We start from the raw sequence: 72,089 nt of genomic DNA, 5'->3' as shown, positions 1-72,089 counted from the left end.
TATTTAAAAGTCTTCAACTTAGGATATACAGTACATTAAGAACTAACAAAACAAGCTCTAATATACAACATATCAGATTAATGTAAAGGAAAGTCTTTAACAGCTTCAAAATCTTTATTTCTTTAGTAGAGCCAGCAATATCCCTTCTAGAGTCAATACTTGGACCTGAGACTCTTAAAATATCAACCTTTTAACCCTTTAAGCACAGAGCTGGTTTTTTTTTTTTTGTACCCTTCTAACAATGGCTGTTTTAACATTTCTGCTGTGCTTATGTTTAGCTGTAATTTTCGTCTTTTTACTGTACACGCACGAGTTATATATTGTTTTGTTTTGTTCAGGATAAGAAGGGCTTTCTTTAAATACCATTTTCATTTAGAGAAAAATGACTTTTCTGACATGTATTTAAAAAATCCATTGCTCATCTACAAAAGCTAATCAAAAAAACATGTTAAATAGTTGATTTATCCTGAGTTTAGAAATACCCATTTTTTTATTTTTTTTTTAGCTTTTTTGTAAGTTAAAAGGCAATATAGCATATAGCTATTTTAAAACATTTTTTTTTTCCAATCTGGTCATACTGCCCCCATGGGCACCTTTGAAGCCGATCAGTTAAATCTATCCCATTAAACCATATTTGTTTTGAAACTAGACATCCCACGGAATTTCAAATGCTGGTATTTTAACTCTTTCCACTGACTAATTCTACCACCAGCCTTGTCAAAGACTTCAGGTATGAATTTATAGCTCCTGGTATATGTTACTGTCAAACAACAACCAAATGTGTGTTCAGAAACAGTGACAGCACTCATACATGAGTTAATCAGTTTTTGGGGGGGCTAAAGGGCTACATTTGGGATGTGTGCATTTTTTCAATTGGAATTTTGACATGTTGAAAATCAGCCCCCATGTCTTATTTGGGAGATCTTTGAAGTCAGCCAATTCAATTTACCCCATCAAATCATATATTTTTGATAACTAGACACGCCAGGGTATTTCAAGCGCTGGTAGTTTAACTCTTTCCATGCACATATTTTACCATCAGCCTTTATCAAATTTGCAGTAGTATTTTTTGTGTATTTTTTCCACACACATTCTACTTTAGGCATAAATTTACAGCTCCTGGTATGTGTCATTGCCAAACAACACCTTAATAGGTATATGTTGATCGCTTCCTAACTTCTTTTAAACAGGCGGCCGGGCCATGCTTCGGATGTTGGTATTGCCGAATGCCTCGAAATCGAGACATTACAGCAACGCCGTTTGGGAGAAGAAAGCCATCATACACCCGTTTAAATTCATGACGTGCCAGGCAATAGGATGTTTTTCCATGACGTGTCTGGCACATCAATTGACGTTAAGGGGTTAATAGCCTATTGTGAAAATTCTACGTAATGATTCGCCAAATGTGTTAACCAAATGGCTCCAGTGGTGGTCCTGTGGAAACCATGAATTGCCATTATTTAAAGATAGAATTAATTGAGCCACCTGGGTTCAAGCAAGGATATGACCCATAAGATAATGGTAGCTAAAGCACCAGCTGGGAGTCTTATATACAATCAGAGTAGTGCAGAAAGGAGTCCGCTTTAGACTGTGTGACATGTATATGGAATATGAGAATTAAGAAAAGCGTTTAGACAAAGTGATTTGTTCTACATTCCAAATTGCAAATTCACACCCATGTTTAATGATTTCACTGGATGTTTGACTCTTTGTGCTCTTTGTGAGAAATCATGTTGTTTTTACTACTGCAATGTGTTAGCACAGCTGCTCGTGGCCAATCAATAACATTATTTAGCATTTTGAACCGAAATTAGTAGACATCACAATGTGTACAGCGTCAAGCCCCCAGAGACAAGCTGCAGTAACATATTTATAAAAAGAAATTGAAATTGTAGCATAATAGAATGTTGATTTGATAATGAAAAGGATTACTGGTAACAAATACGCACATATCGTGTAAAACAATATATTATTTCAAAAAGACTAAGAATATAAGCAGTTCTCCCTACTCTAAAACTAGGATGCTACTTCATATTTTGTATTGGTTAATATAGCACCATTATATTCCACAGAGCTGTACAATAGGATCTTTTCTGTTGGCCATATCTTATCTATAATTCCTGAGGTTTACTAAACAGGAATGGATTTAACATTTCACACATTCTGTTGATATAGAGAACTGTATTGCTTTAGTAGTGTAGTGTGTTATGGCTAAATCCAAAGAGTTTCCGCTCCTTATCTTGTTAACGCACATGTCAATGTTTTGTTTTATCATGTTTGTTCGTCCCAATATCCTGTTCTGGTATTCTCTGTCCACCAACACAACAAGAATAATTTTGATGCAAAATATATAGTAAAAGTAAATGAAAAAGCCCTTAAATAAAAGCTACCAAGCAAACACCCTTGTGGTTCCTCCACACAAGATTTAAACAGTAAAAAAAAATGATGGGAGCGCTCTAGACTCTTTTGAACTCACAGTTATGGTGTATTAAAGATGTTATCCAGATATTTTTAACACGCATTTTGATTTTTCTAGGTACACCACAGTATCCTGTATGGGACACCAGGACAGGACAACTGTTTTTTTAATTATTATTTGAATAACTAAAAATGTAATAGCCGCATATATTCAGCACCGATTTTAACAGCCGGCCCCTGGACTTAAAGAGTAAGTGCCCCCTTGTGATCACCAGTCTGGACCTGTTGTGTATGTGTGTTAGAGTGAGTGTGCACATGTATGTGTGCTCAGGGCCGGCCTTAGGGGTGTGCAACCTATGCGGCCGCACAGGGCGCCTGTCCGGGACTTAAATTAAAACATTGTTTTTTTGTTTTAAACTTTATTTAACATCCTCCATGTTAAATAAAGTTTTCTTTAACTAAAGTTAAAACAAAAAAAAAAGCAGGGGCGCCGAGCGGTCGCTCGCGAAGTTTTCAGCAACCGCTCGGCGCCCCTCACTCTCCGTGACTCCATCGCGGTGCCGGCTTTTCATGCTGAGCACCGAAATATATGATGTCATATTCCGGCGCTCAGCTGTGAAGCGTGCACCGCGGAAGAGTGGGAAGATGGACGGCACCCGCTCGCACCGCAGGACTCAACAAGGTAAGTAAGGATAATGAGAAGTAGGGAGAGGGGGAGGGAAAGGCAGTGAGAAGTAGGGGGAGGGAAAGGCAGTGAGAAGTAGGGGGAGGGGAAGGCAGTGAGAAGGGGCAGAGGGGGGAGGCAGTGAGAAGGGGCGGTGGGGGAGGCAGTGAGATGGGGCAGAGGGGGAGAAGGCAGTGAGAAGGGGCAGAAGTGGTAGAAAGTGAGAAGGTGCAGAGGTGGGAAAGGCAGTGAGAAGGGGCAGAGGTGGTAGATAGTGATAAAGGGGAGTTTTGTGACAAGATTTTTTTCCTTTCTTTTTTTGGGATGGGTGGGGGGGCGCCAGAGGAGTAGTCCACACACGGCGCCAGAACACCTAAGGCCGGCTCTGTGTGTGCTAGTGCGTGTGTTAGTAACCAGTGGCGGGGGCACCGGGGGCCACTGGGCTTTCCCTGACTCCAGGCCAGAAGGTGCCGGCCGTCTCCTGTGACAGTTTCACGTTTTAATCCAAGCTTGGTAAAGTATCTGTATCTTTGGGAGTTTTTGCTGTGAATGTTATGCAATGCTTTGTTTTGGCAACGTTTTGTTCTAAGAAGACACATGGCAATTGTTCTGAATTTCCAGTAATCATATGCGCATTGCAAAGCAATTTGAGGATATATTTTGTGAACTGGTATAGTTAAAACAATGTTTCATGTCAATTTGATTTTTCAGAGAAACGCTGGAACATTTTATAACCACTTGCATTTTTTGATGAAAAAGAAACCTGGGGCAACCAAAGAACACTTCTAAAGAGAACGTATCTGCTATGTGTCAGAAATGCTACGAGGACAGTCCTAAAAGGGCAGAGCTATCATATATCTGCTCAAACAATCAATAAAACATGATGGGATTAAGCAGCAATATTTCTTGTCAAACTATGTAAATCAATCCCTTTGATGTGGTTCTGACACTGAACCTTTAAATGCTGGGAAGGGAGTGCTTGGTATTAAGGAATGCTGTAGACTTTACGGGCATTGTCCAGCTTTTTTTTAACCTAATAGTAGAATTATATTCTTTCTGTATGGCATTAATAATATACTAAGCATTATACAGAAAGGCCATGCAAAGAAGAACATACAGGGGAGAGAGATAGGTGGTCAAGTCCTATGAGTGCAATGTAGGTGCTGGGCAAGCCCTGTGGATGCAACTCGGGTGCTGGGCAACAGGGCCGGCCCGACAATGGAGCCGAGTGGGGCAACCCTTTTTTTTTAAAGCTGAGAAGAGAGAGAGAGAGGGGCGCCGAGTGGTTTTCACTTACCAAGTTGTCAGTACCCGCTCGGCGCCCCTCTCTCTCCTCTGCGAGCCCTCTAGCTCGGTCTCGGTGCCGGCTTGTAATGTTGAGCGCCGGAAGATGACGTCATTTCTGGCGCTCAGCATTACAAGCCGGCACCAAGACCGAGCAGGGAGACTCACCGCAGTACTGCTGTAAGGTAAGTATGGGGGGGGGAGGAAGGGTAGATAATGGGGGGGCGGCAGGGAGAGGAAGGGTAGATAATGGGGGGGCGGCATTTTAAACTTCGCCCCAGGCGGCATTTTGTCTTGGGCGGGCCCTGCTGGGCAAGCCCTTTGGATGTAACTTGGGTGCTGAGCAAGTCCTGTGGATGCAGTCAGGGTGCTGGGCAAGTCCCATATGTACAATCTGGGTTCCTGGGCAAGTCCTGTGGGTGTAATCCGGGGGCCAGGCAAGTTCTGTGGACAAGGCAGGGCCAGACTGGCCCACCAGGGTCCCGGGAGACCAACCTTCAAAACAGCCACTGAGTGGCTGCGAGCCGGATTGAAAGCGGCACCCAGGCCGCCTCCTACCGCTGCCGTCGCCTAATGAAGTTATAGTGCCTCAGCACTTCGTCCCACATCTTAAAAGGGGTGGGACGAAGAGCTGAGGCACAGCCATTGGGCGGCGCTGTACGTGTACACCGGCCTCTTTAACTTCGTGAATGCCGGCCTCCACCCGCTGCCCTCACCAGACACCAGAAGCAGTGTGTGGGGGGTGTTATATGGGGGCTTAAGGCTTTTCTGGAGGCAGAGTGCCTCATGATATGCCCTTTTAACCCCCTTTTATCTTGCTTTGTTATGAGTCTGAATGTATATTAATTGCAGAAAGCTATATTGCATTCCATGAGTTGTGTATGACCTGGAATTCTGGAGTTGATTCTGTACAGTAATGCTGACTCCAGTATATGCGTGTATGTGTGAGAACGTATGTGTGTGTTCTCAAGAAGTTAGAGGGTAGCAGGATTACAGCTGATAAATGTGTTTGTCTAAAAGCTGATTGCAACATGTTGTAGAAACGGATGCTGAAACTCAATATGATCAGTTACTCTTTTTCTGTTTATGAAATATATTCAAAGTATTGTGGTTTTCAGGAAAAGACCACGGCTCTTGCTACGGAAAATCTCTAAATGCCTTGGCTTTCAAGCTATTTGCAAAGGTTTATATAATCCAGCCTAATGAAAAAAATATAATATGTTATACCAAAGAGTTCCTGTATGGATATGATACTGTATATCATATACCAAAGACCAGAGCAAAAGGAATAAGTTGCACCATATAACAACAGGGCTTGCATTCTACTGGTAGGTGCTCCCCTGCCATATGCTGACTACCACTCACACACTGTGGTTGAACCTTATGGGTTGTGTGTCCACCAGTGGTCATGTAAATGTATGAGACAAATTAAAGGAATCTTGGATATAGGTAAATCAGGTCCAATCTGCCAAGTCAGATCAAACAATTATTGTACCAAGTCTTAAGGGAAAATCAGAACCCAAGACAAGCGATGACTGTTAGTTTGGTGTTGTAGATCTTTATAGCCAAAGGCTGGCAATGAATTGTGTCTAGTTTGGTGGTATCATATCCTTGCATCAAATAACTGGGAAGATGCAATTGTAACCGTGACTGCAGTATGACAATAAACAAATGGTCTCACGCAGAGAGAATGTCATCAGAATCATGATATACTCAAGAGATGCCATCAAGGTAGTGACAACAAATCTAACCTGCATTTTGCAAGCATGAATTGGAGAATTTATCTGCAAGAAATAAAGTAAATTATCTTGAGCTTTAGCAAGCAAGGTCTGTCTCTTTCAACTTGAATTTTACATCTATAATTTCATTTGTCATCTCCAGGAACTCCTGGAGGTTCCTGGTATCATAACTGAATATTGGGCTTCTCAGGGTGGGATGTTTGGCTTCCCCACTTAGTGGTATCATTATGGCTAGTCTGGTCCCGTACATGTGTATCCCTGTTCCTTCCTTTCCACCCCAGCCTGCTCTTTCCTAGCTTCTATATGCAGCAAGAAGGACGAGGAGCTCCAAGTAAGCCAGCCTAGGAGGTGACAAACCTGGAATGTAAAGCGACATGATTCCTTGCCATCAGAAGATCATCGTTTTTTTTTAGTAATGCTGTATTTTTGGAAATATTTTATATTTTTGTATGTAAAGTATTTCCATTGGTAGTATTCTGTATATCCCATTTTTCCATATTTGGTCATATCCTTATTTGATTATGATGAAAAATAGAAAACAACATTATATTTTCCATTGCTTCAGCAGAGTGACAATAGAACTATTTTTAACACTAAGAAAACAGTAATGTCAGCTGTTTGGTAACTGACATGTTTGCCAAATAATTCAGTAATCAAAAATGTCCCCATTCATCCGTAAAGTCAGTATTTTGTGCTTTAATACCACTAAATATGTGCTCCATTGCTAGAACACCAACTACATAGGACCTCTGAGCTATTTTGTGTGACATACTTGTTAAATTTTTTACAATGTTTTTCACTTTTCCTATTGTCACGAGCTTAATTAATATATAAAGTGTATTCATTAACACGTTATTATTATGTTCCGAGGTACTATGATGTAAATCACATGACGATTAAGACAGTAATGGTTCCTATGGCACTCATCTGATCATGATCGGGCACCATGAGTGGGTGATAAGGTTTGCGGATTAATGAGATTTCTTGGCGTCACATTAGCTTTAAACAGCACTGTTTTCAAGACGGTATGGAATGTCATGAACACCCGAAGGGTAGAGTTAAGCGCAACTCACTTAAAAAGGTTTTCTCAGTGTTATTCAGGGGAAAATGGTAATGTATTTTTCTTTTTCATTGCTCAAATTTGTTTTAGGCCAGTCCCAGGGCAACAACCCCTTTACTTACTTCTGCAGTCCCCGTGCTTTCTACTGATCATTGGAATAGGAGGTTATTCCTAGAGCTCTGTTCAGAGGGACGTGTGGCGGTGGGTACAGTACGCTTTGGAGGCTGTGGCGGCTTGGCACGTCCTCCATAGTGTAAATGGGAGAGACCTAAATTATAAATAATTCTAAATTGTAAATGATAGCACTCAGAAACTTAGTATAATCTAAGTTTAGCACATGACACAATATATTTTTACCCTTCCATTAGTATGAGATCATTCCTACTTTCTGACTATGGTTAACCTCTTAAACACAAATTAATTTATGACAACTATTCACCCAGAGTAATGCAGCAAGGAAAATAATGACTTTTTAATAACGATCAGCAAGTGGATTTTCTTTAGGTTTAGTGGTTTCTATAGTGCTCCACTTCAACCTTTCATAGCATCACCCCATGACCTGTCCCTGCTAAAGTATTACCCCTGCGGATTGCCTTAGACAACTAATGCCTTTTGTCTACACTCCCAACATTCCATTGATCCTTTCACACCCTCTTGCCATGCCCTTCTGGACACGGTAATTAATGGCTGTTCTGTAATGAACTCTAACCTGTGGGTCAACACTTTGATTCTTTCTCACAAAAACCACATTCATCCAAGGAAGGCAAGACTCTTTCCAAGGTCACTGCTAAGTCCCTGATCTTTGTAAATATTTGATATTCAGAAAGTTCACACAACAAATATATATGTTTTAATCCTATTATTTCTTTAAATATAGGTAAATGGCAAATAGAAATCTAGTAATGGGGCTTCATTTTTTTTCTGTACAGTACAATGGTTCATGGTTTGCTATTCTTCCCAAAGATCTGATTAGAAAATACCAAATCATGCGGCTTTAAAGGAGAATGACTAACCTGGGGGAACTTTTTAGGAGAGGCACTTCAGCCTCCTTCCAAAGTATTTACCAGAAATATCGAGGAGGAAGACACAAAAATACTTAAAATCAGAGACTTTTTCTTTCAAAACGGCAAGCTGCTATCACATACATGTCAATTAACCCACACGCTGGAAACCGTCTTTCTATATGCAGCTCAAGGACATCTGTTGATATCTGTTAACGTTTTGCATAAAATTTATTGAGGAGCTTTTCTGAATAATGCGAGGTGGTACCTAACACATATGATACATACATTGTATATTAATTGATAGCAAACAAAGTGGTAAGATGCGCAAAAAAATTGCACTGTATGAACATATGGTTCTCTTAACTCTCATGTACACAGCAGGGAAGTATCCAATGTAGTTCAGTATCAAATATATATAAAAAAGAAATACAATTTCATGGCACAAACGTGTATATATAAAGAAATCCAAGTATTGTTCACTCACAATTTTAGAGCAGATCACAGCTCTTTTATATCTTTCTTGGACCCTCCCAGTAACCGTTATAAACCAGAAATGAAAGAAGAATATTTTAATTTAATGTCAAAAAATAAAATTCATGAATAAAGTTTGTTTTCGCAAGCAGAATAAGCATCAGTACGCTTATTTAAAAAGTTCAGTTCACAAGCATTACCTCTATACAGCTCCATTAAGGTGTATCTTGAGGTCCGTGGTTCTTCTTTTAAAGTCTTCTTCCTGGTCCGGTCATGTGAGAATGTCATCATGTCGGTTCCTATCTAGGCACATCATCGAGTTAAGGCATGACTCTCGCCCACCATTGGATACCCCCTGCGGTGTACATGAGAGTGAAGTGTATTACACTTTTGGAGTGTTCATATGGTGCAATTTATTAGTGCATCTTACCACTTTGCTGTAAATTGGGTACTTCATCTAGAATGAGACACTAGAGGTGTGTGGTGCGGGTCTATTAACACCTGGCACTGTGTGTAGATCTCCTTCTTGTATATCAATTGATGTTTTGATGGAGTTATCTCCACTTATTGTCATCTGACCTTTGTATGTGAGTGGATTATCAAATGAAATAAATGAAGCAAATGCAAAGATATTAATGCTTTCATTTTAAACAGCAAAGCTTTTTTCTTTTGCGTATAACTGTGTGGCTTGAAAAGCCGCATGGTGCAATACTAAAGGCATCTTTATGACATGATAGAAAATTGAGAATGTGGGATTATGTAGGTACAAACTCCAAGTGTATTGTGGGAAAGGCTCTATGAACTCACAAAAGTTTAGGGCGTCTGTGAGTGGCACACTTGTTCAGAAGTGTTTCATTTGATCTGTATCACAATGTACACAAAGTTAAAGTGACTAAAAGGTTAACATTTAGGAGAACAATAAATGTGTCTTAATTTCTTGGGAATGGGCTTTATATTTTGCTGTTAATGTATTCAATAATCTACAATGTTAATGTATTCAATGGCGTTACAGCATCAAAGGCCTGCGTGTCTTCACATACTGGTTAAAAAAGTAAGACATCTGCCCCGAAGCATAGTTTCTGGCTTATGCCCTGCTGGCTGGTTATCCTGACCAATGTCCCTACAGTCTTGATTTCCATCGGCTGCACATGGATATTGCATTGTGTTTGCAGTCTCTGAATATATTGGTCCCTGGGATCGGGCATCTGCATGATTTTTTCCAGGGGGGTAAAATATCCTCACCGCTGTTCCCCTCTCCCCTTCTTTGTTGGCTCAGGTGAGGAGGTTCCAGGTGGGAGGCAAATGTAAGTTACCTGTTAATAGGAAAAATGATATGACCACGATAGCAGTAGCTAACAGATCATCATGAACCTGTGCATCATGAGAGCTTTAGACTACAATAGCTTGTTTTTATTTTACTAACTGATATAACAGCGCTACTGAATCTGCTGGCGCTATATAAATACATGTGTTGACATGTAATGGTGTTCGACTAGTAATGGCTGACTGTATATCATGGGAGCTGCAGTCATTGTGAAGTGTAGGCCACCGCAACCCCGTCTATAACTACAATTCCCATGACATTCAGCCAGCAGTATGGCTGCTGAATATTATTGTAGATACAGTCAACAAATGTTAGTGTTTGTACTGAAGACTTATTGTAACCCCCTCCCGCAGCCCAATCTACAGTTACCAGCTACTATTGCTGGCTTAACATAATGGGAGTTGCGGTCTAGAAAAATGAATGCTGTGTTGTGTAGTGTAACATTCTGAGGTATTACAAAAAAGAGGATAGTTAAAAGGGAATAGAAACGGGGAATACAGACCTGGAACCAAAATAGGACACCTGGTAGTTTTGCAGCAGTTATGGTTAACATTTGGCACTTAAAGTGCTGTTATTACGTTTTTATCCAAATAAATGGATGGCTGACAATCACGAGATGTGCATTCTGCAGCAGCTATAGTGACAATCCATAATAATAATATAAAAACGAACTATTGACACTCTAGTTCTACTCACTTTCCCATGATACTTAACATACCAGTCTGGCTAAGAGTTAGGGGAGCTGTAGTATAAAATAACTCTAGGTGGAAAACATTTTTGAAATAAAACTACCCTGTGTCTGCAGCCTGCAAACTGTGTCTCTGCCCAGACTGTGTCTATAAAGAAGCAGTTACCTGAGTGAAGAGGAGGAGACCAGTTAGAGGCAGAGAGCAGACCAAACCACTCTGACAGCAGAGGGGTGTACAGAGATAAAAGCTTTTTTCTGCCTCCATGTCTAGTTAACATGGTCTAAACAGCCTACCGTTTCTCCCTTTAAAAATACCACTTTCTGGAAGGTCAAAGATTTTACTGTATGGATAAGGCTATTAATGCCTTTAGTATTGGCATTTTTTCATTCCTCATTGTTAGCCTTGTTTTATATTTCTGTTATACTGTATACTGTATAATCTACATGTCTTTTTTCCATATACATATAACATAGAAACCATTTGCCACGTAAAGACTCAGACCTTAATCAGCCCTTGTTCTGATCTTAGAATCATGATAGCCATGAATGTTTAAATTCCCCCCACAATGGCATCTGCTGGGTGGTTGTTCTACTTGGGTGGTGGATGGACCATCCTCTCAGTAAAATAAAAAAAAGTAACGCATTCATGTGTCACCTAACGTCCTGCAGATAAGCTCCCTCTTCCCCATTCTGTTTGAGTCCCCCTCCTGTTTATAGGTATTTCACAAGAAATGATTTCAAACTGACTAGGAAAATGTGTCAGTGACCGCTATAATGTCCTTTCTTTTGAAGAAAGTCTTCTGGGGGCAACATTCAAAATGTTGTGATCTTCATTGTTCTTCTTAAAAACCCATATGAAAGAAATTATACATCTTAAACTGAAAAACTCTAGCAAACTCTAGTACTTCAAAATAGTAGTCTTTTTTTTTATATACAATACAGCCACATTGTGATACTCTGACACTTCCAAGATCTGGACAAACTCTCACATTTAGCATGTGATAAAACAGAATGATTTAACAGATGTTGGAAAACTTTTCTTTTTATTTTCCTGTCATCTGGAACTAATAAAATCTTTTAGCTTAATTACGTATTCTTCCTCTATTCTGCTATTGGGATTTGTCAGGATTTCTTCAGAGCGTTCATATATTAATGCGCCTATTGTGCTGCAACTCGAGATTAAATGTTTATTTTTTTTAAACCATAACACCATACGATAGATATGTAGCATAATCTTCTACAACTGACAGCTTTCTTAAGTTTTCACATGGCCCAACAATGCAAATTGCTATATACCGTATTTCCCACGATCCCCTAATGGTACTGGAATCCTACTGTCTGCCAACATAGGAAGTAACACGCATTGCTGGCACTAGTCCTAAACTTGCCAGAACAGTCCTGCCAACTGGCCTTATACCATGTCTTCTAGCTATCCTGGCCAGTGTCGCTATTATTGGTATTGCTGGTAGCTGCGTATGTACGGTGCCAAAACTAGATGCTGCCCACACACGTCAACGGTGTTGTGAGCCCAAGAAGATATCAGTGTTCTGTAGTTGTATTTAATCAACTGCTTGGCAGACTAGCCCATAGTGGTAGAAATTGTTACACAATATTGTGGGCGGAATGCTGATCCTTTAAGAGATGACATATATGCAAGTTGGTAGATAAATAAGCCATTACACAGGAAACCTCGAGAACTCAACATCTCCACATTATGAGGTTTCATTCTACAAGGACTTGTCAAGCTGACTCTGTACAAAGAACGCGGAAACCAATTCCATTGTTCTTTTATTCTCAGGGCATGCAATCTCGGCAAAGATCTGTTTCAGTTTAACAGAGAAATGAAGGTATTTGATAAGAGCATTGCAGAATATCCCAGAGGTCCATCAGGGTTTTTACCAGGTGATATGTCGATTCCTGACTGAGAGGCTCCATAACTTTTCATTGTCCTACAGAGCAGCAAAAACAACACCTTGATGGGATTTCTGACACCTCACAACCCTGAAATACTCCACGAGGTTTGGGAGCAAGTCCGATACTCTTCAAAGACTGACCACGATCCTTGCTGCACTTCATACTTTTGGACATTTGTGGACATAATTTCTAGTTTTGGTTGTTGCATGTTATTTTTTTTATGATTTCTGGACTATGCTGTGGATCACGGAATTATACTTTTGTACTTTGCTGTATAATATGACTCTAGACCACATCACCATTCACCATCTGGCTTTATTGATAAATAGACCACAAAAACCTGCTGACCTCCTTTTCCTATTTGTATTTTTTAATATTTTTCATTGTATTCATTTCAAACTGCATTTTCTGGTGTAGCTAGCAGATTATTTTACTTATGGCGCCAATGTCTTTCCCTTTCCCATAACTATGGCAAGTTTCCCTCATTTCTGTTTCTCTCCCTTTGATCACCTGGTCCTCTGCTTCTGTCCAATGGTACATTAAAGGGGAACGCTGTGTACTTTTTGTTTGTCAAACAATGGAACTGTTTTGGAAATATTTAGTCTAAAATTGAATCTGATGCAAGTAAGATCTGTGGAAGGTGGTGGCAGAACCAACCTTATCTGACCAACTTCTTGTCCTAAAGCTCTCTTGCTTCTCCTCACCCACCCTTACAAAGGCCGATTCAACCAATCAACAACAGCCAGCAACTTAACAACAGGAGAGGGATAACTTAATGGAGAGGAAAAATGGTGCAGATGCAGAAAATATGAAGTTAGGTTCACTTAGTGTAGAGCTCTGGGTAAAGATCTGCTGAAAGCTCCCCTTTTTAATAATAGGCTCACTTTAAAACCATTCAGCTCTGTCTACCTCTTGTTTATGACACCCTTCCTGTTCTCCTTTATAGTTTTTACACCTAACCACCCTTTCCTTTCACTAGTGATTTAAAAAGCTCACGTGCCTGTGTTGTGAAAACTTTTTTGTATTGCTTACTTTTGTGGAACAGCTGATAAAACATTTTGTATGATGCTATTCATTAAGGTCAATGCCGCAGCTCCGCGTCCTTGTAAAACCAATTTGTTATATTTGAGTCCGCAAGGTTTCCCCGTTGCTGAGTAAAGGTTGCATTATTGCTTGATTAACTTGCAGATTGTATTTCAATATGAACGCTGCTAAAGTCCTACAGAAGAATAAATTGTGTGTATATTTTTTTGTAGCCCACGTAAACTGTATCACTCTGATGAAATGTGTGACACATGTGAGGGGGTGAACATCGCTCCCACTACTTTCCTGTTTTCCCTTTCTACATCCTCACAACACACTAGGGATTCACCATCTACTTAGTAACTGCTTAGCAATATAAGTGCTCTATAAACACAAACACAAACTAAAACACATTAAAGAAAAACAGTGCACAGTATGGCCGCTGTTTGTGTGTATTATTTATTAACGTCAGACCAAGGAAAATATATGCATTGCAGGCCGGTCCTGATTCCTGGGCACTGTCCCACTGTCCTGGGTAACTCTTCCTTAGGATCTCCCTGAAGTGGCCCACGGAGTTATAAAATTATTGGAGGTCTGTGCTGTCTTGGCAGCTCCCACTTGGCCAACTAGTGACCCTGAGTGCTGCAATATGGCTCTTCGGGTCAGGTGGCCAGTCGCCTTACCTCCAGCCCTGCCCACTTCCAGCACAGGCCCCATTCCTGTCCACATCTTGCCATCATCCTCCCTGATTTGGACACCTGAAATATTGGGGTATACAAATCCAATGACCCGACCATGCTCTTCAGGTGCTGGTTGCTCCAGCCCAGGTGTGATGGGCATCACAGAGCACCTTGCACCTGAGCAGCAGTAGGGCTGAAGAACTCCAAGGACACTATCTTCTTAGCATTTACTCTGAGCAAGTAACCACTGGAATATATATATATATATATATATATGTGTGTGTATATATATATATATATACATCTTCAGAAATAAGACAGAAATAAGATGGTGGCTCTTTAAGATATTGGCCCTCATCATAAATCAACACAAGCCACCTACTATGGGATGCGTGTAGGAGGTCCCGCTGACATTGTGGGACACATGTTTCTTGGAGGGGAGTGGGGGCAAGCTACACCGCTGCTCCCGTGACCCGGAAACTTCCTGTAGAGACCCGGAGACTCCCTGTAGAGACCCGGAGATTCCCCATAGACTACCTGTAAGAGACCCGGAGATTCCCTGTAGAGACCCAAAGACTCCCTGTAGAGACCTGGAGATTCCCTGTAGAGACCCAGAGATTCCCTGTAAGAGACCCGGAGACTCCCTGTAGAGACCCGGATATTTCTTGTAGAGACCCGGAGAATCCCTGTAGAGACCCAGAGATTCCCTGTAAGAGACCCGGAGACTCCCTGTAGAGACCCGGAGATTCCCTGTAGAGACCAGGATACTCCCTGTAGAGACCAGGATACTCCCTGTAGAGACCTGGATATTTTCTGTAGAGACCCGGAGATTCCCTGTAGAGACCCGGAGATTCTCTATAAAGACCCGGAGATTCTCTGTAGAGACCCGGAGATTCCCCATAGACTACCTGTAAGAGACCCGGAGATTCCCTGTAGAGACCCAAAGACTCCCTGTAGAGACCTGGAGATTCCCTGTAGAGACCCAGAGATTCCCTGTAAGAGACCCGGAGACTCCCTGTAGAGACCCGGAGACTCCCTGTAGAGACCCGGAGACTCCCTGTAGAGACCCGGATATTTCTTGTAGAGACCCGGAGACTCCCTGTAGACTCACCTGGAGTCTCCGGGTGAAATGTGAAGAGTTCCCAGGTATGCTAATGTCATGGTCTCTGTCTGTCAGTTGTAGTTTAGACAGACCCCTTGAATGTATATGTTGTAGGAAGTGCTGTGTAAATTGTTGGCACCATATAAATAAAAGATAATAATAAGTAAAACTTTCATGCATGGAATAAATCTCTTGTCTTCTCCATCACAGGCATTTTTATGGCGCGTTCGCTATTGAGAAGTTATTATTACAGGCGGACGCTAGCAGGGATTCCCTGGCTGCCTCGCTTAATGACTCCTCGTCCCCAAACCACCAAGGGACTGTCTGGCTCGGAGTCTATAGGGGCGGGGCTTGGTGACGTCACCGGGAGGTGACCAGGCGCTCCCCCCACACGCTGGGACTGCCGATGCTTTCTGGGCTCGCAGTGCGCGTTGAATGAGTGGGGGGAAGGGAGCACAAGCCGCTCAGGACCGGACTGCTCGGGCTGTGTAACGGAGGATAAAGGAGCCGGCAGCCAGGCTGATGTATAACGAGTCCTTCAGGAAGTGCGCGCGCAGGGCTGGGTAAGTGGCTGCACTCGGGATGCTCGGTCCCAGGCGTTCGGATTCATTCATTTCTCCTGTTGCTGTAGCAGTTTGTGATGAGAGAGACCACCGCGGGGATGCCTGTCTTATAATGCGATATGAGGATGCCTTATTGCTTTTCAGTCACGCATTGGGATAGAGCGTTATAACATTAACCTGCGGTGGGCTGGGGATGGCTGCTCCGGAGTTGATTTTAAACGATCCCGTTACTGACACATACGATGCAGAGCGTTTCAATGGGAGTGAAGGGGTTAACTCTCTAGCAGTCCCGATTTGCTTATTTTGCTCTTGGAACTGGGGGTTTTACCCAGGTGGGTTTTGTGGTATACAGTAACTGCATAATAGCCCCCTGAGTGCAGAACTTTAAATGTTGTGTATATTTCGCTCGCAGTCTGTAAGTAGAGAGCTGGATCTCGCCATATACATTAATAACTATGGACTGTTAATGTTTGCACCAGGGGCATCAGCTTTTATGGAGCCTTAATAATGATTCCAGATCATCACCCCTGCTGCTGATCACTGAAAGACACCAGTCCCAGCCTGTGACTGCTAGTAGCTGGACAGGCTATGGAAAGTCAGACTCCCCATACCGGTGGTCAACAGACTTAAGTGTATTTTAAACTCTAGTTGTCATTTTTCAGCCACCTGGAGAAAAAACAGAAGCTCTTAAACCGATTTCAATATTTTTAGGTGCTGTTTCATTTGTCTCCGATAGGGGGCGTGTGATGTCTTATACCGGTCCACATGCATGTGTTTGACAGCACAATGCATTTTATCTTTTATTTAGAACTTAGTTTGGAATAATTATATGACTGATCTGTGCCAAGTGGTCAAAGAAGGACTCCATTTAATTTTACCCTCCAGGGTTTTTTGTGCAATGGCTTTATGTTTCATGATCACTTAGGGAATGAGATCACTGAGTCTGGACCACCCAGTGACATGTGTTGGAGGGCTAGCTAGTCATTGTGTCCTTCAGCTGGGGAGTAAGCCTGCCCTTCTGTTCACTGTAAGTGGCTCAGATTTGTTTTCTATTAATTGATGTTTATTTACTGGGGAGGCTGCTGTATATGGCTATATGTAACAACTTAAATGTTTTGATTTCATTATACACACACACACACACAGATGGAGTCTAAGCTACTAAACAAATACACGTATCTGAAGTATACATACATCTGGGACCTTTCCCCTCTCCTTAATAATCTTTTTTTCTTTAAAGTCAGATAAAACTGACTGATTTGCTACAGTTAACCAAATTTCAGTGCATATTTATTTTGTATTCCAGACTTTTAATTTTTAAGTAAACTAAAGGGTTAAATTAGATATTGGGTTGCCAGCATTCAGTAAGCTGGAGCTCTGTCCCCTAATAGAAACCTGATGTCCCTGTATGTGGCGTTGAGTGCGCTATAATAAAGCAGACATTTATTAAGTGTCCTATACAGGGAGCATGATTTGTTGGTGCTCATTAACCATTTCTCTGCCTAGTGAACCGCTCACCCCTGGCACTTAAAAGGTAGTTTGTAAGTTATTTATTGCCTTGCCATAACTGCATAATCTACTTTTGTTTATAGTGTTTGTAAAAGAAGACATTTTACTGCTTTTAGTAAAGAATTTTTTTTCCTTTAGTCCCCAAGATTATGGTAAAGCATAGAATTGCACTCTTTAGTTTCTGCTCCTTTTCTAGTCAATCTCTTCCAAATGTGATAGAAGAGCTGTGGGAACTACTTAAAAGTTATCCTGAAGTCAAGTTGCATCCAACAGGAGCGCAGTAGTCCGTTTTATACAACCGTGCGATGCTCCTGCATGACTAATGGTGCGGACTGGTGTGCTTCTCTATAATCGCCGTATCATGTACAGGATAAATAAAAAATAAAAAAATGTAGGTTTTAAATATACATGATTTCGCAATTAGTTTTGTAAAAATAGTTTTATTGGGGAACTAGAAGACCTGGGTTTTTTATTATTTATTTAAAAGGTTTTCACAAATACTGTGCTGGTTGTTTTTTTTTTTAAACAGTTCTAGTTTTTGCATACGGTTGAAGGCAGTTGTATATTATGCATTAGTTATGTGTCCTAGATCTGTTTTCTTAGCCCAATTAACTAGACAAACATCCTGACTTCTCATACTGCCTTATGATATGCTGACGCATGAAAGTCTATGGAGGAATGGACTTCATAAGCATTGACATAAAGTAACAGATCAGTGTGGTGAATGAGAAGGGAAAGCCCCCCAAAATATCACGGCTGACAACAATGGAAGCATCCAGGTCTGCAGATTAAGGATGTTTTTTGGAATTAGATAAAAACAGGTTTTGGTCTGTGTGAACCTACATTACTACAGGATTGTATAACTTCTGTCTTTTTTGCGATAGCACGTTCATTGATAATATCCCTGACTCAAGCGAAATTCATGTATCGATAGAAGGAGGGTAAAAAAATAAAAACAGCTTTAAACTTGGCAATATGCAAAATTGACAATACCATTAGAAGGATAGGAAGTGTACCCTGCTCTTAAAATGTATTTTAAGTGCGGAGGAATGAAAGGGACTGTTTGGGCAAGGGGGATTTGATTGGAGAAGAAAGATTGGTTTCTTTCAGAATGCAGGTTTAGGGTAATAGGAGAATGAATGTAATGCTTCTATCAACAGGAGGGCTTTTTAGTAAGTGTTTAATTTTCTATGTAAGCTATATAGACAAAAGTATTAGGACACCTGACTGTTACACCAACAGGGACTTTTATGACGTTGCATTCTAGATAGTTACACAGTAGTATGTAGTTGCGCCCCCCCCCCCCCTCTGCAGCTATAACAGTTTCCATACTTTTGGGAAGGCTTGCCACAAGACTTTGGAGAGTTTCTGTGGGAATTTTGGCCCATCCATCCAGTAGAGCATTTGTAAGGTCAGGCACTGATGTTGGACAAGAAGGTCTGGCTCGCAATATCCATTCCAGTTCATCCTAAAGGTGTTCCATGGGGTTGAGGTCAGGGCTCTGTGTGGGCCGGTCAGTTTCTTCCACACCAAACTGCTGGAATAGAAAAGGGCCTCCCCCAAACTGTTCCCACAAAGTCTGAAGTGTAGCAGTGTCCAAAATGTCTTGGTATGCTGAATGGGACATACCAAGACATTTTGGACAATGTTATGGACAAGGATTCTTGTAAGTGATGGTATGGCCCCCACAGAGCCCCGATCCTAAATCCACGTACAAAACTGTGGTTGGTTCTCCTAAGATGTTTGGAACAACCAACCTGCCAAGTTCCTTAAAAAAATTAAAAGGAAAAAAAAATGCGCAAATGTACCTGGAAGAATTGATGCTGTTTTGAAGGCAAAGGCTGGTCGTTCCAAATTAGATTAGATTTGGATCTTTCTTCTGTTCACTCAGTTTGCGTTTTTGTTAAATGATAAATTATATATAATAGATGAGATATATATATATATATATATATATATATAATACCCTTTTTAAAATAATAATAATAAAACAAACAATCCTATTTTGATAGGAGGTATACTCTTCTCTCAGAGTTTGCCTTGTGCACATAGCATTTTGACAGCTGAGACTACACAATTCTGTCTATTAGAATTACTTTGTGACAATTTCTTGAAGAAAGTCATTACATTTGGTAAAGTATTGTTTCCTTCTGCCTCCCACCCAGTTTTTGTCAGTGATTTATAAAAAGGGAAAAAAACAACTTGCTCACAGTGTAAAATACTCTATAATGTACCATTTCATTTGCATAGAAGGCTGCTTAAAGATGTCAGATGTTAAAAAATGAAAATAGGGTTTGTGGTTGATGGTTACCTGCTGTGAATAATTTGGAGCTCGATCCATATTCACTGTTGACTCCTAATGTATAACATTATGTAACGCTGATGGCCAAGCATTGCATGGAACGGAGCGTTCTGACCATCACCTAAATCTAATATAACTGTGAACTCTCCCCTCCGGCTGCTTGGGGCCCGGTACTCTTGTGTTGATTGCTCGTGCCCGTCAGAGGTCTTTTTGAAGAGGAAATTCTGCGTTTATATAGTAAACAGTTGGTCTGGCCGTGTTCCAGGCCACCAACCTGAGCTATCAAAACACACACTTGTATAAACACTCGCTAATAGGCCAATTTGTGAACCCATAACGTGTCTCCCTTTACCAACAGTTAAACAGACTCTTCTACCCTGTGTGGTAGCTTGCTGGTTGCATCGAATGTTAAGATAAATAGGTTTTGTTGCCACCATGAGCAACATTATGGGGAGGTTATGTCATTCAAGCCCTTCTGCTGCTTCTGTCTTCGTGTACTTTGGTCGTGCTTTCTGCTGCAGATCGAGTGATAGTTTATCATAACCACAAAGACCATAATAAGTCAGCTTTGGTCTTACCACCCGCTTTAGTGGCATCGTGCTGGGTTTCCCTAGTGTTCCCATTGCTCATGCTGTTCTTGTTGGACTTCCCCTCCTTGGAGCTGTTACTGAGCCAGCACTGGAGTTGACTGAGCGTGAGTATACCACATGGATGCCGGCATCGGGAGGTGAGCTTTGCCTTGGTGTAGGGGGTCAGGAATAGAGCCAAATGCATACCGGAATTCTGCAAAATCCCTTTGAATTTGCAAAGAGGACTACATGAACATTTAGGATATTTACTGTATTTGCTGGTTTCCATGGTAGCAGAAAAAAATGGATAACTGTTGGCGGCTGATCAATTAGAATAAAATATAATTTTTATGTGTATTTGCTTAGTGGATATCTTTTAACTAATTATCTACACTCATATTACATAGAAGCAACTTGATGGCTTAGAATGTTTGTCTGAGGATAGATGGCCACTCTAAAGTTGTAATATTTGTTTTGTATTTTTAGTTTAGTACAGGTTTTAGGTCACATTTAATAAGGAATCCAGCAGAACAACCACACCTTTAAAGTATAATATATTCCATGATTTAGTGATTTATCCTTAAGTTGTTATTTTTAATAGACATGTTGCAGTCAAATTAGACAAGCCTATAATTTTATCCCAAACACTGTTGTTTATGGCATTCTTCACTGGACTATATTCTATTCAGGCTTCTTGGAGTCACATGTCCTTCATCTGCTTCCAATAAACCTCTGATACACTTAAAGAAATACACTGCCCTCTGCTAGAGACAACTCAAATTATTTGTACTTATGCATTTTGATTTGCGTTTCCGTAACACTGTCAATATATAATCATCAATCTCCCATTTTTGAGATATGAAATGTTACTTTGCAGGGAGAAGATGCTGTTTATTTTTAGCATTAATATAGGTACTAGTTCCTTTTATATATATGATCATTTAGAGCAGGGGTGTCTAACCTGCGGCCCTCCAGCTGCTGCAGGACTACATCTCCCATAATGCTCTAAGGGACTGGCTGAGGATTATGGGAGATGTAGTCCTGCAGCTGCTGGAGGGCCGCAGGTTGGACACCCCTGATTTAGAGAGCTAAACTAAGACACCATGTCTTTCATGGTGTAAAATTGTATCAACGGTAGAAATATTACATTGGTTGCAACAGCCCTTTTTGTACATAATCCCCCCCCATTAAAATCAGCACTCAGTTACTGTTAAGGATATCCATATTTAAGACCAGTAGGGTATTTGTATGTCTTAACAGCTAAGTGTACTCTATTTCTATCTTAGAATGTGCATTCAATCACATGGCCGGCTAATAGATGATGGCATATCAGGAGCTCATACTCAGATAAAGTATTCCAGACGCCTGGACCACCAGACAAAAGGACATGTGCCAAGTGGTAGTCAAGCTGGGTGCTATCTTATGTCATCTCATAATAGGTGTAAGCAATGTTCATAGAGTGCTTATGAGATATATTTGTAGTGTAGTATATGTGTACTTGTTGTTTCATCATCTGACCTCCTAGATTATAGTGTTTGATTGTGTCTGAGCAGCATATGCTCGGTGTATGAGAACATGCAGCACGGCAAGAGTTCCATCAGAGAAGAAGATCTCCAAATCTGTTGGGTTCTAAATGTAACCTGCAAACTTATTTCTTGGCTGGAGAAATTGATCACCCCGGAGCATACGGATTAGAGCGTTATTTTTAATAATTGTAAAAACTAATATGAAGTACATAGTTTCATTGCACGCTAATGAACAATAGTCCAGATGACTCATGCTGGCCTCTCTGGCAAAAAAAAACCCCTGAGGTATGCATTATATGTGGATGGTTTGGAAGAAAGGATAATAACCGCAATAATAGTCTGTTATTACAGTCTATTGTGTCCGTCACAAGTGTGGTCTCTGTAGTTCCCATTATATTGTTTTTCTCAACAACGTTTAAAGCCACATGGGATAACCTGTGACCTTTTGGTACTTTCAGTGCATTCATGCATGAAGTAAACAAAGTGCTTTCAAGTAGGGGGTCTACAGACGTCCCATTGTGTATATTGGTCATATTTTTTAATTAAGTTTAAATGTGCCCCAGTGCTATTCTACCGATTGAGAAAGTTACATTAATAATTTAATGTGATCACTTGAAGATTACGGTCTCTCCTGACGCCTTTTATTGGACCAACATTGGAGTCTCATGTCTCATGTCGCATGTCGCATATACATATGCGCAACCTCAGAGGTCTAATCTTCAGATTAATCTGTTCTTCAATCTTATTGAAGAGACCTCCTAGGTTTTTTGGACAATTTGAAACTGTGCTAGTTGAGGTGTGTGCTTACTAATCTCCAGTGGTTGGTATATCTACCATTTGCCGGTATCTGTCATCTGTGAGTTTGGACTCACTCAATAAGTTAAACCGCTTGCAGAAACACAAGAAGGAATTGCTGAGGGCTTGCCTAGCTGAGGGGGCCTTGACAAATGGCCCCCTTCAAAAAGGGCCACGTTAGACCTTTAGACATTTTAGTGGATATCTTGAGAGGGCACGTCATGAATACACGCCAATGAGAAAACAAAATCCACAAAGATAGGTCGGATATGGAAGCCCCACTTAATTTGAGTGTTACCATGTCAGGTACATGTGAGTATATGGCCAAATCAATGGGGGGATCAGAAGGATGCAGTTTGTCCATACTGTATTTACAGCCGTGCACGACCATCGTTGTGTTTGTGTGCGCCTTGCTCTTAGCCGCGGGAGAGTTTCTACATGATGTATAAATAAACCCCAGTGGTGATAAAAGCTTTTAACACTTTTGCTATGATCTCTAAATTGTCCTTTCCATCTCCAGATGTTTACTTTTTATTTGCTTTTTTTACCCCTGACAATGGCTGCAATTTCCTTTCTTTGTGGCTTTTGCATTTTTAAGTTAAACATATACATTTTACACTCGATTAACTGAATAGTGAAATATTTAGGAATATTACAATGTACAGATTTTGTGATATTTTTTCTTCTTTCTTTTGGTAGTGTAAACATTGTGTTTTGTTTCTGAACCTCATGGTTTGGACGCCTCCTGGCTAGTCAGGGGTGGTAAACTAACCAATGAACCGTCAGATACCTAATAAATACATTTACATTTTATATTACAAAACAAAAATCAGAAAAAAATACAGGGGGAACCCGACCCCTAGGATGTCATTTTATGAAATGCTGCAGAGTACTGAACATAACCCCACAGGTCATGGAAGTTTGCATGTCCTTTAAACAACTTGCTGTGTGTTTTTCCTGTTTTTCGTTTTGATATTATTAATAGATGTTCCTAGGATGCCTCGCGTTTAATCATCCAACGTTGGTCGGGGTTGTCCTCTAGAAGCCAGAGAGTGACTGTCTTTCCAGCTTGATGGAACTGGGCAAATTAAGATTTAGTGCAAAAGGTTTGTAACATAAGATTGTATCAATTAAGTCATTATCATTGAATGCCGACTCCCAGCGCATGTCTGCAAATTACATTTCAATTAATTCCGTAGTGTTGACTTAGCTCCTTGTGTTAAAAGCATCCGATCGCAAACGTCTTTGATGTGCTGAGTGAGTGGTCCAACTATTTGACACCGGCATGATAAAGTAAACACGGAATCTCTGGTTTGATTACTGAAATAGAGCTTTAGTGGCATATTTACAAAGTCCTGACTGTCTCGGGAATGTGTTAATTGCTTTGTAAGGCTTGATGGGCAGCTGGCAAACTGAACAAGCAGTGGGGTAGTAAGTGCTTGCAGAGTCCACTTTGTAATTCGGCTGCCCCAGTGACACCCAGCCTTATATTAGAGTCATCTTAAAATGTAAAACACCGAGACAAGTTTAAAGTAGGCCAATAACCCATATAGAATTGTATATCAAAAAGGTTATGTATCAAGAATCGCTCTTTGTAAGACCCATTCTATTTGTGGACTTTGTTTTCTGTTTAACATGCATACCCGCAACAAACCTTTTTAACAGGCCCATCTCCGAACATTAAAGGGAAAATGAAGCAAATCAAGTCCTTTATCAATGTTTATCAAGGTCATTCCTGAGGACTGTGATGGCCCATTAACTAGTACAATTATCTAGTGTACTACTTAAAGAATCAACCATGGGAAGTTTTATATCGAGCTTTATTATTTATACATTTTAGAGAACCACACAAACACAGCTCTGCAGATTAGATCATACTGAATTATTCTGCCTTTGGAGCGGGTTTATACAATTCAAGCTTTGTTCCTGAATGTTGCCACAAACATTTTTACTCTTTCACCAACAATGCTCACAATTTTTATTTTTCTTGTTTTGTTAGTAATTATCGGGGAAACGATATAATTGGACACTTTCTGTCAGATTCCATTGTATGATTATAATCTGAATGATCTTGGATCCATTGAAAAATATATCCGTGACATTCTCTGGGGGTTTTTAGTTGATATCTTCTAGTCAAATGTAAACATAGGATAACGACCCTGGAAGCCTTTCACAATTAAGTGACATTTGTCTATTGTTTGGCATAGAAGTGTTGACGGCCTATCAGACAGACTTGAATAGCTGAATAGGCATTGTGCTGTCGGACAGATAAATTGGGACAAAGGTTCTTTTAAGGAATAGGCCTGAGGAAAGGAGGTTGCGTTCTATCTCTTCTCTCTCCTGGATATCTGTCTTTGAACATGAACTAGCTCAGAGTTCATTACAGCTAAAGTAACAAAGGGAATGCCTTTTTTTTCTCCAACCCATAAAATAAGGGAAATCTCCATGTATGTATGTTTGTAAATCATTAACATCCAGAAGTGTATGTGCACTAAGCCGGGGTAGAATAAAGGTGTTATTGAATTTGAGAGTTGGGCACTCGGTTTGAGTCGCACCTCATTCACACGTTAAATGAAGTGTGAACATCAAATTATGGTGGGATTTATACATGTAAGGTTCACTCGTTGTGCCACCTATTAACCTGTTATGGACTAATGACTTCCATCTCAAGGTACTGGCAAGTACCATTGTATTTTTACATTTTAGTGTTAAATAGCCCCTTTAATGGGCCTGGGCCGCCTTCTCGAAATCACAATTGGCAAAATTTAAAAAAATACATTAAAATTAAATAGTTACGTTGTTACAAGTGTGGCAAGGGGACAGGGTTATCCAGTGTTTATGTCCCTTTGTGACCAATTGATTCATGTGATTGAACTTTACATATTGCGTATATTCAGAGACAAAGCGATACACAAGCTCGACGGATTTCTGATGTTTTCCGTGCATGTTATTGTGAGGTTTAGGGCTGCAGAATACTGATACTCGTATCCATCAAATATTCTCGGCTCAGGATGTATTCTGTGCTTTTATTAGGCTAGGTCGAGATGGAAACGAGCTGTTTCTGGCATTCTCATAGCCAGTAATTTCCATTATAGTAAGCCAATGCCCTCCTTAAGTGCACTTAAAGTCTGCAAATGATCAATACCTGACAACAGCATGCATTACCAACACACCTTTTATTACCACGCACTTTTTATTTTTGTTTTTTTGGCTGTGTTTTCTGGGCGGCATTTAATTGATTTAAGGCATACGGTAAGGATTTTGCAAGAATTTTGTCAAATTATGCAAGTTCCTCATATTCCAGCTTCAGGGGTCCTGTGGGAAGTTGATAATGACTGCTCCTTACCATTCCTCCCTGAAAGTGCATTTTAGAATGTAGTATCCTGAAGCATACAGTAGGCATGTAATTAAATACTGCATCAACAAGCTTTCACTTTATACAGCTCCATTTTAGGTTTATTATATCTTTCACTGCAAACTTCTATTGGTGGCATATCAAGAAGTAGAAGAACTGTCTCCTGACCATGATTTCTAAAGAAGAACACGCAAACAGGTACAGGAATGCCTTGGAACATTCACTTGCAAAAGTTTGTTCCGTCCTTTTAGTGCTTGTGTTAGTTTTTGCATGATGATTCACACCTACGTATGCAGTACACATCCCCAGTTGATATAACACCTATGATGGCTTTTACTCACCCAGATCCTGGGCTTTGGAGACTATATGGCACTTTAGGCTTCTGGCAATCCCAGCCTTCAGACCAAAGGATCAAGCTCTCTCTCTCTCTCTCTCTCTCTCTAACGAGCACTTACCTGATCTAAGCCAAAAAGCTGGATTTTTTGGGGTAGTTTGATAATGTGTTCATTGTATTAACTAAAATTCTGGTGCATAGGGGTTCCATTCAAGCTTGAGTTAATGCTCGGGATGCTGCTAGGCTCCAATGGAGTGGTACAGTAATAAACTTGTGGAGGGTATAGAGCTTAGGTAGGAATAGCCCTGCTCCTTTTGTCTTGTGCCACACTAAAACCATTGGATTCTAAGCATTTCTGACCTGCTTTATACAAAATTGAGCCCTTCCCTTGTTCTGTGCACTTTTTTCGTTCTGGAAGGCGATGGTAGACACATGCTTCAGTGCAAACTCAGCAAAACGGGAGACCACAAGAGGTTTAAAGAAACTTGTACTTTAGCTGTGTTATTTACTATGTACTGAAAATATCATCTGCTCTACATTTGGAAACTATTTCTGTCAGTCCAAACCGTAATGCTGGTTACCCATTTTTCATTCTGTTCCTACAGAATGCTTTTTAGTCGACTTTGGTTACCTCGTTTATCTTTCCATAATCTTAAATGGCTGTATATTATATAGGGCTCTGTACCGGTCTGTACGGACACATCTAGTTTAAAGGTTCATGCAAACTGAGTATGGCAGCAGCCTGTGGCAAAGCCAGCATTATCTAATGCATACTAAAATACTTAAGGAGCGCTTTAATGTGCATTCTCTTTAAAAGGTAAAAATAGATAAAAGCTGTTACCTTCTGAGACGAGCTGCAGATCCTCACATCCTCCATGGTCTGACGATCCTCTGCACTGATTGGCTTGAAGCAGCCAATCAGTGGCAGGACAGTGATCCCATTGCAATCAATGTGAGTGCTTTCCATGTGTGTATGCGGTGGGGGGGTCTCGTGTTTGGCTGAATGCATCTCCTGCTCAGAAAGTAGCTAGCGGTGGGAAAAAGTAGGACATCACAAAGTTAGAGGGTCCTCTTAGCTCAGCTATCGTTTTGCATTAAAGTGCATTTGATGGCTAGGGTGTCCTTTTTAACAGCACAGAAGAGATATCACGATGGGGGTGATCGGGGAGTTAAGATACCTTTCCACATTGTATAAATATGAGGGGTTTTCAATGCTGGGTGTTGCTTATTTTAACCTGTAACCATATAATATTTGGGAAAAGAGACGGATCCCCTTTAAGAATCACTTTGTTGAAGCGTGAACTCCGTGTCTGGTGTAAATGCTCAGTTTGCTAACTGAAGTTAAACACAAGCCAAGAATACTATTTAAATGGAAACAAATGCTCAGCCGGTGACTGTATTCCTAGAAGTGATCCAACAAACTCCAGTCATGAGTTTGGGGTTCATCCAGGTCATGAAGTGTGCATGATCAATCTTTGGCAGAATGACTGAGGGGTTTTTTTTTATAGGGCTGCACAAATGAAAACAAAAAGCTACATATGTTAAATTTATTAATATGATAAATCATGGAGATGTAATCATCTCTTATACTTGACTGATAGTAAAACTGTGAGAATCAGTACTGGATTTTATTTTATTCTTTAAAGGGTAAATACTCCTTAACGTGGCTGTATTATGTTACGTGTTTATCATGTTGTTAAACAGCTAAATTGGTTATTTTCACAGTACGTTTCCTGAAATCTAATATCTGTATAGCCCGACTTCTGATATGCATCTTCGTTTTACTCTGCTAAGAACAATATTGAAATCCTATGTGTCTACATGGCTATAATAGTTGGGTAATGGGAATATTCGTCTGAGATTAGCTGCCAAATGTGAGGCACAAGAGGAGCCTTTGCCCAGCCCTACTTCATGGAGTCTGCATGAGCCAAATCATGGTTGTGTTGATGCTCCCTTCGTTGGCCAAGAGCACATGGTGAGGACTGCTGCTGGAGGATGATGGCATTCTTATTGCCCGTTCAAGTTCATACTTTTCCTTAATACTAATGGGCATTATTATTATTTCTTATTGACTATTGGCACTCATGTTCTGCAGTGCTGTGCACTGGGTTAACTAGACATAACCAGTATTATTCCGTAGTGCTATTACAATGGGAGGGCAAGTTAAGAACTCTTATTTAAAAGGAACTCCTACCATACTTTTGTTAATGTCCATTGGCTATAAGCACTATGTTTGTAGTATTACATAGCAGAACATCTCGCCTACGTATGATCCTCTGGCATTTGATATTTTAGTTCTCAAGACCTGGAAGCCTCTTGGAGATCAGCACATGGTACTGATGACACAGGGTGTGACATGATGTAAAAAATGTATCCTCCAAATGGTGTCAAATGTCCAATTCTCTGGCTTCTCGTGTGACGTTTCTGATATCGGCTTTAGGCTATTAGTGCCCCTTGGTGTCCAAAGTCCAGCTGGGAAAACGCCTATGAGAAGCTTTAAGTTTTCCTGCCCTTCTAACCCAAAACCTACGTAGCACACATTGATGCGTACTCTACTGACAATACAAATATGATACCTATGGAAAAGAAAACGTTGGGAGTTCCCTGTAAGGGTGGCCTTCAAAACAACGTGTCTTCGTAAAAATAGCCCATGAAGTTATAAGCCGGAATAGCTTTTATAGGATTAAAACAGGAAAGTGCTGGAATTCCCATTACTATTGTGTAGTTCTAGGGGAAGCTGTCTCTATCCTATAACCCAACGTGCTTGGCTAACTGTTTGTTTTACTAAACGCGGTAGTTCAGATGAATCACCGGCTACAAACTGTTTGAAGGTACATTGTAAACACATTACTTAACTGTAACACTTGAACTAAGGAAGCGAATCTTGGCAATTTATGTTGTGCTCCTTCCCGTGAAAGGTCAAGGATATAGTAACATATTCACTACCCTTTGTAGTATTTTGCATTTGAGCCAAAATCTGTGGGGTGGGTTTTTATCTATTTTTATATCAGAAAGGAGACCAGTATAACCAATATAACAATGGAAGCTGGGTATACATTTCCACACCATACAGCACTCTTTGATAGATCCCCAATAAAGGATTTCAGGTTATCGGTTTGTCAACTCATTCTACTATGGATATTGCTCGTTTAGTGCACCAGTTAGGAAACAGGAGGTATTATTTTCTTATGTTCTGCACCCGTTATAAAATGTTATAAAGATCTAAAAGGTTGATGAGTGAGCAGCCAATCTGGAAGCAAATATTAGTGTCTTGCTGGTTTTTCACAAACATCTAAAAAAAAAAATAATTCCATTTGTAGTGTATAAGAAACAACCTCCCATCAGAAGGGGTAGAGGCTAATACAATGAGGAAATCTAAACATGCATAGGACATGCATAAAGCTATCCTGAATCTAAGACAAGATTGACCCGATTAAGGTCCAAGTCTTTACATCAGGAAAGATGGGCTGAATGGTTCTTATTTATATATGTTTCTATATTACCATAACAATTTTTGTTAAAAATAAGCTTTTAATTTTTATTTTTGGAGGGGGGGGGATGGGTCACTTTTCATTAAAGTTTTTGGTATTAAGATTGCCTTAAGCAAGTATGACAATTGATGCATTGATGCAGCTGTTTAATGGAATCTATTTCTGTTGGCTTGGATTAATGTCAAATATTAACCATTTAACGCTATATCTGAAACATGTTTAGTTATTACACTCTGTAAACCTTGGTCTGATCTTTTTATTATATTTATGGGTGGCTGTTGAGCATACCTGAGTTCTCATGAAACTTCCCATTTAAGATGGTAGCCAGGAGGAGGAAAATTTGGAACCTGAGGGGGCAGTGTAATCACCAGGCAAGTGCGGCTGGACACGTTTCTTGCAGCTCTTTCCTACCCCTCTTTCATACCTTGAGCCTCTTGGGGAGAACCCAGAGAGTTTCCAACTATTGTAGTGGGTGGAAAATTATGGTGATCCTAGAGGAGCATAACGCTTTAGTCTCATTGACTGTTCGAGATACAGAGTACGCGGGTCTCGCCAGCTCACTCACTCAGCTTGGGCATTTTATTTGTAATTCCACACATGGGGTTCATACGGTCTCAGAAACTTGTCAGAGCTCCGGTTATAGGTTTTTATGCTTTCCTTTTGGCGTATATGTTCTGGATAATTCTCAGTTCTTAAAATGGGTTCACTAAAGATGGATTTGGCAGGGGATTTGCAGTTACATTTCACTTATTTCACTATATGTGAAAGGCCAACCTGAGCATCTACTCGGATAGCCCTGTATAAAGCATACCTAAAGAGATCCTCGCTGATTAAACTATGCACTATGCAGGTCAGACTCCGCATGAGAACCGTGACAGGGCTGACTGTTTGTAATTCACCGTTAATGCAATTAAAACCCTAACTCTCCTGCAAACTTCTACTTTAGTGGATTAACCACCCTTTTTTTCCTGGCTGGAAAACGATATTGAGTGGCTATTTTTCTAGGTTTGTCATCTGGGCTTAAAGTTTTTGTACCTTCCCCACAGAATGTCCTAGAATAAAGAAAACCCTCGTGGTTTTAGAGGCAAATAACCAACAACACAACAACATACTAGAAGGTGCAGTCTTTTTCAGGATTTTTCTACCATCGAAAAGGATTCTTTTTGTTTACGTTTCAGAAGATAGTTTTCTTTTCCAGTTCAACTTTGTCCCTCATCTACGTTTTGTTCTAAAAGCCTTAAATCCTTGGGCATGTGGAGGATGAAATCCAGTTATCCTTCCTCTGACCTTGTAATGAGAAGGCAGGCTCCAAAAAACGTCTCCTTTCAGGATTGTTTTCTGATGTCCAAGATTATCTAGAGGAAATTTTGGAAGATTACATCGATACATCCTGGCTCCTTGGGAGAGCGTCCCTGTCTCCTTTATTTTAACAGTCTGCTCAGTACTTGGCACTTGTTGTTACTTTTCTAGAGAAAGGTCCACTGTGGAAACCCCCACTCCTTTAAAACGACCCTTAATGATCGCTGCGGAAATCAACTGACGAAGCTTAAATATTTAGAATCCTGCTGATGTGACAGCGATGGTGTCTTTTTATATTGCGGGAAATGGATTCACTTTCCAACTCGTTGTTTTTGTAGCAGATGATATCCAGAGTATTATTATTGTGTCTTCGCATATCTACAGAATGAATATCCCACGCATACTTGTTACCGACCAAATAAGATGTGTTTAATTTAGTTTTTGCTGCAAGAGATTAAAAAAAAACAAAACAAACCCAGGACTATGGATCATACTAATTTGCTAGAAACTGATACCACCCTTGATACAACCTAGCTTGTACTTGATATCTATTGCATTCTAGAGCGGCTCCTCTTTGTGAGAATTATCCAAGGTTACATTTTTAGTTTTCATTTTGCAAACTCTGAGGCTTTGTATTACTGACTGTAAAAAGCTATGTAATCTGTTAAATAAATGTAAAAAAAATAGTTCAAGGAACAAATATCAGTTTTATATGTATGTATGTATATATATCATCTTCTTTTAAGCTTGTTACAGTAAAGCATGCCTTATTGTTCTGGGTTCAAATTGTTATGCGATACACTATTATTGTACAATACTGCAGACCATATAAATCAAATAAAAATGTTCTATTTAGTGCTCAAGCTGTGGAGACCATAAAAATTTGTGCTGAGTATTATTTAAAACAGAGATGTTTGTAAAGAAGATTGAGTAAGAATAGTGCATCTGTATTATATGATAGTCCTATTCCAAGTCAGCCGAAGTCTGTTCCCAAGCCGTTCGGAGTTAGCATACCTCTTCTGGGACTATTATAATCTTCTTTGGAAGGAAATGTGCTGACTTCCATTTCCTTTCTTTAAAAAAGAAAATTAATTAAACCTTGATGGAAGCAATGGCTTAATTTCTTGAAATGTAAAAAGTGGGCATGAAGCCATGGGGTGTAAAGGAGAATTCTGCCCTACGGCTTGCTGTGCTGTTACAGATGCGTGTGATTAGGGTCTGTGCAAACAATTGTCAGGGAGAATTCACTGATTTCCAATGGCTATAGAATAACAGATGTGGAATCGGGTTTCAGACAATGTAAATGTAATTGTATACATGTGAGTTAAAGTATACCGTCAAGCTTTACTAACATGTAACGCAGGTTTGTATTTTTTTGGTTTGTATTTAAAGGGTAACTCCCACCAAAATGTTTTATTCCTAGTATCCGATTAAAACCACATTTTTAAAAATGTATTTTTTTCTGTTTTTAAACAATTTATAGTTTTCACATTTTTTTAGACAGCAGCATGTTAGTCATCTGTATGTATTTTAGCCCCGTCTTCTAGACAAACACGCTGTCCCTACTTATTATATTCCCTTGTGGTGAACAATAGAATGGCTCAGTCTTAATCTACCAGAGAGACCCCAAGACCTATGAACGTCTATGGTAGAAAGGACTTCATTAGATAGAAACCATTCAGCCCATCTAGTTAGGCACATGAGGAGTTCTCAGAAACCAACAAGCCATTTCTGAATTCCTTGGGAATGAGACAAATGCATGGCCTGTTACATTTTTTTTATCCTAACCGTTGAATGCGATTGGATATTCCAGTTCATGGTTCTGCTTATTTTCACCCTTTTCTTGTGAACTATTTGTGTTTTTTTTCCCCTATTCTGAATGATGCAATCTGTGAACGGTTATTGGAAGTGGCAGATATGTAATTGGTTACGTTTCCCAGCTTGGTTATTGTATCAGTTGTTAGGTGAGTGACAATGTTCTTCAGGTTGTGGTCTAGAACCTTGGAGTCCAGTGAGAAGTATCGTCGTACTGTGTGATTGACTAGTAGTGGTCTTACATACCCCCCCCAACAAGGGGTTTCTCAGAATACTGGAACACAACAGGATTTGTTGTGACTAATGTGGAAAAAGATTTTCCCAAATATTAAAATCCAATATAAAGACACGTGTCCATCAGGAGAAACCCATTAGACCATTAAATCGGCCAGCCGTATCTTAATATCCTTTGTTATGTTAATTTAAGTGGTTTATTATCATGTCCTAGAACTTTCACTTTTCAGTGGAACTCAGGCAGAAAGATACTCAGGCAGAAATTTTCCTCTTTATGATTTAAAAAAGGAAAACGGATTAAATAGTATGGCCCCTGCAGTCAGTAACGGGAAATAAGAGGCTTTGTAGCACAGGGTATGAGCAGCTACAAGATTCAGCTCCCGCAATGAGCGTTGTTTGGCTCTCCGTTACATGATGCAGCGAGTGATGTCTCCCTGATGTGGTTGATTAGTGGGCCAGAAGAGTGGTTTGGATTAAAGAGAGACTCTTTTGCCTGGAAAAACAGTTTCCTGACTTTGAAACTGTAACAAAAGTAATAATAGACTCTTCTGGTTATTTTAGCCTTAAAAGGGTTCAGAGGGAGATCCTGCTGCATTGTTTGTCTTTTGTAAACACTTACAGAATGTTACATGGGACTGTTTATCGCCTGCTTTATGATGAAGACATCTTCTGCTTTCCTGTGTGTTTAAATGTGAGAACGTACTACACCAATAGAGATCAATATAAATGGGCACAAGGTTAGGAGCTCTGCTTCATATGGGGCGCAGGCTGTTACTTTTATACACTGTTATTATCAGAACCTGTGATCAGAGCATCACAAATACAATTCTGGGCTAACCTTTGCAAATAGGATATGAAATCTACTCTTGGATTTTCATGCAAAGTTAACTGTGTACATTTTGTACTTCTTGTAGGATTGAGTCCTAGGTCTTGCAATGATGGTTCTCTCGATCTTGAAGCAGGGAGAACTACTTGACTGATCCCGGTCTATTTTTCATGAGCCTGTCACTATATATACAGCATTTTTAAATACAACCAAACCACTGGGTGTTGGGCAGTAGAGGTAGGTGATCTGTTCTGGAAACTGGTGTAACATCTGATGTATTACAGCGACATATAATTGTCCTTGAAATTTCAAATAATAAAACACTAATGAATTGTAAGTTCATATATGGCAATACATTTAATATAATTTGATAATTATAGTCTGTTAGTAATTTTTCTGGTCTGTGAATAGGTTTGCTTTTTGATGCAGTGAACTGGGTCCCTGAAGGTTTAGTTTTTTGGTGGTGGTTGTTGGGCTTCTACTGCACTTTGAAGACTTCAGTGGTTCCTGTTGTTGGAGTGAGACCAAGAAGTTCTGGCCCTCCTGCAGGCCTTTTGGCCGGTATGGGATGGAAGGGTTTACACGTCCCATTGGAGGACTGCAGCCCCAGAAGAAGATGATTTGGGATCCAGTGAACCAAATGTGGTCCCTCATGTTCTGTTACAAGTTTATTATAAGTTAAGAAAGCACTTCAGGACAACAAGTGCTGGCCCTGCCACAGGCTGCCACCAGTCTCTACTTCCGTGTGATTGACCTTTCAAAGAAAACATCTCCAAAACAAACTAAAAAAATGTTTAAATGGATTTAGTAATGCTGCGATGGCACCGGTTGACTGTTAAACCCCCAGAGCTGTCCGGCATCCTTTATAAATGCCTGTCATATATCTGATGCGCTCTAGGAACCTATGGACGGGAGACTTTCATGGCTTTCCCTGAGCTGAGGCCCATGGGTTTGACATTTGAAACGTGGAGTCTTATGACTTGGATTTTCCAGTCACTCCTCTGTTACCTTCTATGGGTAATTGGATTTTAACACTACTTCCTTTATAGTCATCTGGAAGCCATTAGAAAGCAAACTGTTTCTTTTGTAATTGATAATTGTGGTTTTATACTTTGGGAACACTAGTTACATCATGGATGCTGAGGAAATTTCATCCCGTTACATAACTTAAAACACATAATTCACTTTGCCACATTTTAACCTTTTCAATGCCAGGCAGATTAACTGTTGCTGTTATTGCAGTATATTTATTTGAATCTTCTAAGGCTTTCATGCAATCCTTTAATGGGGTCAAAAGCCCTTTTATGACGACTTGCATTGACGCCAGGACCACACTGCGTTATGCTCATTCTGGAAACACAAATCGGTGGAATTTAAAGGGCCATGCAGCTACTCTATGCATTAAACTGCATAAGATGGTTGGAGTGCTTTAACATATATTCTTCAACCTCTAAATAAGTAGATAAATAAAATCATTCACCTATAGGTGAAGCGTAGCATCTCCTTCATGGCCCCATGGTTTGTTTCAGTGTTCTTTTCACTAGCAGCTTTTCCTTTGAAGTGAACTTGGTCTGGAATTGAACCTGATTTTGGAGACGGCAGAACTTGTTTGACTCCAGGGTGTAACATTGGATAGTGTTTGGTTTGAAGAATTCACCATGTTAAAGGCTTGTTTTTAATGCAAGTCACATACCCACAAATGGTACTTTGTTGCACGTAACTCAACTCTTTTGAAGAGCCGCTTTATTGTGCGCTGCCACTTTAATTGCTTTACTGCAGATTCAAAGACTGGATAATCTTAGGGCTCTGCTTCCTAAGGTCCCCGGCCTTCTAAAAAGCAACTGCAACCCCCGTAGCATGTAAAAAAAAAAAAAACTTCAAAAGTTAAGTCCAATTACAATGTTTAGCAAACTTCTTGTGTTGTCTGGCAACAGAATGTTTAAATCTGTCTCATTTTATTGTATAGACAATTTGGGATCTCTGAATGAGGTAAATATACTCCATTACAGCAAATAACATTTTTCAAAAAAGAGTCTAAATAATGGGTTCCAGGCTTCAGTGCAGCTTCATGTTTTGTAAAAACGCAATGAAGAATTGGAAGAGCAGAATTTCTGAGAAATACAAATTTTTTTTTCCGTCAATGATCTGATTTTGAATATAACCAAGACCGTTTAATTTTAATCATAAACTTGTTTTGATCCTAACCATGCAGGTTTTTGCAGTGCATGAGTGAATTCTTGGTTTGTTCAATGATAAAAGTGCGTGATTTTAATAAAAATAAAAAAAACTTTTTTTTCTCAAGATCTGTATGATTATTCCTCCCTATTAAATTATCTCTTATACTGTTATGTTGCTGATTGTTAATCGGCTCAGGCAACCTTGGTAAAGAACTTCAGGATGGGAAATTGGTTAGGTAATGCTGGCTCTGCCACAGGCTGTTGCTGATCTTTGTTCTAAGAGGATGAACTTTTAAACATTTTTTAACTATTTTTTTTTTTAAACTAAAAGCTGTGATTGTAACAGTAAAGTACAAACTAGATGCCCTGCATAATGCATAAGTCAATCAGAGAGCTGACTTTCCAAGAAGTCTCACCATGTAAAGTATGTATTATGGCCAAATCCACCTTTCTTGAATGACAAACTTTTCATGATATAAAAGCGATCGCGTAACCTGCAAATGCCTCGTTCATTAAGGCAAGAGGAGGCTGCCTCCTACAATGGGTTTCATGTATCCTGTGTGAAATCCATTTCATTACATAGTTTTGTTCATTTCAGGGGAGCTTATGGTGACCTCCATAAATATACAGAGAGTGGTCACAAAAATGTCCAATTTTATAAAAAAAAAAATGTTTAGACAAACTTATTCTTTGTGAAAAGGAAAAGCTTACCTTGCTGTAAACATAATGTTGTGATATCCGTTAGCATTGCTCGTTATTCTCATTTCCACGCTAAATGTTTGCTTGGAACCTTCCCTGATTTTCTAGGCTACTAGTATACATAAAATGGGTGAAATCGCCAGATTATCTATGGGCTTTGTTCGCTGAAGCCAGAGTTGGAAGTTGTGGTTTCACCTTAATCTGTTATGATAAAAGGGCCCCCCTTGGTTAAAGTCTCTATAACAAGGGTTGGCCTGGCCCTGCATAAGGCATAAATCAATCAGAGAAATCTCCCGGATTTAATATTGCATTACATAGGCCTATCTTGGAGAAGAAGCACCATGGGGTAGGTGCATCATAATGTAAAGTCAAGTCATCAATATGAAAACAAAACTCTCCTACCGACTTCTGATTTACTGAATAAACTGCTTTATTTTGGGGGTATTTCCATTCTGCAGATATGAAAGATCCACTTGTGGTAATGGCTTTGCTTTATTTTTTCTTTTATTAATTAATTTTTTCAAAATATTTACCCGTGGTAAGAAGTAAGTGAGTCAAATTTCAGTTGACACAAAGCAATTTTAAGTGGTTTAAGCCCTTTCGCTTCCATGAAAACTATTAAATAAGGGAGTTTCCTTTAAACACAACTTCTGACACGATGTCAGAAAGGAAATCACTTTTCCATTCGGCCAGCCTTGTGTTATAACTGAACCTCTTTAATGAGATGTTAGCAAATGCCGTTGCGTTTTCTGTAATCCCAACGTAATCCGCATACTGCTCCAACGTGATACGTGGCAACCAGTGGCTTTGAGTGCATAATTCCATGCTAAGTAGCCATGATCATAAGACTTTGTTGTTAGGGGTACAACAATAAACCATCATCCTCAATAGCCATTACAAAGGTGCTTCTACTCTATTGTTAACGGTTGTGTTACAAATTCCGTTTGAAGATGGTCAGTTTGTTAATACCTCCTGTCGCAATATGCTTATGTTGTAACGAGAAAAAAAAGATTGTATCTGTAATAGATCAATGGTGACAACAAACTTAAGTATATATATATATATTTAACCAGAGTGAATGGTATTGAACATATGTGTCAGAGACCAATCATGCAACTCTTTAGAGGAATTGGGTTCATTGGACTAGAACTTTAAAAGAACATTTGCTGAAGGTTGCCATTGCAAACTATTGAGTCTGTTGTATTGCATGTCGGATAAATTACTTTAATCACATAGCAAAGAAATGTTTTAACTTTAAATTCTTCTTTATTTTGCAGATATGGCCATCCCCCAATGAACTATCTCCCCTACATTTGCTAGTAGAATGTCTTTGAAGGATGTGACAGGTAGGGGGCGCTTTCACATTTAATTCATTACCCGACGCTGTGTGCTTACCGTATTTAGAATAGGAAGGTGAAGTGATGGTAGTTCGGTTTACTGTATTAACCTTCATGTGAAAATTAAGTGAATTTACCAAATAAACTGATATCCAGTTATCCCAGACTCTGAGCCTATATAACTGAGCAGTGGACTACAACCTTACTCACCGTCTAAGCTGAATTAAAATACTAACCAATGCAACATTGACTCTTCAGGCACAACCACTCTTACTCATAAATACTCTTATATGCTTAAAAAACAAACATACCTTAGGGAGAAGCTCCAGCTCCAGTGACTAGAATCATGTTCTGGCAATTGTTGGCACTGACTGGCTGCTTGGAATAGATGGCTGCGTTTTTGTATACATGCGCATGGGAGGGACCCCCAGCCCCGACGTTCAGCGAGCCAGTGCTTGAGCTGACTAGTGGTAAGTATACCACATGTTGGGAGATGTGTTCAGCCGAACAAGTCTCCCGCACGGCAAATAGCTGGGGGTCGCGGAAAGAGGGAAATGATTACGGGGAATATCCTCCCGCCCTCAGGTCAACACAACGTAGGAGCGCACGTGCTCACTGTCTGTATTACAATCTGGAAACTTGGGCGTTTCGAATAGTGACATCATTTAAAGCCCGTCGTGGTGTGTAGTGCAAAGCACCCTCGATTTACGTTAGATGAGAATGGACTATCGGGCAAACTCTGTGCCTCCCACACACCTGTATTGCAAGTATCCCGCAGACAGACGCACTTCACGTCGTTAAAGGGCTGATGTTAATCTTCATTTCACTTAATTGACCTGTAGCTGTACATATTGCCCTGTAGAGAATTTGGTTGCTTCTTCAGGTCGCCTACAGGTTTGTTTTTGTTTTTTTAATAGATTGTGGGGACCCTGTGAAGTTTTTCTAGCGATCCGCTCTCCACAGTAATGACCTCAGGATTTGTCTTCTCTCCAGCCTTGTGGTGGGATCCGTTTACAATCTTATTTAGACAAACTCATGCTGCCCCCTGCTTTTTTTCCAGACTGTCATACGAGATCAGCATGCGAAGGACGACCATTTAATCACTCATAACAAATCACTGTATTATTTCCCAAGCGCTGTTCACACTGCTGCCAGGAATTAGAATAAAGGCAATTAATGACCGGTTCGTAGCTGCAGTCATTGTGAATGATACACGCATGACACATCAAAGCGGCTGACGTGGGGGTAATGTGCGTGTATTTTGGGCATTGTGTGTCCGTACGGTTCTTTCCCGATCAGATAAGATGAACAAAGTAATGTAAAAGTATTGTTTATACGGTCATGGTTACTGGATCTGATGTAGTTTTATATAATAAATACGTGTCCTGTGCAGTTACTTTAGAGATGCACAGTTTGAATGCCCTTTAGACAGCAGGGAAACTCATTTTGTTTTGCATGACTAGCATGTCTGATCGCTTTCCTATCCTGGGGTAATGTTCCTTCTTCAAGGAGATACCAAAATATATTACTGGTATCAGATTAAAAATACTTTTTCTAAAATATCGTGCCCTTTAGATAATGTTTTCAGGCAGTTGGATAATAGCCATGTGTATGTGATGTAGCTCTGTTAGCCTAATCTGCTAGACCTGACACCCTGACTCATTGCCATACTGCCTGCGCTAAACAATAGACTAATGAAAGTCTATGGAGGAAGGACCTCATTAGCGTTGCCGTAAAGAATCCGCTCGGTGTGGTGTTTCAGCAGAGAAAGTCCCCCAAAATATCGCAATTGACACGAATGATAGCCTCCAGGTCTGCAGATAAAAAGGGTGTTTATTGGAACAAAAAGAGAGGAAACCAGGGTTTTGGTGATGTGAACCTACATTATGGTATACAACACTGTACTTAATGTACAAGGAAAACAATTGGGCTCCTCCTTTCATGACGAGTAATAATGATGTAGATAATGGGAGCAATAAGTTTATATTTCACAGTATTAATATAATGTGTCTGTAAACACGACTATGCGAATGCTTTATTTTATATAGAACTCCAAAATGTATGATTTGAGACAAATGGCGTCTATAGTGCTAGTTGTATTGCAATTAAATTTCCTATCCAGCAGAATCCAAAATAGTGTTTTCTTTTATATATATATATATATATGTATAACATTTAAAGTTGTGAAATCGTGAAACTTCTGTGTTTTTGGCATGGGGTGCTGCATCAGATGCTAATATGAGTTACATTTTCCATTCAGCATCTTAACTTTTTCTCCTTTTGTTCAACCCTTTATGCAGAGCCAGGCTTTTGAGTCTGTTCTATGTAATTAAAAATCGCTGAAGTAGCATAGAGCAGAAAAAGTGGAAAATTGTACAGAGTTAACAATGGCGGTTATTACTTTTAATTGCATAAACTCTGTTTTTAGCTTGAGAACCAGTGATGTGTAAATAACCATTTATTGTTGGATAAGCAGTGTTTAAAAATGCTCTATCTAATGGCTGGTGTGTGTGTGTGTGTGAATGTCACTTTTAAAAAGGGGGTCTTGCTGTATCTATTGATGTATCTGTTCTAAATGTTGCAGAATGAGGAGCCCCTTTATTAGGATGTTTGTTTTGTTATTTTTGTAACAATAATGTAACAAAGTGTGTTTATATGAAGGTCTTGTCTTGGGTAATAAAAATACCGTATTGGCTCGGATATAGGCCGCACCCTAAAAGTTTGGTAATTTTTTTTCTTTAAAAAAGCACAAAAAAACATGCTGCCACTCTGTCCTCTCCCCCCCCCGAGATATGCTGCCACTCTGTCCTCCCCCCCCCGAGATATGCTGCCACTCTGTCCTCTCCCCCTCCCCGAGATACGCTGCCACTCTGTCCTCACCCCCCTCGAGATACGCTGCCACTCTGCCCCCCCCCTCGAGATACGCTGCCACTCTGTCCTCCCCGCGATATGCTGCCACTCTGTCCTCCTCCCCCCCCCCCGACTTACCAGAGCAGACTCCCGGGTGTCTTACGGGGCCGGAGGGGGACATCTATGCACATCGTGTATACAACTCCCGGTGCCGGCACTCAGCGGAAGTGCCGGTACCGGAAGTTGTATACGCGTATTGCGTAGATATCTTCCGCCGGCCCTGCAAGACCCGGGAGTCTGCCCTGGTAAGTCGGGGGGGTTAGAATGCATCGTGCGCACGTTCAACGGCGCATCGCCGCTGCCGGTGAACGTCCGTGCGATGCGCTTAGACAACCTCCCGTGCCGGTACTCCCCCCCCCCGTGGAAAGTGCCGGCAGGGGAGGCTGTCTGAGCGTATCAGACAGTAGGATGCAGGTCCCCTGCACCGCTGCGTGGGATCTGTATCCTAACCCCGCTGCCTGCCCGGCGCCCGGGACTGCATGTCCCGGGCGTCGAGTGCTAGACCCCGAATATAGGCCGCACCCCCACTTTAAAGACTTAAAGTGGGGGGAAAAAGTGCGGCCTATATTCGGGCCAATACGGTATATAATATTTTTCGTGAGGTTTACATGTAATGATGTAGGCTGGAGTGCTCATTTTACTCACTTCTTCTTAAATCCATACTGGACAACAGACACCAGGACACAATACGTGTCTTTATCTGCTCGTGTTCAGTATGCAGCAGTGTGATATCTCTGGACTATCACATGTTGAACTTTAGCAGCTATGATTTGTAATGTTTTAGTGCTTTGTACAATACAAACCTGTTTCGTCCTCTTAAAAAAAAAAAAAAAAGTCTGTGGTTATTTTCACGGCTTAATGCTCAATTAGACACATAATTAATACAGGGGAAAAAAGTTAAGGTTGCCAAATGTGTGTATTTGCGGTCTTTTTAACCTGTTCCAGCGGAAATCGGCAGAGTAGGCTCCCCTCCTGTGACACCTTGTCCTCTTCTAGAGGGAGCAGCTGAACTCTGGCACTCAATTAACTAATGAAACTTAGAATCTGTCGTCTCAAGTGAACCGCAGAGAAAAACTTGTAAGATTAATATTTCTAACAGATTGGCCATAGAGCTAATGAAGGAGGAAGTGTTTCGGCTGACTCCAGAACATCTGTTTGAATTAAGCCAGCGTTTTATTCTATAATCTTGCTAGGAAATGTTTCCATTCCCTGGTCCTGAGAAACAGGGGTGGGGGGCTGGGTGGGAGAGAAGGTATCTGGTTTCCAGTCAAATTATTAATCTGAATTTCAACTTCCTTTGTAAAAACCCTTACCTTTTGCCATCGTCTGATATACGTATAAACTTACCCCTGACCCTCTGTGAGTGCTTTAATAGGCATTCTTGCAAAATGCCATGCTTCTTCCTTCCTTCATTATCCAAAATGACTTGCCATTCAATGACTGATTCAGCTGTCAATCAGTGGCAGGAAAGTGTTCCTATTGAAATCAATGGGAAGACTTAACACACACTGGGCCAGATCCAGCACTTGAGCCGACTAGGGGGCTGAATGCTTCTTCTGCAGGGCATTTGGCAGGGGAAGGGGGGAATGCATTTGGGGGGATTCTGCTGAATGCATTAAAGTGCATGATGGCTGGAATGTTCCTTTTTTATTGACATAATGTGTTTTTCTTTGTCCTATTTCATGAGGAATCTCACTTTGTGTATACCATCCTCATACAATTGTGGAAGACAAATGAGACATCTCTGACCATTTCATGCGGTCTGTAGTTTGGGATATGTTGCAAATTTCTGTTCATTAATAATGTCTTCAAATATTTCTATATTAAACACAAGGTAAAGTGCTGAAACCTGCGGTGCCGGGAGGCAGCAACCGACGACTAAGCAAGTGTTTTACATGCAAACTCTGATTAGGTTTTACATTCACAGGTAGAGCACTTTATTTATTAATTTTTTTTTTATTAAAAAAAAATAAAAATCTTCTAAATAATAATCACCATGAACTCCAACATTGGGTCTTTTTCACGTACAAAACAATTATTTCCCTGAAATACTGCCTGTTCTTTGAAGGGGTAAATCATGACCTGTAGACAGGGCTGGCCGAAGACTTAATGCCGCCTGAGGCGAAGTTTAAAATGACGCCCCCCCCCTCCCGCCGGGGGGGGCGGCATTTTAAACTTTGCCGACGCCATTATCTACCCACCCCCTTTGTACTTACCGTTAAACAGTCCTGCTGCCAGTCTCCCTGCTCTGCCATAGTGCTGGCTTGTAATGCTGAGCGCCGGAAATTGACGTCACTTCTGGCGCTCAGCATTACAAGCCAGCACCGAGACCGAGCTAGAAGGCTCGCAGAGGAGAGAAACCACTCGGCGCCCCTCCCTCTCCTCCGCTTCAAAAAAAAAACAAGCGCTTCGGGCAGCAAAGTGCTGCCCCTTCAAAAGTGCCGCCCGGGGCAATTGCCCCACTCGGCTTCATTGTAGGGCCGGCCCTGCCTGTAGACCCTTTAATAGCCCAAGCAAGAGCATTAACTTTTTTTAAAAACAACCCAGAAATGCTTCATATTATTAACTCTAGAAATTCTCTTCCAACAAAGTGTAATGAGTGCCAACTGACCCTTTTATGATAGAATTTGTATTAAAAAGATGCGTGCAGTCTGTTGAATGGCATTTAGCTGTAGTAAGAGTTTTCTTGTATAGGTCGTGTGAAATATAGCTTCCCTTCGGTTTTGTTTTAACTTTGCTCATCTAAAAGGAATTTGCATATGGTAGTTTGCGGTATAGAATACCTGCCATACTTTCTCCCAAAAGACTCACGGGTTTTCTGTCTCATATTTCTGCCATTTACTTGGCTCGATTGAAAATGATACATCTTTCAGCCAGAAATTATAAGGATTACTTGTACATATTTTGCCTGAGTCATTCTTAGACTATTAAAGGGACATTGTCCTGAATACATGCTTCATTTTAAGCAGAAATTGTAGGAAAAATAGAATTTTATGTGGATCAATAGGTTTGGGTGACTGGATTATGCCTTTTTTGGGGGTACTTTTAAAAAGTCTAGGTCAAGCTTGGCCAACTTGACAAATGGTGTCGCTGCAAGGACTAGCCTTTGGGCAGACTGGCCATATACACAAAATTTGATCGAATGAGGGTCTTCGGAATAATGGAAAGTTCTTCTATTCATCATTGCCTTGCCTAAAAACTGTAATTGTGCTCTGATCATAGTGTGTATGAGTATATTCTCTCTAAGGCCAATAATATCATTTTTGCGTGTGGCCCTTTAAAGCTAGGAACGTTGTTACAGTTGTATGTCCAGATTAAAGGGTCACTCCAGGTAGCCTCGTGCACAATGAGTATGTATTAAAGTACATTTTTAAGCACTTTAATATGAATTCATTATACCTGCCTTAGTGCATGTCTTTGGGAGAAGCTGCAGTTCCAGAATGCCTCTCTTCCAAGCCAGTGCTGCAGCTGACTGTAAGTATATCACATGGCAGGAGATTATTTGTCTGAGTGTCTGGTTATACACTGTGTGTTTAACCCCTTAAGGACCAGGCTGTGTTTTACCTTTTGTACCATTGGGACCGAGGCTGTTTTAACACTTTTGCGGTGTTCGTGTTTAGATGTAATTTTCTCTTCACTCATTTAGTGAACCCACACAAATTATATGTTGTTTTTTTCAGCACAAGAAGGGCTTTCTTCAGATACCATTGTTTTAATCATATTATCTAATTTCCCATAAAAAAAATAATAAAATATGATGAAAAATGTAAAAAAAACACACATTTTCTGACTTTTACCCCAAAAATCTTTTACTCATCCAAAAAAGCTAATGAAAAAACCTACTAAATATATTCTACTATTTGTCCTGAGTTTAGAAATACCCAATGTTTTTATGTTTTTTTGCTTTTTTCTGCACGTTATGGAGCATTAAGTACAAGTAGCATTTTGCTATTTCAAAACCATTTTTTCCAAATCTGGTAATTCTTCCCCCCATGTACCATTTCGGGTATCTTTGAAGCCGGCCAATGCATTTTACCCCATCAAGTCATATATTTTTGAAAACTAGACACCCCAAGGTATTCCAAATGCTACAATTTTAACTCTTTCCATGCACTAATTCTACCATCAGCCTTTGTCAAACTTTTTGGTAGTAATTTATTTTGTGTTTTTTATCGCTAAAATTGCTCTTCAGGTATGGATATACAGCTCCTGGTATACATCACTTTCAAACAACACCCCAATATGTGTTCAGCAACATCTCCCGAGTACAGTCATACCCCTCATGCATGGGTTTGTTGGGTTGTTTGGGAGGTAAAACGCCACATTTAGGAAGTGCACATTTTTTAACTTGGAACTTTTACATATGGTCATTCTGCCCCCATGTCCTAATTGGACCATCTTTGAAGCCGGCTAATTCAATTTACCCCATCAAACCATATATTTTTGAAAACTAGACACCCCGAGGTATTTCAAATGCTAGTATTTTAACCCTTTCCATGCATGAGATTCTACCACCAGCCTTTGCCACACTTTGTGTTAGTATTTTTTTGGTATTTTTTTTTACACAAATTGTACTTTGGGTATACATTTATAGCTCCAGGTATACGTCACTATCAAACAACACCCTAATATGTGTTCAACAACATCTCTCGAGTACAGTGATACCACCCATGCATGGGTTTGACTGCTGTTTGGGGTTAAAAGGCCACATTTGGGAAGTGCGCTTTTTTTCCCCTATTTTGGTCAGTCTGTGCCTATGCCCTATCTTTGAGCCTGGCCACTACAATTTACCTCATAAAACCATATATTTTTGAAAACTAGACACCCCAAGGTACTTAAAATGGTAGTATTTAACCCTTTCCATGCATCAGATTCTACCACCAGCCTTTGCCACACTTTGTGGTAGTATTTTGTTTTGTATTTTTTTCACACAAATTATACTTTGGGTATAAATTTATAGCTCCAGGTATACGTCACTATCAAACAACACCCTAATATGTATTCAGGAACATCTCCCGAGTTCAGTCATACCCCACATGTATGGGTTTGTCTGGTGTTTGGGGTTAAAATGCCACATTTTGTAAGTGCGCTTTTTTTTTCCCCCATTTCGGTCAGTCTGTGCCTATGCCCTATCTTTGAGCCCGGCCACTCCAATTTACCCCATCAAACCATTCATTTTTTTAAATTAGACACCCCTTGGGTATTTGAAATGCTTTTATTTAAATTTTTCCATGTCAGTGCTAATTTTAGCACTTGCTCATAATAATAAACTTTATTTTTTTATTTTATTTATTTTACTCTTTTTGGACTTTTTTTTTACATTTTGCTGGAACTGGATAGTTCCTCTAAAGCATAATAATTTTTAAATGTTACCATGTTTTTTTTAAGCTTTTTCTTTTTTTCCTTTTTTTTTTTTTTTATATTTTTTTTTTTTTTTTTTAATATTTTCCTAATCACATAGTGATTAGAAAGCTGGGCTCCATTGACTTGTATGGTTGAATGCAGTACCTGTATTCAACCTGCAAGTGGAGCCAGAGTTCACTAGAGGGTCTGGAGACCGTCTAGCCAACTTTTAAAACTTTATAATTCTTTTTCCCGGGCCGCCGCCATCTTGCGGATGGCGAAGACAACGTGCAGCTGCGGCTGTGACCGCTCTCCGGAGCGGTCACAGCCCACCCAGAGGTAAGTGTTTGGTGTCGCTGGATGCCTCCTGAACGAGGCATTCCAGCGACACCATTGACGTTTAGGAGGTGATCGTTGATCGCCTCCTAAACGCTTTTAAAACGGGCGTCCGCCGCCATACAATGTATGGCGGCTGTTGACGCCCCGGGGAGGGGCCAGACATGGCCCACCATGCCGATCTCGGTGTTGCTGAATGCCTCGACATCGAGGCATTACAGCAACACCGTTTAAGCTTAGAAAGTGATCGTTGATCACTTTCTAAGCTTGTTTAAGTCTCATGACGTGTCAGGTACGTCATAGGTCGTTAAGTGACCGTTTTGCATGACGTGCCTGACCCGGCAATGGACGTTAAGGGGTTAATAACCTAAATTAAGTTTAGGTAGGCGAGATTATATTACTACAGATACTACAGCTGTTCTCATCTGAGGGATCACCATCGGATTTAAGATGTAGATCCCCTTTTCTAGGCACGCTGCGCTTTAACCCACTCCGATGGCTGGACCCCTGTGCAGCGTTGGTCACGTTAGGCTACAGGAATAACTCCACACTTTATCCCCCTTGGGTGTGTAAGGATTATAAAGCGATATAATGCCATTGTGAATTAGCATACAGCAGAGATTTACATAGAGATTTATGTGGAATGTGCACTTTGGTAAAAGGTTTATCACATTGTATATTGACATAAAACAATAAAAAAATAATGCCACCTCTACCTGCCTTTATTTTACATATTTTTTGTACATCATGAGACACATATATTGTTTAGTAATAAGAACTGATTCTTCTGCAAAGTTTGACAATTGGTCTCATCACCCTAGCAAGAGCTGGAATGCGTCTTATGTGTTTTGTATTTTATGCCTAAATACCCCAGATACCCAATGCAAATGATGACTAAGCTGTGATTCCTGACCTTAGTCTTGTTTTACAAAAATAATAAGCATGATGCTCAGCAGTTATGTTGGAAACCTCTTGTGATTTGCTTGATTTCACAGAGGGAGACTCGGCAGCCGGCTTCTTCAACGGGTTTCTGGTTAGTGTGTTGATTTTGGCGTCGGTAAGGGAGAGCACAGTCTGAGCCTTGGATGATGCCTCCATGAATGCTTTTATTACGTTTTATATATTGTTTTTAATTACCTCTATTCTGTGTTTTTAGACGCCTAACACTTTCCATTTCCCTTGCAATCTTTTAGATTGTGAACTCACGAGTGTGGCCCTCAGGAGCCCACCATTCTTTCCAGGAACGTTGTATGAACGTGCCATAAGGCTAGATGTCGAACTCCCATTGTATCCCATTGTTTGTGAATCTAATCGCCATGTATTAGCGCCATAATTTAAATTGTACAGCACTGTGGACTATGTCAGTGCTTAATAAATAATAATTTCTCTTCAACATCTGATGAAATAACTCCTCTACCTGCTTCAGCTTAAGGAGAAAGTCCCACCAGTAATTCTTTGTATGATGTAATAAAAGGAATTTATGGGTCATGCCAAACTGTTTTTTTTCTCCCAATAAAGCAATTGACTTTCACTTGAAAATGATGGTAATTTGCCTTCCTGTCGGCTGCTTCCTGCTGTCAAAACATGCTTTTTCTTCCGTATTATACCACCCTGTATCTCACTGTACATGCTGCTAATGAAAACTATTATAATCAGATGTATTCTTTGTGAAATGTTAGTGACTGTACTCCAGTAATATTGGTGGCTCTTAAGCTGTGGAACTACCTGTTAAAGGGACAGTTTAATGTCCCGGACATGCCCCATTAAAGAAGAATTCGCATTAAAGTTCTCTGAGTACTTCAATATGCGTTCTTCAAATCTAAAAAAACAAACCCAAAACCTGAACGGGTTGAAGCTGCAGCTTCTCCGTCTCTGTAGTCTGACTAGTCTAGAAGCGTTGCCATGTAAAATAAATGGAGGCGCTTTCCGCGCATGGTTAACAGAGCCAGCGCTGGAGCTGACTGGCGGTAAGTATATCGTACACAGTTAGCTGTGGGGGGGAAGAAGGGGCAAATTCATATGGGGGGGATTCTGCAGAAGCAACCCCACAAAATATAATGGGACCACGCCTCTATCAGATTCTTTAACACGCTTATGACGGCTGGAGTGTTCTTTATCTTTACAACAAAGCGTTATTAACCGCCTTTATAGTAACAATTTAAACACGTTATTTTTTTCTATTCTTTATAACATTTTGGAACGTTGTGATTCGATCCGTAGATAGTAGGAGGTTCAGATGGATGCCCGCTGGTGGGTAGACGGATATAATTTATTACAAACCGTTTAAAAACTTCCATTTATTTTGTATAAGTTCAGAATACTCTACTTTCTGTCCAGGCCCGTTTCAGAGAGCGTTTATCACTTGCTGTATTTCTAGGGAAGCAGAGCGACGTGTGTAATGAAAAGCAGCTGCTCGCTTTGTTCTATTGGCTGAATGCAGAGAAAAATCACGTGGAATAATCTGACCCTTCTTGACGGCGGCACCTTTTCTGTTCATCCCAACAATATACTCTTTGTGCTCGTGCTGCAAGTTCTTAAATTCACATTATTTTTATGCGGCGCTATGTCTACCTATTTCCTCAGTTTAAGTATTGACTGAGATTTTTTTTCTCATTATTCCACAATGTGTGCTTACAAAAAAAAAAATACACACACATGGCTTTATCTGCTGGTGTTTAATCTGGAAGCCCGGTGGCCCAGAGTGTATGGCCCATGGCCCATGAGCGGCTACTGTTGAAACTGTTGGACGTTATTAAAGGGGCACTGCAACATATGCAGGTTGATACATTTGATAGCTGCGCGGCCCTTTTTTTTTTTAATGCATGAAATGTGTACATGATGTACATGCCTCCAGTCAACAGTGGCTCTGACTTCAATGATTTTTAATGTAAGCGCTTTCCTGCTACTGGTTTTACTGCTTTTAGCAGCCAATCAGTATCAAGAGTTGTCAGACCACAATGGAGAACAGTGCCTGCAGTCCAGAGTACTTTAACATGCGTGAGGGCCAGTAAACTGTCCCTTTAACTCTTTTTCCTATAGAGGATATTCATATTCGATCACGAGGATATTGGGTTATTTGATTAAAAGGAAGAGATATTGGGTTAAGTTGATGATGTACCTAGGCCATCTAAGCTATAAATATCATCGTATACAGCAATCAAAACCATTTATCACATGCCTTTTTTTTTTTTTTTTTCCTGCGAAGAAATTTTTGGGTAAAAATTGTGTTCCTATTTGAGCTGACAGTATTATCGCAATTCACTTTGTAGACGCTGCCTGCAGTCCCTTATCAGACTGCGCATGAGCCTCTAGTGCATACACAAGTCCTATGGTATAATGGAAGTATATTTTATTGGTATGTAAGTAAATACATTTTGATTATAGTATGAAAATGTTGCGTTGTAACTGTTTGAATCCTAGTGATTTGAGTAAAACATTGCAGAATACATTGTTTTTGCAAATACTGATTTACCTTTTTTAGATAATCATTTACTTTTACATTTTCCAGATCACTGGACCCTTTGACAAACTTATATGTAAAAATGCTTTATGTCTATGTACGCCTAACGGTGCCATAGATCTTCTTAGGTTAATGACATCACATCTAGTTAAAATCATCTGCCAAAGAAATCTCATGACTTAATTCCATGAAGGAGAAGTCACTCCAGTCCTGAGATTTTGCCATTAGCCAAGTGATGATAAATATCCCATCTGTTAGCTATATAACATGACTCCTATATTGTTCTCATGGGATCTCATGCGTTTAACATAACCAGTTTGTGATTTTAATTTTCTTCTCCTATGCTTTATTGGATTGGAACGGATAATTGCTACTTATGTACATATATATATATATATATATATATATATATATATATATATATATATATCTCATTTTTTTTTTTTTATCTCATTGATCGCTGCGGAGTATAATGGCGCTATATAAAACAATAATAATAATAATAATGATATGCTCTGTGGCATATTGTAAAGTATTATAGAATATGACGGTATTATGCATAAATCGAAAAAGAGTAATAACTTGCTGACTTTGGTCCCAAAGTTTCACATAGGAACGTGCTGCACAGTAAGAGAACTATGTGGGAATTCAAGACTAAGCAAAAAAGTGATTTTTTTTATTTTTTTTTTTTATTTTTTTTTAAAAAATATTAATTATTTTTGTTTTATTACTATATATATATTTTTATATAACTTTTTCATTCAGTCTCCTAACCAATGGGAATCAAAGAGAAAAGGTTATTGTTTAATTAGCGAGCTTTGTTGTGCTTAAAACTTGTAATAACTCCCCTTTTAAGCAGCAAGCAAAGAGCCGAAAACATTGCGCTTGTTCCTTTTAATGGTAGATCTGGGGGTCCGTGCCCTGTCTGCGTCGTCCTTTCCGTGGTGGGGAGGTCTGTCTGCGCTGCAGCCACAGTTGTTCTTGAAAAGCAGCTGCTCTTCCTCCAGCAGAAATGTTTTTTTTTTCTTCTCTAATCAGATTGTTTTATTGTAAGTTGCTACAACAGTAAGATAAACTAATCCTATATGACAGAATGGAAAGACCATCACTTATACGCGTCTCACAGAGCGAGAGTCTTTTTTTTTCTGTCTGGTTCATGTTTCCTGCTTTGGGTCATGCATGTTGATGATTTCTAAAGACGAACAGTGGATGCCAAAATATTTCCTTTTTATATGATTAAAAAATCTATTTGCCCCCCAAGCTATAAGGTGTGTAATTATATGTCATTTCCGTGGCGCATGGCAGTGCTTGCCCCGGGTTGGAATGGTGTGAAATGGTAGAACTCTTTTACTTTGGGAGGCAAAAGAATAAAGCACCTTTCTTTCTCCAAATTTTCATTATTATTATTTATTATTTTATATGGGGCCAACGTATTCCACAGCACGTATTATACAACATATAACAATTAGGCTTACAGAAAGCACAGGCGAGGAGGGCCCTGCTCAAACAGCTTACCATCTAGAGTTTTGTTATAATAATAATAATAATTAATAATAATAATAAAAAAGATTTAGCCGCATCAGCACAAGAGAACATAGAAAAGGATGTAAAGTTACCTGTGTTTTCCGGACCTCGGAGGCCCCGAAAGGTGATGTAACTTGACATGGTTTTTCTGCGTTTAGGTTTTATTAGGCCAGCAACATAAGACTCCATAAATCTTCCCGATTTTCCCTCCAGAAACCTATGTTTGCATTTGTTGCTTAGTCTCCTTTAGTGGGGACCCTTTTTATGTTGGGGTTCCGTTTTTGCCAGTTTTTGTTTGTTTGCTAATATTCCATAAAGTTTTATTTTTATTCCTATAGGATTTTTTTCAATATATTACTTTTGGCAATATCAGCCCATGTTATGTTGGCTACTTATTATTATTATTATTATTATTATTTATTGTTTTATATAGCGCCATCAAATTCCATAGCGCTGTACAATGGGTCCTATTTACCCGTCGTACAGAACTGCAGAATATGATGACGCTAAATAAAACAATAAATGATTACTGTGTGAGAATCTGAATCCATGACGCGTTACATTCACTTCTACCAAACTCACAATGCGAACAAAATTGTTCTCTCACAGGGAACCAGACCGTCTTCCCGAGCCTTTCCAGGAAATCCAAGTGGAGTTTATATATCTTTACTGTCAACATTGCCCCCATGCTGTGCATCACTAGAAGGCATTCACTCCAACATTTATTTATTCTGAGGCTTTTGTTGGGCGGAACTGGAAAAGCTCTTTGATTTTGTCGGTTCTGTTAATTCCGAGAATGCTCACAATGAAAAGCACTTAAAGGTGGAGTCGTTGATCTTTAATCAGACTCCTGTCCGAGGGGGGCTGTAGTGAATTGGTTGAAATTCCAGTGGTTACTAGTGTGTGAAATGTTTTGAAGACCGGGAGGTCTTCCTGGGGTTGCTTGGTAGCCACAGTTTAAAAAACCAAACTCTTTTCTACCAACACTTAATAGAAATAATCAGCCGATATCTGAGGCACACATCGGGGGAAAAACCCTGTCTGTCTTTATAATGCCTTCTGTTTGCATAAATCTGTGGCATTTAAAGAGTTATTTAGCTCCTCGAGGTTCTATTGCTGTTGTAGCCGGAGACCTTTGGCGCACATATCCCACACATTGTGGAGGGGCTTCTTTTGTGCCTCAGATGGGCCCCAGAGCTACATCTACGTACATTTTCTCTGTTGAAATAGAATTGTCTTGCACCACAAAGGGCTGTTTTTATTAAATTAGTCTACATACCCATCTTTTTTGCACACAATACTGTCCAGTAACACCCTCCTACACACATGCATGCAACACTATCTGGCAGCCCCTCACCCCTGAAAAGAACCCCGGCAGCTCCTCTCACCCGCAGTACCATCTGGCGGTCTCTGTCTACCATGCACACGTCATCAGTGGGCAACCCCTATGCACTCCGAGGTCTAAAGAATTCCTTAGTGATGAATACTGTCCATGTACTAACAAGAAAAACTAGGATGGTATAATAGAGGACCACCTTTATTTAGGTACTGCCATTCACAGTCCGCTTACGTCATTGCAACAAAAAGTCTAGGGACAGCCGCGCATTTGTTTAGTTTTCCTTATTTATTTTTTCAGAGTGGGATTTGCATCACTGATTAACTGAAGTCTTTTTGTGCTTACATCATTTACAGTGTGAAGTGATCTCTTTGGCATTGCCGGCTTATCACAAAATTCCCACCCGGAAAAGTAAATAGGAACTTTGTTCCCGTGTGTTGTGAAAGTTTACTGTAACTGAGCTCAGATGTCTGGCTGCGCCAGAAGACGCTTTGATTCACCAAGGCTGCTGTCTGTTACATGCGAACAGCAAAGGGGAAAAGGTTACGCTAGTTTATCCTTAAACATAAACAAGTTCATTTGTGTCATAGTGTAGCATTATGTAAGGAAAGGGCAGGGCACAGTAGCTTGCTTTCACACTAACTCCCAGGACACTCAGCCATCAGTTAACAATATATGTTATGTTATATATATATATATATGCCATTGGGAAAGGACCTCTTTATCATGTGAATGATGGTAGTTTTTGTTTCTCATACACTTTTACTTCCCCTCTCGGCTGTTTTTCTCCTGCCATGTGCTTCCCTACATGCTGACGTTAACATTAAGTGGATGACATTGCTTAACCTTGAAGGTTCTGCCTCTCTTGTCCTGTAGACGTGCCCGATTGTGTATGAGCTGTCACATTGATCCTTGAGACTTCACCCTGACGTGCAATAATAGGCGCCGTGTGTCCTGAAACAGAAACGGGTGAAAGGCTGCCGGTAATATATTGGAATATTTGTTTTGCAAGAAGGCTTCGCTTTTAATGGAAAATATTTCCCAGCATTAGCGGCTAATTCTTAAAGACGGTGTGCTTTTCAAGCCTCTCATCGGAAAACGCACCGTCCAGGATTTATTGATTAGGCTGTTGTATGAAACACGGAGTTAATGGTTCTTAAGGGATGCTTTAGTACCTTGTTTTTCAAATAATGATTCTCTAATAAATATCTGAGGGCCTTCCTGACAAGTCAGAATTTAACCATGTGGCTTCCAACGCAATACTTCCATAGCCGTGGTAACCAGCTGGTTTAAACTATAAATTCTATTCAGATTTTAGTGCGTCTAGTTTCTAGACATTTTACCATTAATTTTAGTAATTTTAATATCAGAGATATCTTACTAAATACCAAATGTGTTTAAGATGTTGGATATTATGTTTTTCCCCTAATTTTTGGAAAAAACTATTTTACTTTTTTTTTATCTTACAACATCCCGGTGAATTTTGGACTGTTTGTGAGTAATGAAACCTAAAATGCCTAAAATGTTCCTGGCTGTGGATACTCACACCGAGGTGTTACAAACCAAAGGAAAAAGTTTGTCATTCATTTAATTCCAAGACGACTCAGAAGAGCTGAATTCTATCGCCTTTGAAAAGCGTAACGTGTAAAAGCTGCTGTATAACCTGGGCTTTTCAGGCTGCCGCCATAATGTGAGATCAGGGATATTTCCCGTTTGTTTGTCCTGCCGTCTGGAAAGCTTCACTTGTAGCGTTGGATACATTGTGACAATACGTGACACCACGGCTAACCCTACTTTTCCTTGTCTTTCTCCTGCAGGCTTATGATGTCACCCTTGTGGGCCGTGCTTGGGAACTCCCTTACAAGTCAGTAAGCATCATGTTTCAGAATCCGTTCTAAAGCTGAAGAAACTGCAGCCAACGACCTGCAGGGAGAAAGCATTTTCACAGAATACAGATCCCTGTCTGGATTACAAAACCTCAAGATTCATTATTACTTCTTTAACAATATTTTTAGATCGCTTTTTAAAATAGTTTCATTCAGAAAAGGCTGCAAACGAGCGGTTTTGCGAACTCCACACATCTGGTTGAACTCATCGGACTGCATCCAGTGGGCTTCACGATGTGTCATGTTATTGTGACCTGTCGCTCGATGCTATGGACCATTCTGAGCATTGTAGTTGCCTTCGGGGAGCTCATTGCCTTTATGAGCGAGGATTGGTTAATTGGCAAAGCCAAAAACGGTGAAGTGGACAACAGGACAGGTGGGCACCAAGAAAATCGCCCGACGCTGGGCATTTATGGACGCTGTATTAAAATGCCTCAGATGCAGGACCCTCGGAGAGACACTCTGTGTGGCCCCTACGCAGAACATTTCAATGAGATCGCTAGTGGCTTCTGGCAGGCGACGGCAATCTTCCTAGCCGTGGGCATCTCCATCCTCTGTATTGTGGCATTTGTGTCTGTGTTCAGCATGTGCGTACAGAGCGTCATGAAGAAAAGCATATTCAATGTCTGTGGGCTGCTACAGGGAATTGCAGGTAGGTACATCATTGTGCTAGAAAAAAAGGCACTCGAAAACATGCAAATAATGCTTTTAATTTTAAATTTCTGCTTAAAAGTAACTTAACCATTTAATTCTAGATGGATTTTTAGATATTTAATGAAAAAGGGAAAACATTTTCCCTACCAAATGACCAATTGTGGGGGTCTTTATATGCGTTTAGGAATCCTCAATTGTTAAAAACTACACTGGCATTGAATGGGGTTAAAATAAATAGGGTGTTCTTGCGCTCTCTTGCCAGTATTTGTTTTGATGATTTGTTGAGGGATATAAGGGTAATAGGCTGCCTGGCACCGTGTCATCATTACTTATTTATTCAACAATTTGGCTTTGTTTTAACATTTCCATTATCAGGTGCCCTGATGCCTGTAAGTGAATGCCGTGTAGCATTGATGCATATCTACACACAGTAATAAACACTGCTTCTCAGTAAGGTTGGACGGTTTTTGGTAAAGTTCCCGCGGATCCATCTAGTGAAGTCAGATGGGTCTGCCAGCGAAAGAAACCACCTCTTCCCCAAATGCTACATTCTACACTTGTGTATGTTGAACAATTTATAAAATGTTTATATGGAATAGGGACATATAGGAAACCCAGTGAATGCTTATAGCATCAGAAAACCATCTTAACAAATGTCACCAAGGTAGGACAAATGCAATCACCAATATGCTGTGTAAGCATTTTACTTGTCATTGCATGTCCTGCTTTCTGCTTAGAACCTGATGGATCCCGGCCGACCTCTCCCTCCTGACCCTTTATCTGTGTTAACATGGTAGGAGGTGGTTTGATGAGAGCCTAAAATGCCTAATTCATAGTGAGTGTCCCCACGGTTATCTGGAATATCAACTGCTTCATGGCAGGTTATCACAACATACAGCCAATTGTGATTTCTTCACAAAGAAACAATTTTTTCACCTGTTTACAGTGTTTAAACGAGGTGTGTTTTCTCCTCCCCCAAGACCTCTGTGCCGATGTCATTGTCTGCAGCGACTCCGTGGCTTGGTTTCGTACATTACTCTTGTAAAACTCTATTGTAAAGGTCACCCGTTTATCACATAGTAACAGTTGCTATCAGAGGAGAACATGTCAATATTTGCAGCTGCTAATCTCATCTGTACTGTCAGTCCACTTCAAGATTTATTCAGTTCATCTCACAGCTGGCTTGTTTGGCAGCACATATCCCCACAGCTGGGGAACGGTCTTCTCGTGGATCTATTGCTCCTCATATATTAACGAGGAATCGGTGTTGGCCTATACCCTAATATGATATAATATGTTATTTTTGCTTAACAGTTTTATGTAATTTAGCCGCCGGCATAGAGATATAAACCACATATTAGACTGCTAGGTGGTCCACATGTGCCCAAGGTGTCTCTGAAGCAACCCCCAAACCTTATGTATTTGCACTTGTATGTCATTAAAACTATAGCTTGTGGTGGGCCTTGGAAGGAACGCTGTTGTTTATGGTTAGTTCCAATTTAAGCTCATTCCCTGTCAACATAGACAGTACTTAACCTGTTTTGCCATCAAAGGAGTGGACCACCATATAGTGCAAAAATTAAAAAAACAATTGACGTTTTATGTTCTAGTCTAGGTTCTCCACCTTTGAATTAATGAGGTTCATTAGAAAGGTGTTAAAATAACATAGTACATGGGCTCTTTAAACAATTGTGAAGGTTCTGCGCATAGACTTGGCAGTTGTAGAACCAAAGACTTTTAGATCAGTATATAAAATATGTTCACGATATCTTATTCCAGGTGCAAGGTTGCAATACCTTTAACTTGGTTTAGAGTCTCAAAAAAAGCAGAAGGCTGTAAGAGGCAAAGTATCTGTCCCTTAGGACTCACAATAGGCTAAAAAAAATTGGAGACTGGGTAAAAATTGGGAGACCAATTATATTTATGATGAATAACTGCAAAGGCAAAAGGTTTTTCATGCTATGCCTTTAGGAGGGCCTATATACTGTAACAAAATCTCCATGCAGATTTTTCTAATCTAATTATATATATCACACCTCTTTTAAAAAATACCAGTTTGTGGTTCCCAGCTGGATAGTCTGTCACTTTCCTGTTGCTTGTTCCTAATGTCGGATGGCTAGCAGCAAGGACAGCACATGTCGTCTGATCTGGAGACAGGTGCCACAGGACTGGTTATGGAGGAGGAAAAGGAAATTAGTTTTGGTGTGGGTTTGCTGCTGAAAGACGTGTTTGAAAAATAACAGCCCTGTTCTATTCCAGGGTTCTGAGGCTTCAAACACATGCCGATGGTAATTCCATATCAGTGAAGGGCTCCCTAGTCCGCTCTCACCACATGTCAAGGTCTAATGAGATTAGTCCCTCAAATGAGCAGGATCTGACATTATCTGACTGCTGGAAGACACTTAACAGGCAGCTATTGGGCCTCTAAACCAATTTTTTCATTCTGCTAACCTCATCAAGAAACACATAAGTGGTTTCTGGTGATGAAGAAATGTGGACATGTTTTTGGTTGGTTGGTAATGAGACAGAAAAAGAACATTCTTTACAATAACGTCTAAAGCTAGGCTGAACTTTTGCTGTAGATCTTAATTTGTAAGGGGTTTGATGAATATTCCCCTTTCGTGTCTTTCTTTTCTCTTTCCTTTAAGTGTGCGTTAATCCACGCGATGAAATGTATTGTTGTCATGGCGCTTGAGTGGTTTAGGATGTTGTAGGGTTATAGATTACTCTACAGCCCACTATCTGCTCATCCTAGGAGATTCTGACATCCAAGGAATATGATGGGATGAATGGGTTATATACCATCATTTGTCTTTAACCCTTTCTCCATGTACACTGATATTGTGGGCAATGACGAACTGGTTATTACTGTATGTTTAGAATGATACTCCCAAGATAATGTCTGAGTGCTTCTCTAGCAGACCAAGATAACACTAGAGCATTAGCTAAACACGCTAGCTTTTTTTATTGCTCTGTAAATCAAGGCCAATAGCAATTTATGGACCTGTAGAAGTTGACAACAGCAACTGTGAATGTTTTACCTAGCTGTGCTCCTTAAACTTGCAGAGGGTGATAAGAGTTGCCTTTTATCAGCTGTGGATCCCAGTAATAGATACTGGAAAGTGACATTCCCGGTAGTTTCTGTGCATACAGATACTGTGCCCTCCGAGGTTTCTCTGATGCCTCCTTGTACTCGCGCGTTCTAACCATTATCACATCGTCATCATGTTGGCTGTGAAACGTTGATGGCTGACATTTAGCTCAGAGGTTCCCAGTCTAAATATGGGGCATCATTTGGAGGCGATATCAGGTGACTGGAGCTCATTGAAACCACGGTTTAAGGGTATTGTGGATCACAGAACCTTTGTGGGATTTATGTGCTCCATGGAAGCTGTAGAGTCTCTGACATAAAATGCCAGTTTGCTTCTTGGGGAAGAAATGTTTAAAATTTTGAACTCTGTCCCCACTTTCTAACCGGATTGGTGTCACGCGGGGCAATAGCCTGCGTCTGTGTTTTCATTCTTCAATTCATTTGCAGCTGAGAAGGTATGTGGTCTGGAGCTTCTTAATTAGCATTTGTCAGTCAAGTGTTTACTTTTCCTTATCCCCATCCTGTCCCTATCAAAACAATCACAGATAGCAAGAGGGCCACAAAGGCCTTTACATCTGCTGCCTCAAGACACAAAGGGGACAATCAAGGGCAATTTCACATTTTAAATGGGCGTAATCCCGGCCATACAATCTGTAGATTATCTTAAAATTGAACCATGGAGCAGGAAGGAACCCGAATTAGAACTATAGTGAGTAGCTTTTCTTGGAAATGCAGTGGATTAAGATCTAGTGCAGCCCAAGGGCAGCATAACAAACGTGACCCCTAAAATGCACTAGTTTGACATATTACACTGACGGGGTCTTCATCAGGTGGCTCCTGCTACTCCATCACCCCACCACAAAGACTGGCATGGTGGAGACTAGGGGTGAATCTGATCCCTAGAAACAAATATACTTAAGTAAAACAAAATGCAGATATACTTTTTGTTTTTGTTTCCCGTTTTCTTGGATGGGCGTGAAGTATATCCAACATCCATCTTTACCAACTACAGAGAATGTGGTCCCGTATAAAGTCCCTATGGAGTCTATTTTTTATTTTGACTCATTTTGGTGAACTTAACAGCTATCGGCACCCAAGTCGCACCCGTCTCACCGCGCTCTACAAAGTGAATCTTGGGGTTTGGCACTGGGTGTAGTTTGAAGTATTAACTTATAATAAACCTAGGTGATTTAATATCATTATGTATATATATATATATATATATATATATATATATATATATATATATATATATACATACATACATATACATATACATACTTTAAACAAAAGGTGATATATGAGGATGAACCCTCCTCTAGCTTCTGTAATAATTTCCTGGTATAAGAAAGCCGTTTCTAGGAGGCGCTTTGTGCTTATTGTGGGTATTGTTTTGTTTTATGGGAATTCTGTAGGAACATGGAATGAATCAGAGGAGCACGGCGGATCTGTTTGCAGTGACAGATTCTACGTCTGCTGAGCTCTCTGTCATGTTTCTGTCCTCTGGGTATTACAGAACTGGTGATCCCGTCAGTGGCAAGCCTCGGCGTGTACCTTTACTCTTTCTCCAAATATTCACATGAATCACTGGCGTAGTTACATTCTTCCCATTCTGTGTCACTACGGGAAAGAAGAATTTTTCATTTAAAAAAAATGCTTAAAGCTCTAAACTCCAGTTTTTGTATTTCATCAAAAGCTTTTGTATTTACTTAAATTGTTTAAATATATACATTAGACATGACCAAGGGGATCTTCAGTTAATAATGGCTGAATATGGAGGAGCATTACGTTATACTTAATATTTGGAAAACCATACTTACTTTTCTTCTCCGCGGGGTTGATTATCCACAGGATAGATTAGCAGGGTTGACAGAATACTTTTAGGAACAACTTGGCAAGGGTTGCAGTTGAAGGCCCTCAGTGTCTTTCCCGCTAGTAGATGATATGCCCTCTTCAGCATCAGACCTATATGTTCTCCTCTGATGTCTTCAGTCCTCAAGTGATGACCCAAAACTGAATTACAACTAACTCATAATTTGGTGTATACCGCAGTCACAGACAGAAAACATTGAAAGTCGATGTGATTCCTTTATTATCTAGTGACATATTGACATTTTTAGAATTGTATTTGAAAGAATTGGGCTGGTCCTGTAAAAATCCAGAGGTGAAGAGAACATTCAGAGATCTTAAAAAGCTCCAATTATTTCTTCAGATTTAATTTCCCTTTAAATCTCTTACCCCACATGACGTAAAACTTGCTGCCGGGAGAAACCACATGAAAGCAGGCTGATTTCACGAGCCTAATGTTTTGTGTTACCGCAGCTGAAACATTTTTACAATGCGAGCTGAATGTCTTTATTTGTAGAGTGTGATTGATTTTATACCGTTCTCCAAAGAAGATTGTGTTTGGAGTCTGTAGTGATAATGCTGTGTTTTGCGGATCTGTTCTCTGCGCATGTTTAACGAAGAAGACCCTTATCTAACAAGCTGCCAGCTCACCAGCCCCTCTCCCTGCATGATTACATTACTAGCGTTTATGTGAAGGGATTATTGGGGATCAATTCAGTTCTGTGCACAGAAACAGTTATCTGTTTGCTGTTCCAGATGCCCCATTCACATTACTATATATCTCCAGTTTTAGTACATACAGAGGAGTATAGTTGCATCTCCATGCCTCCCAACCATACCTGGGAACTCTCTGGGTACCCTTGCGGGATGTGGATAGGAGGTCCCACTTATGTCGGTGGGCGGAAATAGGCTATTTTTTTAAGGGGGCAGTGGCAGGGAGTGAGATGTGCCGCTCCGCTCCCTCCAATTTAGTGACACGGAGAAGCGACTCTTCACCCATAGTCTCCCAGGTATGTTCCCAACTGTCTCACTTTTTGCGCAGGACAGTCCCGATTTTGCCACTCTGTATCACACTGTCCCGCCAAGCTTGCAATCCATCTGTCCCAAGTACCGTATTTGCTCGATTATAAGACGACCCTGATTATAAGACGACCCCCCAAAATCTAAATATTAATTTAGGAAAAAACAAAAAGCCTGAATATAAGACTACCCTATAGGAAAAAAAGTTTTACTAGTAAATATTAATTCATGTAAACAATATTTTCATATTTAATAAAAGCTATGATTGAGAAAAATATATATTTTTTAATTTCCTTTTATTTGCCAACCTGCCCCCCCCAGTTATGCACATCTGCCCCCAGGGTTGCCACTCTGCCCCCAGAAATGCCTTATACCCCCTATTTGCCACTCTGCCCCATGATATGCCTTTTAATCCCCTATATGCCAGAGTGGCATATAGGGGGTTAAAAGGCATATCATGGGGAAGAGTGGCATATAGGGGGTTAAAAGGCATTTCTGGAGATATATATATAACTGCTAACAGCAATCACACCCCTATCAAGCCAAGGCAGCCAGTACATGCTGGAACCTAGGATGATAGGAGTGTGAGTACAGCCTCCCTATGCCATGCTACCACCACCACCCTTACACATCCATACTAACACACACTCATTCACAAACATTTAAATACTCATTCATTCCATTAATCACATATACACACACACGCTCAAACCCCCCAGCCCCCCACCCCCTTACCTGAACTGCTGATCTCTCACTCGAAGACTTCTGCAGGGGCCCGCTGTGCGTGCAGCTTCTCTGGCCCCGCCCCCAGAGGAAGGAGGGGGGAGGCAGAGTTTTGTGACACGCTGCTAGCTTCTTGTTCTCCTGCTGCTCGCGACCAAAGCCCGGTAAGTAGCATGGCCCCAGCGGACATTTTGAGGTCTGATTAGAAGACGACCTCGATTATAAGACGAGGGGTATTTTTCAGAGCATTTGCTCTGAAAAAAACCTCGTCTTATAATCGAGCAAATACGGTAAATTTCAATGGATACTGCGCATGCAGGTACTCCTAGGTATACGTAACCTTTTTATGTTTCTAATGCATATGATAGCTGCGTGGTCCCTTTTAAATACTAATGGCATACCTTGTCCAAATGCACAAGGATATTCTGTAGAATCCCCCAGATGCGTTTGCCCCCTTCTCCACTCCCCCCTTGGTTTTTTGAACACATCTCTGTCCATTGTTCAGACCCCCATGCATGGCACGTGCTCCGGGTCGATTCAGTAGGAAAGCATTCTTATCGGGGGCCTGAAATGTCAGACTGCAGTATGAGAGGGCAGCTGTCTGGTATTGGCAAATTTATTAAAAACTTTATAAAAAAAACACTATGCCAAGGTTACGAGGGAGATCTCCATTCTAAGTGTCCCAATGAGTGTAGGCAGAAGGGCATTGCCCTTGGATTCATTCTTTAACAAAGCTACTCTGGAAAATGCATTGGGAGCTTGAAGGTGCTTGATCAGATAACCAGCCCAAATTCAGCCACCAACTATAAAGCAAAGTTTGCTTTTGTGATCCCAGTAAAAAGTTCACGATATGGAGATGGAAGATATGAGTGTATAAGAGATCAGCTTAATAAGCTATAGAGTGTGTAATATCAGCTGTGTGGTAAGATGCTCGGGACATCTGGATTGCACCAAATTTTCCTTGATTAGATTCCAAATATATGGTCATCGTATCTAAATGTGAAGCGTTAAGAAGCTAATAAGTTCTTGTTTTGTTTCCCAGACAGTTGGCGAGCCCATAAATGACACATAAGGAAGTAACTGGAGCTTCCTATTTGTTAAGATTTTTCCAAAGGTCATGTCTGAGGTCATTCTCTTCATTATTGAAAGTTGCGATAATAACATCTGGTCCTTTAGCGAGAGAATGGCTTGTGCTCTGTGACTGTCCTTTTGTAATTCTTTAGCTAATGCTGATTCTTCACACTTTAGAGATATGATCTAAATAACCAAAGCCATGAGAAAAGAAGGAATGATTCCCGAAGCAGAACAGGAAATTTGGCCGCAGTCGTAAGAAAGTGAGCTATTAACACCTCAGGAGCAGAATATCTTCTAAATGGAGTCCTAGACTAGATTTACGTAAATGTTTAAACACCATTACTGGAGTTTGTGTCATCTTGTGTGCTCTTAGCACTGTTGGCTCTAACTTCAAATTGCCTCCACCACAACGGTTTGTGTTTGCTGTTTCATACTTTGCTGGCCGACTATCCAAACTTTTAGTACCAGCCTCTGATTAAAGCACCCCGGAGGTGTTTAACTAAAGGGAAAGTTCCATAAGAAAGAAATACCGTATTGGCTCGAATATAGGCCGCACTTTCCCCCCCCCACTTTAAGTCTTTAAAGTGGGGGTGCGGCCTATATTCGGAGTCTAGCGCCCGACGCCCGGGACATGCAGTCCCGGGCGCCGGGCAGGCAGCGGGGTTAGGATACAGATCCCCCGCAGCGGTGCAGGGGACCTGCATCCTACTCTCCGATACGCTCAGACAGCCTCCCCTGCCAGCACTTTCCACGGGGGGAGGGTCGGCACGGGAGGTTGTCTAAGCGCATCGTGCGGACGGTCACCGGCTGCGGCGATGCGGGTAAACAGCCTCTGGGTTGTTTACCCGCATCGCCGCAGCCGGTGACCGTCCGCACGATGCGTTTTACCTCTGCCCCCAAGACTTACCGGAGCAGACTCCCGGGTGTCTTGCGGGGCCGGCGGGGGACATCTACGCAATACGTGTATAGAACTTCCGGTTGTATACGCGTATTGCCCCGCAAGACACACGGGAGTCTGCTCTGGTAAGTCGGGGGGGGGGCAGAGTGGCAGCATATCTCGGGGGGGGGGACAGTGGCAGCATATCTCGGGGGGGCAGTGGCAGCATATCTCGGGGGGGGGGAGGACAGTGGCAGCATATCTCGGGGGGGGGACAGAGTGGCAGCATGTTTTTTTTGGTGCTTTTTTAAAGAAAAAAACTTTTTCTTTAAAAAAGCACCAAACTTTTAGGGTGCAGCCTATATACGGGGGCGGCCTATATCCGAGCCAATACAGTAATTGCTCCTCGAGCATAAAATACAGTTTGTTTTGTTGTCATGATATTTTGGGTGACTTTCCCTTCTCAAACAGCTTACTGATTCTTTATGGCAATGCTAGTGAAGTCTGCCTAATACAAGTCTAGGTATGAACAGAGTGTCTGGGTTTCTCATCTCATACGCCGTAGTGTACATGAATAGTTCTGTCATTTATGGACTTTACTGATTAGAAATAAGACACTATGGAATACCGCAATAAAATGTGTGTTTATAGTCATTCCATGTGTTGCCCACCTACTGCTACAGACAACTGGTACTTTGTGAATTCTTTCTAAATGCTAATGAGTGATGGGCTATGTCTGTTAATCAAGGTTCAGACTGCTTTGTCTAATTTTAAAGACTTCATAAAGCGATCCACTGTTTACATGACCCACACCTTGCCTGAATGGACTTGCACATTCCCACCATATCATGTTTTCTCTCGTTACTTTCTCTTTTGGAAAAGGTCAGAGTAGCTGGAAGAACGTTGGGTGTGTGAGTGGGACATAATGACATGTGGGACACTCAGAAGGGTTCTAGTGTCACCGGATTTAATGGTGTTAAAGCCATCTAGTGGTGAGATACTATGCATATGATGGCATTATTATGATGCCTTAATATTCTTGCCAGCAAGTAAACGTGGGAGAGCTGTGGCGATGCAAATATCCACAATAACACAGCTGATTATTCTGTTGCACGTCTGCGTTTTCCACTGGGGTTGAATTTGTTGTTGTGGTTTTTGGGGTAGGCTGTGATGTTTTGTTTATTTCCTTTTGAAACAGCTGGTCCAGTTGCCCATGAGCGGAGACCAGTATGGAGTGACGGCCGTTTGCAAGACGCATTCTTTGGGGGTTTGTTATAACACTAGCAGTGTCTTGTCCCGCTGTCTGACCACAACTTTCTCACTCCCTGCACAGTTTGCAGTCATCTTTTACCATATCCCATTTCACCAGCTGCGTTTTGACTAGACCAGTGTGACGTTTTAATTGCCGGTCACTTTGTTGGGAAAATAGACTAGTAGATATCATTGCCCTCCTGCTGATATCTTTACCAAGAAACGTAGTGGCTCTCTGAATCGAGGGCTGCCGGGGGGGGACACACTGTACTAATGCTGTACAAAGCAATCCTATTACTAAATACTCTTTTACCATATCCCATTTCACCAGCTGCGTTTTGACTAGACCAGTGTGACGTTTTAATTGCCGGTCACTTTGTTGGGAAAATAGACTAGTAGATATCATTGCCCTCCTGCCGATATCTTTACCAAGAAATGTAGTGGCTCTCTGAATCGAGGGCTGCCGGCGCGGCACAAGCCGGGGGGGGGGACACACTGTACTAATGCTGTACAAAGCAATCCTATTACTAAATCGAGTACATTTAAAGAGCCTTAAAAAGGTTTGAATGACTCTCTATAAATACTTAAGTGACTCCAAAAAATGGCTCATGTGATTTAATCGATTTATGTAGCTTTGGTGATTTAATAAAAGTAAATGATTGTGTAGCTGTGTCTGAGGTAATGGTGGAGCAATGCATTTACAAGCCAGCCGTTACTGCGCGTAATAAAGTGTATTTGTTATTTACGGGACGAAAGCTAAAAATGTTCCATATTATGTCATACTGAAGTGAATGTGAAATGTGGGTTTACTTTACTAAAGTGCTGCCTGACCCTCGTTCCCTCAGCGGGTTCATAAGCCCCTTGCAGTTCTCTGGCTTTTTGAGTGGGGGTATAATTGGGGGAATTGGGCCTCTCCCAGCAGGTGTCTTTGGCTCTTCTCTTTGGGGCTTTACCGAATATAGAATATGGTCATTCTATCCCTTTTTTATGTGGCAGCCCTGCTAGAGGGATAACAGCCGTGTGGGGATTATTGGTTCCCTCTGCCAAGTAGATGATGTTGTGCCGGACATTGTTGGCATCCAAGGCCATCCACATGGTAATGTCATCCCTGCCCAACATTCTTGAACTGGTCACTGTAGTGAACCCCGGCTTCATCTGTGTCCTCCCGATCAGCTCCTCCTTTGCTTTTCTTGCTTTAATTCCCCCCCAATTATGGGTGAAATGGTTAATGTTTCCAATTTTTCTATGCAAATCAGCAATGGTATGTATTTATTACAGATATTTGATGTGAAAAAATATTAGTTTGCATATTTTAATGTTAAGTGGTTAAATAAATTTGCTTATAAACATATGCAGTGACAGTGGTAACCCATTTGGGGATTGTTGAGTTTATGGGGGGGATGTGTTTTGTATTCCATTCTCAGTGTATTAATTAAAAGACATGAGGTAGTTCCTGCGGGAACAGGGCCCTTCATTCCTCTTGTATCTGTATGTCAATTGCTGTATTGTACTTCTCGTTATCTGTAAAATTTTCATCTTGTACAGCGCTGCGGAATCTGTCGGCGCTTTATAAATAAAGTATAATAATAATAATAAGGTGGTGGGGAGGTCAGCTATACTGGGACAAAACCAGAAAAGTGATAAAAGTTGGGTTAAAATTTAAAACAAATCTGGATACACACAGAAAGTTACAGGATAAGTTGTTTGTATGTTTTATATGTATCATGTTTAACTTCACATCTCGTATGAATACAATTGTAGCAGTATAATGTTAGCATTTTTAAATGATCACATACATAAGAATTTTCTTTCCTGTGCAATATCAATAATCGGAGTAATAGAAGAACTATGTGGTAACTTGTCAACGTGTGTATTTATTTATTTTCTTCTTCTTCTTCTTAGGTCTTTTTCTTATACTTGGTTTAATTCTGTACCCTGCTGGATGGGGTTCCCAGAAGGTTGTTGCATACTGCGGAATCTATGCATCTGCTTACAAGCTTGGCGAGTGTTCTCTGGGATGGGGCTTCTACACCGCCATAGGAGGTACTGTTCTCACCTTCATCTGCGCGGTCTTCTCGGCGCAGGCAGAAATTGCCACATCCAGCGATAAAGTGCAAGAAGAAATAGAAGAAGGGAAAAGTCTTATCTGTCTGCTTTAACCGACATGAAATTTCAGACTGCTTGGTATAATTTTAAAGATTTAATAAAGGGATCAACTTTGTTTACATGACCCACACCTCACGTGAATGGACCTCCAATGTGTATTCCCACCATGTCTTCTGTCTTCAATTTCGCTTGCGGAAAAAGTCAAAGAAGATAGAAGCACCTTGGATGTGTGAGTGGGACACAGACTTGTTTGAAACGCTCTGGACGTGTAAACAGCGTGGAAACAAACGTTTTATATATTACCAGATTTCTGATCCTACAGCTAACAAAAGTCACTTTAAGACAATTTTGTTCCTTAAAAAAGCCAACTTTTACTTTCAGACGTTTCCTATACCTTCGTTTGATTTCATGCCACTGCTTGCAAAAGACATTGTTTGTTTGAATTTTCAATTCTAAAAAGTCTAAGCACAGATAGTTTCTTGGGAAATGCCATGAACCACTAATTCTTATGGAATGTCTGTAAACTGGAAATATGGGGTTCTCTGAGGCGGTTTTAATGTGGTATAATGATTTTTATAGAAATTTGAAAATATGGAGTGAACCACTACAAAAAATAGTTTGTGGTGCAGACATACAGTGTAATCTGGGGCTAAGGACAGGTGTAGGATTTTGGTTACATACAGACAATTCTGAGGAAAATAACATTAACTTTACTTTGTGGGTGAATTAAAGGCACCCCATGATTGCGAAGGAAATGCTGCATTTAAATGCTGCTTCGACTTTTAGAAATACTGAAACGTCCCCTAACCTTTTCTTAGAGTCCTGTCTGTCTGGAGCGGATTGTGATAGCGATGCAGAACGTCTCTGCAGAGGTCTTTTACAGCAGTGCCATAAATTTGACCTCTAAACACAATCTGTGATGAAAACCGAAAATAAGTCACACCTAGTAAAACGGAATATTTGTTGTTTTTAACTGTTATTTGGGTAATAATGGTTTGGTTATCCGGCTGCTCAAAAAACTGTGTATATTGTATGTAACGGAATTAAACCATGGGATTTAGTCACTAAATGCTGAGTTGCAGAGGGATGATAACCATGTTATTTTTGGGGGATTTTCCCTAAGAATTGCCTAGCTAACGTGCCTAGGTTTTTTTATGCTAGGCCCCACTCTGATGGTTTTAAAGATCATTCTGAATCTAGCTGCTAGCAAAGAATGCCTTTTCACTGATATGTTAAATAATTAAGCAGTACGTCCCATTAATATCACTACTTTAACTGTGCCCTATGCTGGGAGAATGGAGAAACGTGTCCGGGTCGGCCTTTCCTGCTTTATGGTTTGTGTGGTAAAAAGATATTTGTTGCCGCACTACAATCCACATAATAATCACTGTTTGAATCTGATAATAATGGTCCTTTAAATCCCTTTGCTTGTATCGCAAACACTTTATTCTGTATAGCTCACCCATCAGCTTAAAAATAAAGGTCCACAAATTACCGTAGCAATTTTCTCCAAAGTGAAATAACGCCAGATTTCTACTTTTTTACTGAATCGCCTCACCCCAAAATAAAATCTATTTGATATGAATATGAAGTAAAAAAGGCTAACTTTTATAGAAGGAGTAAGTGAATGTACTAATTTAAGTTACTGAAGATGCTAGTGATTAGTTCCTGTTTCCAATTAAACACTGATGTTTCAATGAAATGTGGCCTGGTAATAAACCTACTGTGTCATGTCCATTGGGTGGAAGTGAAGGCTTTGAATGTAGTGTTCCTCTTGTATATGTTCCTGTTCACATCCTTAAGTCAGACCTCCTTTTTGTGTGCGCGACTTCCATTATTCTGAATCACTGGGGGGGGAGTTAAGGTGGGCTACACCCCAAGTCTGTCAGATCTTCAGGACGACAGATCAGGTCAGCTTAAGAGAGATATCATATTTCATGTACATAGAATGATTGGTGTGATAATGAAAATAAGGTGTATACAGAGTGTTGTGAGTGGTTGAACCTTGTGATGGACTCTGGTTCTGCAGCTTGTATGAGTTGAGTTCTGGTCCTCTTATCAAAAACAGGCAAGTTGTTAGCGGTAACTTACTGTTATTGTCAGATGCTGTAGAGCAAATCTGGTGCTGAATCGGTTAAGCATATGATATATTCTGGGAACAGGACGCCTATAGTTCTGTGGTTATAGCTGGACTCCTGTAGCCGGAAGTCTATGGTGGAATGTGTTAGTGGTGTATCATTTCTAGTGCTACCGTTGATCTGCGCCATCGACCATCGTGGCCTCTTCTCACATCTGCAAGTTTGCCTCTGTGTCCTGTAAATACTATGATCGTATGTTCGCACTTCTGTATTTAATCTGTACTGATTAAGTAAAACTCTGCCATACCGGTACTACAAACTGTTTCCACAAAGTGGAAAGTTGCCATAAGTGTTATTTATTACCAAGATGGAATGGACATCTACAGGTTGATGAATAGTGTTCTGGAGGAACAATTAAGGTACTTCATTCCAAGTACAAAACAAGTTGGCACAATCTTCATGAGCATATTAAGTATTGAAGAAGAACCCTGAGACCCTATATGGACACCCAGGTCCTCCCAGGGTAACACAATATGCTAGAACATTACTATAGATCCAACACAATCTAGCGTTAGGGTTGTTGCCAGTCAGCCTCTGGAATCTGATTCTAGACAGAGTACAGGGGTAGATTTACCTCCAAACAGCCAGTTCATTTCCAACTCTCGTTTGCTCATATGTTTCGTCTTGCCAATGCCTACCGCCGAGAACTGTATTCTCCTCGATCATTTTACTACAGATGTTTTTTTAAATCGTATTTCTTTTAATAAGCTTAAATTCCATATGCCTATGGATCAGACCATATTAATAATACGTATATATAGTAGTGGTATAATAAATCTTGGGTAGGTTGAAAGCTGGAGAACAGATGCCAACAATATAAAGTTAATTATATGACATCATTCACTTAAATAACTAACCCAATTCAAACAATGATGTCATTCAATAATGCATTCCTGGTCAGCTGTAGGGCCTGTTCTTGTGAGCCATATTGGTCCTACATGTTTCAATTTAAATTCTAGATTACTGTTTTGGTCAAAATAAAGTTTTTGTTTTTTTACCCAAATCTTGTGATTTTTTTTTTTAATTTATTTTTTTGTGTTTTGTATTTGTAACGTTTATTTTAGACATTTTAGATCTGTGCAGATCTAGTATGTTTAAAGCTTGAAGCAATCATTGCATTTATGCTGTGAATTTCCCCCTTTTCTTTGCCAAAAGCTTTAGCATCCTTAAGTGAGGCCATTAAGTTCCCTCTGTAGAGTTACCGGTTTTGGAAACACTCATCACACTTGTTGCTATTCTTATAAAAGCCTTAATTGGTTTACTACCTATTGAGATGGCAGATTCACATTACAAGCCAAGCTGGGATTGAGTCAAGATTTGGTAAGACACATGCAAGCCAAGGTGGGCTATCTGCAACAGAAGGACGGGCCAATCTCTGTGTCTACATACGCTGGCGATAATCCACATTATTATTATTATTGCTACTAATAAAATACTGGCTCATTAAGTCTGCAACACCGCTTTTCACAAGACGCACTTTGCACTAGAATATCTGTTACACATGACCCCTATTATGTCTATTGTTGCATACAGAAAGTCCCCGACTTACATAAACTAATCGCTTGGCAACTCCATGCGTAAGCCGAGCTTCATGGAACTCTGAGAAATGATTTATTATATACTGTACCTAATATTACCAGTTTGCTCCATAAATAACATATATATATGTATGTGTATATATATATATATATACCGTATTGGCTCGGATATAGGCCGCCCCCGTATATAGGCCGCACCCTAAAAGTTTGGTGCTTTTTTAAAGAAAAAGTTTTTTTCTTTAAAAAAGCACCAAAAAAACATGCTGCCACTCTGTCTCCCCCCCTGAGATATGCTGCCACTCTGTCCCCCCCCGAGATATGCTACCACTGTCCTCCCCCCCCGATATGCTACCACTGTCCTCCCCCCCGATATGCTACCACTGTCCTCCCCCCCCCGATATGCTACCACTGTCTCCCCCCCCCCCCGATATGCTACCACTGTCTTCCCCCCCCCGATATGCTACCACTGTACTCCTCCTCCCCCTCGCGATATGCTACCACTGTCCTCCTCCCCCCCCGCGATATGCTGCCACTGTCCTCCTCTGCCCCCCCCTCCTCGACTTACCGGAGCAGACTCCCGAGTGTCTTGCAGGGCCGACGGGGGACATCTACGCAATACGCGTATGCAACTTCCGGTGCCGGTACCGGAAGTTGCATACGCGGATCGCGTAGATGTCTCCCGCCGGCCCCGCAAGACACCCGGGAGTCTGCTCTGGTAAGTCGGGGGTTGGCAGAAGTAAAACGCATCGTGCGGACGGTCCGCACGATGCGC

At 40.5% G+C, this 72,089-nt stretch overlaps 1 protein-coding gene across 1 annotated transcript; it reads left to right on the top strand.

Moving 5' to 3' along the window:
* The first annotated feature begins 38,141 nt into the window (after window positions 1-38,141).
* On the top strand, window positions 38,142-68,562 carry LHFPL2 (LHFPL tetraspan subfamily member 2). Its single transcript, XM_053447984.1, has 3 exons — window positions 38,142-38,211; window positions 54,929-55,649; window positions 67,438-68,562. The coding sequence occupies exons 2-3, from the start codon at window positions 55,232-55,234 to the stop codon at window positions 67,692-67,694; spliced, it is 675 nt and encodes a 224-aa protein (XP_053303959.1). The 5' UTR covers window positions 38,142-38,211; window positions 54,929-55,231; the 3' UTR covers window positions 67,695-68,562.
* The last annotated feature ends 3,527 nt before the right edge of the window (window positions 68,563-72,089 follow it).

The sequence above is a fragment of the Spea bombifrons genome, chromosome 1 (genome assembly GCF_027358695.1).
Source record: "Spea bombifrons isolate aSpeBom1 chromosome 1, aSpeBom1.2.pri, whole genome shotgun sequence".
NCBI classification, from domain to species: domain Eukaryota; kingdom Metazoa; phylum Chordata; class Amphibia; order Anura; family Pelobatidae; genus Spea; species Spea bombifrons.
Note: the sequence above shows the minus strand (reverse complement) of the source record. Positions and strands in the feature narration are given on the sequence as shown.

Bases quoted from the DNA above. Each gene is read 5' to 3' on its own strand.
- LHFPL2 (XM_053447984.1), top strand. From the start codon at position 55,232: ATGTGTCATGTTATTGTGACCTGTCGCTCGATGCTATGGACCATTCTG. The intron at 55,650-67,437 runs GTAGGTACATCA...TCTTCTTCTTAG, and splicing joins GCTGCTACAGGGAATTGCAG to GTCTTTTTCTTATACTTGGT.